Source organism: Lithobates pipiens, unplaced genomic scaffold (assembly GCF_037356315.1).
Source record: "Lithobates pipiens isolate NorthernLeopardFrog02 unplaced genomic scaffold, aLitPip1_a1.2 Scaffold_19, whole genome shotgun sequence".
Taxonomy (NCBI): Eukaryota; Metazoa; Chordata; class Amphibia; order Anura; family Ranidae; genus Lithobates; species Lithobates pipiens.
Genome location: NW_027507764.1, coordinates 368,087,639 through 368,159,727, shown reverse-complemented (window position 1 = coordinate 368,159,727; position 72,089 = coordinate 368,087,639).

Below are 72,089 nucleotides of genomic sequence, written 5' to 3'. Positions count from 1 at the left end.
GTGCACTACTGCTGACCGCTGCCCTATACTGCAGCAGTCCTTCATTGGTATAGGGACTGACGTACAGTCTGCTAATCACTAACACACAACCTGCTTGGTCCACAAAAGTTCTTATAAGGACTGGTAACTTGGTATAGGGTGCTACGGTACATAGGCCTGAGTGCAGTACAGTCTGCTGTTCTGTAAGGACCGCTATCGGTCCACAATACATAGGGTTGACGTGCACTACTGCTGACCGCTGCCCTATACTGCAGCAGTCCTTCATTGGTATAGGGACTGACGTACAGTCTGCTAATCACTAACACACAACCTGCTTGGTCCACAAAAGTTCTTATAAGGACTGGTAACTTGGTATAGGGTGCTACGGTACATAGGCCTGAGTGCAGTACAGTCTGCTGTTCTGTAAGGACCGCTATCGGTCCACAATACATAGGGTTGCCGTGCACTACTGCTGACCGCTGCCCTATACTGCAGCAGTCCTTCATTGGTATAGGGACTGACGTACAGTCTGCTAATCACTAACACACAACCTGCTTGGTCCACAAAAGTTCTTATAAGGACTGGTAACTTGGTATAGGGTGCTACGGTACATAGGCCTGAGTGCAGTACAGTCTGCTGTTCTGTAAGGACCGCTATCGGTCCACAATACATAGGGTTGACGTGCACTACTGCTGACCGCTGCCCTATACTGCAGCAGTCCTTCAGCGGTATAGGGACTAAGAGTTTTGTCACAGGGTGATTTAAAAAATGACAGGCAGAGGAAGAGGCAGGCCCTTCCGCAGGGGTGGTAGGGGTAGGGCAGGAGCAACAGCCTTGAGCCAAAGTGGGAAGTTGCAGAAGGTGCGTTCAATTACTTTAAAGGACGCACCAGACTTGGTTGAGTGGCTCACTCAGCCTTATTCTTCTGCACCCTCCTCATCCTCTCGATCTGCACCCTCTTCTTCACTCTCTGCTATGTGCACCCCCAAAGACACTACCACCAACAACACCACCACCACCACATACCTTCCGCTTGAGTGCAAATGGGGGCCTTCATGCTCCAGTGTTTTAATAGGGACCCCCGTATAAAAAGCATGAGGGTCAAGGACCAGTACTGGGTGGCAACGTACTTAGATCCCCGGTACAAACACAAAATGGCGGAAATGTTACCGCCGTCGCAGAGGGCTGTCAGAATGCAGCACTTCCAGGCCTTGCTTCGAGAAATGCTGCATTCTGCTTTTGCGTGCGCTGGCAGAGGAGCAATTCCCACTCCCAGAGAAGGATTTGCGGGTACCAATCCAACAGCGCCTGCAAGAAGAGGCCGGTTTGAAGATGTGTTGGTGACTTCGGATATGAGGTCATTCTTTCAGCCGACCCATCGACAGGTGTCATCCGGATCCAGCATCAGGGAACGCCTAGACCGTCAGGTGTCCGACTACATTGGGTTAACGGCCGATGTGGACGCTCTGAGGAGTGATGAACCCCTAGACTACTGGGTGGGCAGGCTTGACCTCTGGCCAGAGCTTGCCCAATTTGCAATCGAACTGTTGGCTTGCCCCTCATCCAGTGTCCTGTCCGAAAGGACGTTCAGCGCAGCAGGGGGGATTGTGACCGATAAGCGTACTCGCCTAGCTCACGACAGTGTTAACTACCTCACATTTCTAAAAATGAATGAGGCATGGATCTCGGAGGAATTCAACACATGTGATCAGTAGACCATGTATATGTCTATAAACAATTTTTGGAATCAAGCACACAGACCTTCTTAATTCATTTGGCTCACTTCCCTGACCCAAAAAAGCACACCGTACTATATGCCCCTACCCTCCTCTTTGAAGAGGTTGAGCGGTGTCATATTTCTACTGGGGCTGCTTATTATGAGGGGTTCCCACCATCCCTGTGCTGTGCTGACTTCCTCCTGGGTGTTCTTATTATGAGGGGCTCCCACCATCCCTGTGCTGTGCTGACTTCCTCCTGGGGGTTCTTATTATGAGGGGCTCCCACCATCCCTGTGCTGTGCTGACTTCCTCCTGGGGGTTCTTATTATGAGGGGATCACACCATCCCTGTGCTGTGCTGACTTCCTCCTGGGGCTGCTTACGGTGCTGCTGTCAGCGCTGTATGTCACGGAGCTGCTGTCAGCGCTGTATGTCACGGAGCTGCTGTCAGCGCTGTATGTCACGGAGCTGCTGTCAGCGCTGTATGTCACGGAGCTGCTGTCAGCGCTGTATGTCACGGAGCTGCTGTCAGCGCTGTATGTCACGGAGCTGCTGTCAGCGCTGTATGTCACGGTGCTGCTGTCAGCGCTGTATGTCACGGAGCTGCTGTCAGCGCTGTATGTCACGGAGCTGCTGTCAGCGCTGTATGTCACGGAGCTGCTGTCAGCGCTGTATGTCACGGAGCTGCTGTCAGCGCTGTATGTCACGGAGCTGCTGTCAGCGCTGTATGTCACGGTGCTGCTGTCAGCGCTGTATGTCACGGAGCTGCTGTCAGCGCTGTATGTCACGGAGCTGCTGTCAGTGCTGTATGTCACGGAGCTGCTGTCAGCGCTGTATGTCACGGAGCTGCTGTCAGCGCTGTATGTCACGGAGCTGCTGTCAGCGCTGTATGTCACGGTGCTGCTGTCAGCGCTGTATGTCACGGAGCTGCTGTCAGCGCTGTATGTCACGGAGCTGCTGTCAGCGCTGTATGTCACGGAGCTGCTGTCAGCGCTGTATGTCACGGAGCTGCTGTCAGCGCTGTATGTCACGGAGCTGCTGTCAGCGCTGTATGTCACGGTGCTGATGTCAGTGCTCTGTATTACGGTGCTGCTGTCAGTGCTCTGTATCTCCTGCACCCTCTTGTTTGCCTACCCTGGTCCCTGACCTTCCCTCTCCTCCATTGCCTTCATTAGCTCCATAGTCCTGAATTGTCAGAACAATTTCCCAAATAAAAAAAAAATGCTTGTAGTTATCGATCCCAAATTCACCTCATACATGTATTATGCTATTGTCCAGGTGGTGGGACTACGTGCTACCCCCTAATAATTACCCCGTGGCCGCAAATTCGACCTAAAGGTTTGCGAAATTCGCCTCCCATTGAAGTCAATGGAGCCCGCGGCGAACGGTCGTTTTCGCGAACGTTTGTGCCCGTTCGCGTTTCGCGTTCGCGAAACGTCCCGTCGGAAGTTCGTCCATCACTAGTCACAGATGGAACATTCCAAAATTTTAAAACAAAGAGAGAGTTGTGTCTCATAAAGCGATATTTGTAACCCCACAGAGGTTAATCTCCTCTATGTTGGAAATTAATTGAGAAGCCAGAGATGATGGGCCTACCCTCCCCCAAAATGAATCCCCCAGGAAAGGGCAGACAAGAGCACTGAGGCCAAACAGATTGGAAGGATGGCCTAAACGCAAACAATAAATGTAGAAAAATTATGAGTATACATGCCCTATAAATTAGAACTAAAATGTAAATAGTGCCATAAAATGTAGTATGTTGATCCGAAATAGGGACGCTAGTGTTCATACAGGTCGTATAGATTTCCAATATCTATATAATAGGCAGAAATTAACTTCACTGAACATCTACACTGGTATAGCAGTTAGTTACAATATAAAACGTCCCTATAGTAATTGGTGTATATAGACTCCCTATGCTTACCAAAGCGTTAGTTCAGGAGTTTAAATTGAATTATTACCTTAAGAGGGATTATGAGAGCACACAGCCTCCTGACATCCAGCTACTATAGAGCGGATGCTATGACTATGTTGCTGTGTGCTTTATAACTAGTTGCTAATTGCGTAATTGGCACAGCTGACTGCTGTCAGGTGTGTCACGTTGCAGGTCTGCCCTCCTATTGGCCTCCTGAGCCTGGTAGATAGATGTCAGGATGCTGTGTGCTCTCATAATCCCACTTAAGGTAATGATTACATTTTAACTCCTGAACTAACCCTTTAGTAATCATATGAAGTCTGTCTATATACACCAATTACTATAGGGACGTTTTATATTGTAACTAACTGCTATATCGATGCTCACTTAAGTTAATTTCTGCCTATTATATACAGTAGATATTGGAAACCTATATGACCTGTATGAACATTAGTGTCCCTATTTTGGATCAACGTACTACAGGCATACCCCACTTTTAAGTACACAATGGGGTTTATTTAAAGAGGGATTCCACCAAAAAAAAAAAAATATTAAAAGCCAGCAGCTATAAATACTACAGCTGCTGATTTTTAATAAATGGACGCTCACCTGTCCCGGGTTCCAGCGATGCAGGCAGCCGAGGCCGATCGATCGCTCGGCTCTCGGCTGCTGTAGTCACCATTCTAGGTGAGGGAATCAGGAAGTGAAGCGGATCAGCTTCACTTCCCGGTTCCCTACTGCGCATGAGCGAGCCGCGCCGCGCAATAGGAAATCTCCGCGCTGTCACTGGGACCCGTGTGTGTCCCAGCAGACAGCGCGGCAGGGCAGGAAATGGCGTAGACTCCCACGGGAGTCTATGCCCGGAAGTGGGTGAAAATACCTGTCTTTGACAGGTATCTCCACCCCCCTCCCCCCTCCCCCCTGAAAGGTGTCAATTGTGACACCGGAGGGGGGGAGGGATCCGATCAGCGGAGGTTCCACTTTAGGGTGGAATCCCGCTTTAATAAAGCTGGAAAGTGCAAAATCAGTCTCACTTCTGCATAGAAACCAATGAGCTTCTAACCCCAGCTTGTTCTATTAAGCTTTGGTAATAAAACCTGGAAGCTCACTGGTTTCTATGCATATTTCTCATAATAATATATGTATTCTTTGAAATAATGTTTATTGATATTGTATAGCTCTCATAACGTTATAGATACACATGTGTGTTTCCTGGAGAACACTCCTGTGGAAAAGAAATAATTGAAACACGTCGGGAAGGGGGATCACATTTGATCCTGTGCTGTAATATTTGTGTCTCTATATTTGTATACATTCCAACCACTTTTTGTTTCAAATCATCATGTTTTTAATATGTTTTGTCAAATATTTTTATACTTCAACCACTCTTTAATACTTTTTGTATAGATATCAATGCATTTAAAGTCTGTTTAGGGGTACCATTTTTCTGTTCTCCAACACAAGTTGGACACATTTGTGAATAGTGGTTGGGACTCTGTACCATCGAGTTAGGATCTTATAACCATTCTCTTGAGTTCTTTAAGGATGTTTTCATAAATTCGTACCCAATATTCTTTTGTGATATCTAGAGAGAGCATAACATTCCTATGGGGGTCAGTTGTCGGAACTAATGTAGTTTGCGGCTTGGACCTTGGAGGAAGTGTTGTATTTGAAGGTATATCCACAAAGGGAATTTATCATCTCATTTAGGAAGCGAGGTCTTCTCTATTCCTGAATGTATCTCTTTGGAAAAAGTGTTTGGATAGGATGTGTTTATGAGGCCATGAATTAGAGAGAAATTGTCTGGACATGCCTGGTGGAAATTCAGGATTGAGATGGAGAGGGGTCAAGGGACGCGGTGTGGACGACAGGGAAAATTTGTTACTCACTTTGTGAAAGACACGTAAAATGGGGCCTATAAGCTGACATGATCGTCGGTAGTGGTAGGAATATGTTTGAGGTGTAACCAAGGTGCTGAAGTTAGGGGGATAGAGGAGAGGGATTCTTCCAGTGTAACTCATTGTTTTGTGGATGCATGGAAGACTATCCCTGTAAGAAGGTAGGCTCTATAGTAGTTGTGTAGGTCAGGAAGGCCTATACCCCCTTGGATTTGGGGAGTGTGAGGCGTTTGTATTTGATGCGTGGGCATTTATTGTGCCATACAAATTGTGTGCATATATCTTTGTATGTAGAGAAGAATGTAGGGGGTAAGTGAATGGGAATAGCTTGCATGATGTATAGTACTCTAGGGAGAACAGTGATTTTCAGTATTGCAGCTCTTCCAAACCAAGAGAAGGAGGGGACATCACACTTTTGTAAATCTGTTTTATGGATGCTAGGATTGGTGCAAAGTTTAGTGCATATAGGTTGGAAAAGCAGGCTGGGAGTTGGATACCTGGGTATGTAATTGCCTTGGATTTCCAGATAAATGGGACATTTTTTTTGACATTGGGTTGCTGTTTCTTTGGGTAAGGAGATGTTCAGAGCATAGGATTTATCAAAATTGATTTAGAGGTTGGAGATTTTTTGAAAGTGAGCTAAGTCCCTTAGTAGGTTTAGGAGGTTAATGTAGGGATCCGATAAAAATAATAAAATATCATCTGCAAAGGCTGCCATTTTAAATTCACGTCCCAAGTCTGAAAGTCCTCTGATATTTGTGTTATCCCTGAAATGGTTGAGGGCTCCATGGTGGAGACATAGAGAGGAGGGATAAGGGGCCACCCTGGGGTGTTCCGTTATGGATAGAGAAGGCATTTGACAGGTAGCCATTGGCTCTTACTTGTGCAGTAGGGTTTGTGTACAGTGCCAGGATCAATCGGAATGTATTATTATGATGGGCATGACTTTTATTATGGCAATCAGGCAACTTATTCTGTTATTTCACCTGATAAATATAATAATTAATCTTATGTAAACTAGTTTGTGACAATGGATAACAGTTTCGACCCGGATAGAGAAGTTATAGTCTGTGCAATAACTTCATGTGCTAAAGCTGAATAAAAAATATTTTTCATATCACTATCAAGAATGCTGAGGACAGTTTTATTCATCCGCACTAGAAGGATGTAATCCTCAAGGCCATAATAAATTATTTTTATTGTGCAAGATGGTGCACAACATAACAGGGGTCATTTATAACAACTGAAACTAATTTCACATATAGCTGTTGCCCAGAGCAACCTCTAGAAATAATGACTGCCTTTCATTGGTTGGTAAGGCTTGTTTTTCTTTCATATGAGATCCATTGTGTGCATGCCACATTTTTACTAAGTTTCTGCTAATGGTTTGTGGTTATCTAACAAAGCAACAATCATTCTGCAAAGTGCAATAACCCTTATACAACAATCAAAATCATTTACTGTCATTCAGTATAGTCACTGGGCAATAGGATTAATTCACTTAGTTATAATGTATGTGTTATTTGCTGAACTAATCATTATTTTAAAACATATGACTGATATTGTTGGCTCTTACTAGCTGCCATTGCTAAAAAGCAAAGCCATTGTGGCAAATAACAATTGTGACAGCTTAGTGAACTGCACCTTAGGTGTGTTGCTGCATTTACATATCATTTTTTTCCATTGAAGTGATAAACATCTCCAAAATGTTAAATTTTCTTTAAAAACTGTAATCCAGTGTGACGAACTAGGAGAAAAAGAGCACATGGAGAGGAAATATGGCATAGCAAAATGGGAAACAGTTAACAAGGCCACAGGAAGACACAACAAGGGGGAAACAGCTCATTGGAGGGGTAGTTTGCCACAGCAAAGGTTATGTGTCCAGGAAGAGTAAATATGAGACAGAAAAATAGGAAAACAGTCCACATGGCCATGAGAAGGCACAGCAAAGGCGAAATAGATCTTCGGGGCAGTGGTATGGAACAGCAAGTGTTAAGCATCCAGATAGAAGAAATATGGAACAGTAAAATGTAAAACAGTCCACAGGGCCACAGGAAGGCATGGGAAGGGGAAAACAGATCCTTGGAGTGTTTGTATGGCAAAGCAAGCATTAAGAGCCAAGGGCAACAATATGAATCAGTAAAGCAGAACAGGAGGATTCAGGTACTCAAATTTGGAGGCCTGATAGCCCCTGGCTGCCAGTGAGGTGGTCTGGATGGCAAGTGGATTGTCCTGGGGATGCAATAAAGGCAGGATCTTAGGAGTCTGTGCCGATTCCAGGGAGGGAGAGAAGCAGGAGGCAACTAAGTAATAAGAGGTACAGGTGCCATTACAATCCTGAAGGCCCAACCCCTGTCTGGGATCCTTGCAGGCACCAGTGGTTTGAAGGGTGGGAAGAACTGGGACAGTTTCCCTCAGCTCAGGCAGATATATCTGAGCCAGGGCTCAATCTCATGAAGCAGGCAAACTGATACCTAGCATAAGATTGCTCATACAACAGGTTCCACCCCCTCCCTCGCTGGCTCTTTTTTCTCTAGCCAGACAGAACATGGAAAGAAGACTACAGTGTGCCTGCTGGATTCTGGCACGTGGAGGGGAGGAAGTCTGCGGTCGGTGTGAAGACATCAATACATTTCCCAAGTGTCGACGTGTTCCCTTAGAGGCACTTGTGGGATGCTTTCCATTACTGGGGATCTCGTTGGTGGGATAGACCATCAGCATTTTGATACTGGCTTCCCCTTTGATACTGAATTGTGAAGTTGTACAGATGTAAGACCAGGCTCCAACTTGGGAGGCAGCTGTTATCCCCTGAGATGCAATTCAGCCAAGTGAGGGGGTTGTGGTCAGTGAGACGTGTAAACTCCCGGCCATACAGATAGGATTGTAGTTTTTCTAATGCCCACCTCTCTGTCCAGTAGCTTCTTGCTATGGAAAGCCACTGGATGCTCCCCCCTTCTCATTTATCTGGCTGAGGACAGTTCCCCGGCCAATATCTAGAGGCGCCTGTCTGTAGGAGAAAGTTTTGCTTGAAGTTTGGGGCTGCCAGGATGGGGTTATGGGTGAAGACCACTTTAAGCTGGTCAAAGGTGGCCTGGCAGGTCAGGGTCCACCTCACATTCTGGGAATGGCCTTCTTGCTGAGGTCTGTCAGTGGTTTGGCGATTGTGCTGCAATTTGTAGAAAAAATTTACGATAATAGTTAGCAGTGCCCAGAAATGCAAGAACCTGATTCTTAGCCTGGGGAATGGGCCATTCTAAAGGGGTGATGAAGGCTGAGCACTCCTTTCCCTCTGCCATTAAGGCAATATGCCAGTAGCCTTTGCTTAGGTTCAGCATTGTGACATAGCAGGCCCCAGCCAGCCGATCCAGCAGGTCATCAATAAAAGGCATTGGGTTTGCTCAATCAGGCATCAGTAGCCCACACAAAATCAGATACTGCCATTTTTAGAGACAAGTATGCCTGGTGAGGCCCATGGGCTCTGGGAGGGGTGAATTATGCCTTATTTCAACATTTTGTTCAGCTTTTCCGTCATGGCATTCAATAGGGGGCTTGTTGGATTGGCTGGGTCCTTAAACTTTCCAGAAATTGGTTAGGGCAGTTTTTCATGGCAGGGAGGAACAAAAGGAGAGGCGTTTGTCGATGACAGGCTTCAAGGCACCCTGCTGTTCCTTGTGGAGCTTGGTTCACACCAGTCGGATGGTGCACTGACTCCAGGAGGTTTAGGATGGCTTCTTCTTCTGAAGGTAGAGGGCAGATGGTCAAGACAGGCATGTTTCTGTGGTATTGCTCCTGAAGCGTGTTTAATGGAAAAGGGAAAAGTCCTGGAAGTCGCTCTTCTCTGCAAAACCTGTAAGAAGGTGTATGACAGCCTAAGCCTGGGCTCCAACTGGGCCACGCCCCCAACATGTTTCCCTCCGCCCATGGAGCTTAGTCATGGGGATAAGGATCCCATGCATAGGGATAAAATAAATGCATCATCGGCTGCCATTTAATTAAGAAAAATAGGTATCAGGTGAACATTAGCCATACACTGGGATGACACAGCATGAAAAAGCTGATGTTCAAAATGCAAAATGAAGATACATAATGTCCAAAAATGCCAAAGCATACAGAGGATAAATATGGGCAGTAAAAACCAGTGATGGCGAACAATGAAAAAATAATAAAAATGAATATGCATTCAAAATGGAATAAGCACCAAAAGCAGCTTAAAAACAAAAAAAGGAAAGAAAAATCATCCAACGGTATAGGATATGGATTCCAAAAATATTTAAACATCCTTTAAAAACTTGCATTTATTTTATTATCAACAAACTTAAAAACAACACCTAAACTGGGATAAATGGACTCCCTACAAGAGGGCATTCTCATACAATAATATGCTGTTTATGAGTGCCAAACTTAGCTTACAAATCACTAATCCAGGAAAACAAAGAAAAAAAAAGGTAATTCACTCATAATAATGGGTCACATCCCATTCAAAATTCAAGCCCTTGGGGATGCGGGTGTCCAACTCAAAAATCCAATATACCTTCCTCCTGCAAAGGAGGGAAAAACGATCCCCACCACAAATGGGATGATCAATTTTTTCAACAATCTGAACCCTCAGTGAGTGTGTTATGATCATTAAACTGATTGAAATACCTGGCCAAGTTAGTATTTTCATTAGTCCTTATGTTTGAAAAGTGATTTCTCATTCTATCACCAAGGTGTCTGGTGGTTCTGTCTATATATTGAATGTTACATGTAATGCATGTCACTAAATATACAACATATTTAGTGTGACAGTTGAGAAGTGGTGTGATAGTGTGATAGTGGTAGTGTAACTGTTGGAAAATGAGGTGATTGTATGAGAATTGCTAAATTTTTACAACTTGAGCACCTAGTAGATCCACATTTAAACATTTCAGTGGTGTGTAGCCATGTATGCATAGATGGATTCAAGTACCTCACCCCTTTACCTTACACCACTCTATAGCTAGGATCACTATGTAAAATGGGAAGATATCTTGATATAATGCATTTTATTTCATGGCATAGCATGTGAACGGGCCCGTTTAATGGCAGATCTACTATATCCACATTCCCAGAATTTCTGCTCCAAAGAGATTGTTTCTTTATCAAAATCGGTGATGTTTGAACAGTTGTGTCTGTCTCAAATGAATTGTCCCTTTGGAATGACTTTAAAGTGGTTGTAAAGGTAAAGAAAAATATCTGCCAGAAACCCTGTTATATCAATCTATTCTACATTGTGTACATGTTTTTATAAAACAATGCTTGTAAATACCTTATCTTATATCTTTTATAGCCGGTAACGTGGCCTCCTGCCGGTCTCCTCCTCTGTTCTAAGGGCTACAGTGTGAGAAACCAAGATACTCCTCTGACTTCAGCTGGAGAGGTCATGTGACCCCTGTGCTGACCACTCAGCCCCTCCCACTGTAGCCCTTAGATGGGAAAGAGAGCGGCCAGAGGTCACATGACCACCATAAAAGATATGAGATAAGGTATTTACAGGCATTGTTTTATAAAAACATTTATACAGTGTAGGATAGATTGATAGAACAGAGGGGCTGGCAGTAATATTTCTATATTTTTACTGCCAGCTATCAATAGTGGCAGGTGGGGGGCGAAGACAGCTCACCCACACAGTAGATGATGGGAAAGGAGCAGGGGGGAGAGAGGAGAGCAGCGGAATGACGGAGTAACGTAAACTGACCGCAATCACAGTTTCGTCCCGGGTAGAGCGAAACATGGTGAGATCTAATCACTTGATCTCAGTAACATGTTCCTCTGCTGTAAATCTCAAATTCAAAGGATTATTGTTCAGGTAATCCAAGAACTCAGTAGTAAATAAAGTGTGGCCAAAAATAAAGATCAAATCATCAATGTATCTGGAGTAAGAAATGATCTTGTCCCTATATGGGTTATGAGCATTGTAAACAAATTGCTCCTCCCACCACCCCATATACAAGTTTGTGTAAGTAGGTGAAAATCTTGTGTCCATAAAGGCCCTTGGTTTGTGTATATACCATCCTCCATCAAAAAGGTAGTAATTGTATCGCAGAAGGAAAGATACTCCTTCCAAAATGAACCCCTTTAAATCAGGAAATTTTCAGTGTAGGAATCTATGTGACGTTTCAATGACTGTAAACCTAATGTGTATGGTATACTGGAATAGAGAGATCTACCATCACACGTTAGCCATTTCTTATTCTTGCTCCAGGGTAAGCCTTCAAACACCTGTATGGTGTGTTTAGAATCCCATAGATAAAAAGGTATTCTGTTGACTAGAGGCTGTAATAAAGTATCCATCAAATTGCCTAATGGATTTCTCAAAGAACCTATAGTAGCCACAAAGGGCCTAACCTGGAGCAGGACATCTGGTTTATGCATTTTTGGCAGATGGTGAAAGATGGGTACTACTGGGTGAGTGGGTATTCATTTTTTGGCCTCAGTATGGTCAAGGACCCCAAAGGACATAGTTTTTTTTACAATCTGGTCTAAACGTTCCTTGTATTTATGGATGGGGTCTGTGTGCATATGTTTCCTCATCGGACAGTTGATGTATTGCTTCTCAGATAATCAGATGATTTGAGAATGTCCCTTGTCAGCTCCCTTAATTACAATGCTGGGGTCATTTGTAAGGACTTCAAGATCTTTCTTTCTTCTTTGGTGAGATTCTGATTGCTACAAGGTCCTGCTCAACTAATTTCTGAAAAGTATCCAATGGCTTACTCCTAGTTTTTATGGGGTAAAACACAGACTTAGAGATGGAGGGGACATTGAAACGATCTTGTGATCTAATTTTGTCATCAATGCTTATCCCTGAATAACAGTGTGCATCAAGAGTGTGCATGGCATGAATTAAACAAAAATCCTAAAAGTTCAAATCAATTGAAAAAGATCAATCATGAGAAAACGAGGATGAAGAATTGCAGATGATTCCGTGTGCAAATAGTGTTTTTTAAGAGTGAGGCAAATAGTGTTTTTTAAGAGTGAGTCGGCAAGCAAAGTAATTAACATCAATAATCATGGCAAAAAAGATTAGAAGTCAGTGGTAGGTGCAAAATTGAGAGAACTCTGAGTGCTTCTGGTGAAGTAATTTGATTAGAAAAATTTAAAACATTCAAAGTGTGAAGAGAATTACATGAATTAGACCAGCAATATTTCTTGCCCCTCCCCTTATTTTTAATTTTTGTGAATTGTTGTGCCCCCCTTTTCCTTTGGGGGCTCCTGACTTTTTTTACTGGTGGGAGTCACTGTCATCTGAAAAAGACCCCTACTAGTATGCATTACAGACTAGCACATTATGTGAAACTTGCCTTAAAACAAATACCTCCAGTGATGTGCTGTCACCGCTGACAGGGCTTCCATCTCCCCCCGGTATATCTTTCAGAAATGGTTTGACTGCGCTGATTGTATATATGCATTTAATACACAATGAATTAATCAATTTCATTCAGTAAAAATGGTTGCTTATAGTGAAATTCACTGCTGTAAGCAATCATAATGTGTAAAAAAAAAAAAGAAAAAAAAAGATCCCTTCGCCAGAGTAGTACAGTCTTACAATGGTCACACTGCATTGCTCTGGTCACAGTGTGTTAAAAAAAAATCATAATGATTTTTTTTTAAATGTAATAGAAAAAAAAAAAAATATATATATATATATATATATATTTTTTTTTTTTTTTTAATTTTTTATAATTATTATTATTATTATTTTTTTTATTTTTTTACATACTGTCACCAGTCAGTGTCCCTGATCATTGTCGCACCAGTTATATGATGATACTATACTGCATTGGAGACAGTAGGTGTGAAAAAAAATATTAAAAAAAAAATTATGGCAAAAAACTTTTTTTGCCATACTTCAAAAAGCTTGACTTGCCTCTTACTAATACCTTGGACTGTCTATTTTCCAAACAGGAGTCATTTGGGGGATATTTGTACTGTCCTGCCATAATCAGGCCTTAAGAAAAAAGATAGGCCATCGGTACATCAGGATTGATTGATTTTCAGATATATTTACCATAGTTTGTGGACTTTATAACATTCCTAAAGACTAAATGATAAACACTGATTTAGGTTCTTTCCACCAAAGAAATGTAGCAGAATACATTTTGGCCTAAATTTATGAACAAGGGTTATTTATTTGCAAAATTTTATAACAGAAACAAAGAATACCACCAAAAGAAAGCTCTATTTGTGTGAATATTTTTTTACACATTTTGTTTGGGTACAGTGTTGCATGACTAGGCTATTGTCATTCAAAGTGTGACAGGGCTGAAAGCTGAAAATTAGGAAGGGCAGGAAGGGGGTGGAAGTTCCCTGTATTAAAGCATTTAATGAGTTTTACACATTTAGGCTGGGTTCACACTGCTGCGGGGGGAGATCCGGATGTGATTCGCACCTCAAATCACATCCGATCTCCGTAGCGATGCGAGTTCAGCCATACAGATAGTATGGCTGAATTCGCATCGCTCCCGCAGCAAACTCGCACGGGACCCTTTTTTTGGTCCGCAACAGAATCGGATCGCATGGGGGTTCACACCATGCGATCCGATTCCTGTGCGAGTCGGCAGATCGCACTGCGATATGCGGACGGATCTGGGGGTGTCATTAACATATCATTGACACTCCCAGCCATCCGCATAGGGCAGTGTGAACTGCCGGCGGGAGTAATGCGATGCGGGAAAACGCCGCGGATTCGCGGCGTTCCCGCATCGCAGCGGTGTGAACACGGCCTTAATATTCAGCAAAGATGTATTTGTGGCTGATTCTCTAAATAGAGTAATGAAAATGTTTGGCTTCCTTAGCTAGATAAAAAAAAAAAATGGTTCAGCTTCCTAGAGAACGTTTCAACTGGTTTAAGACTAAAAGCCTTTTTCTACATCTTTAAATTTACTCATTTATTATCCCATTGAGACTCAATGGGGTAGACCATATTAATTTGTGTCAACTTTCAAGGTTGCAGTGTTCCAGCTGATATAAAATAGTATGGAAATATGCTACAATCTAGAATTACTTTTATGCTGTTGTATTTAAACTATTATATATTAGAGATCAAAGGTATATGCTAGGAATTGCAAAATGTGGCTTAATAATGTGAAGAATAGAAAATAGAAATCTGACTTTGCCCTGGATTTTATCTTTGCTAAAGGTTAGTCTTAGCTGTGTCATGCTCTTGGTATCCAAAATAAAGCTTCCATAAACATTTAGTCTGCATCCAGATTAAAGTTATTTGCCTCTGAAGTAAAAATAGGTTCCAGTGTGGAGATCAGCAGGTCATCCCTCCAATTGCTGTATTTTTCTTTCTCTCTTGAAAATAAGCTTATATCCAGAAATAGCCGGCAACTACTGTGGCTTGCTATCCTTCATAGTGGCAGCTCAAAGGCAGCCGAGTTAACATACAACTTTTTAATCGTTAGGTGAAATGTACAGACATACACAAATTTAAAACTGAAGAACTGAGCACAGCTTTTTCTCATAGAAATGTGATAGCGTCTTATCAAAAACTTTAAAGAATGTATCGGCCTTATGTCCTGGCATTTTGCATTACGCAGTCTGAATTATCTTTGTAAGTAAAACCCAAACAATATATGGAATCCATCTGTATAAAGTCAGAGAAATCAGGCCACTTATCTACAGTACTTCTAACTTGCAGACTTTTTCCCTTTTTCATCTTCTCTTTACATTTCTTCTTTCTAGGGTATATTTACCATATTTAGCTGCATATAAAATGCACAGGCTTATAACACGCACCTTCATTTTAGATGGGAAGTTTCAGGAAAAAAACTTTAATTTTAAATAAAGTATTTTGAAGCAAAAGTTAAATGCCCATCAATGCAGCCTCACCATTGCCCATCTGCAGCCTCACCATTGCCCATCTGCAGCCTGATCAATGCCATCTGCAGTCTGATCAATACTATCTGCAGCCTCACAATTGCCCATCAATGCAGCTTGATCAATGCCCATCTGCAGCCTCACAATTGCCCATCAATGCAGCTTGATCAATGCCCATCTGCAGCCTCACAATTGCCCATCAATGCAGCCTGATCAATGCCCATCTACAATCTCACAATTGGCCATCAATGCAGCCTGATCAATGCCCATCTGCAGCATCACCTCAGATTACTGCTGCCTCGGAGGGGACAGGAAGGGGGGCGGGACAAGTTTACAGATTACATACAACAAGAATCTCCTGTTTACTCGGCGGCTTCTTTAATACAAAGTCCCGCCTCCTGGACAGGCTTCTATGATAGACAGAACACTGGTCCAATGCCGGCCCAAGAGATGGGACTTCCTATTACAGAGGCCGCTGAGTAAACGGGATTCTCGCTGTATGTAATCTGATGGCGCTTGTCCTGCCCCCCTCCCCGTTCCCTTTTAGGCAGCCCAAATTGCAGTATCAGCGTATAATACGCACACGCTCTTTGCACCCAATTTTCAGTTTGAAAAAGTGCGTGTTACACACCAATAAATACAGTATTTAACAAGGATAGAAGTGCAAAATGTAAACATTTTAGAAAAACTGATCCATGCAGGGTGTTAAATGTCATCTGTATTTAGTGGCTCATTTACAATGCCCACATTACCTCATATAGGTTTACTTTTTAATCTCTTTCATTTTTAAAATGATAAGTTGCCTATAAAATGTTTATTATACCCATCATTTGAGGTCCTGTACACACCTATGCAGATTAACACATACACACGCATGTGCACAGGTTCCCCATTGTTTATAACAGTGCTAAATAACATTTGTAAGGTTGATGTGTGCTGGATGAAAGTCCATGTCCATTTTTATTGCTTTGATGTACATTGTGGGCAATAATGATGGCAATAGCAGCTAATGAAAGCAATCAACCTTAACTTTACAAAAAATTTTATTTGCTGACGGAACCCAACAAACTAAGGCAGAGCACATGAAACCACGTGTAAAACACATATGCCAAAACCGTAACCCAACGTCATCTCATTTCCTCAGTCACTAACCCATGATTGGCTGGGTAAAGTTATAATCCTATAGATGGAGAAAGCTGAAGGTTAAAGTAACACTTTAGAGGCAATAAATATTGCAATAAATATAACCCCCTATCCTCGAGCACACTGAAATCCCCAGAACTTGCTGCACAAGTGTAAGGTTTGTTGTCTCTTCTTAAATTTAGCTCTTGGCTATTGATAGGTAGTGTTGGAATCAGACAGGAATTATTATTATACATCTACACAGCTGTTTGTACAGCCAAACTCCAGGCAGTTTCACATGTTTAAAAGCAAGGAATGTGACACAATTTGAATAGCAGAATGAGTTCTATTCAGCCCACCTGGAATGTACTGACTTCAAAGATAGTATGGCGCCGGCTTGTCTGCAAGAACAAAGGACAGCTGGTGGGGCGTCCGAGATCAAGCCACAAGATTGCAATCCAGTCAGAGCAGTTGCAATTCATGGGCAAACACTGCCCCCCAGAGGCCAAGTATGGCAGGACTGTTAGCCTGGGGGAGGAGACGCCCCAGAGACGCTGATTGGTCTACGGGAAAGAGTAGGATGGGCTATGGGGTGTGGTATGGCTGAGGTATGTTTAACAAAAGGGTTTGCAACCATGAGGTCTCTCTCTGTCCCTCTTTATTCCATCAGGAGACCCAGTCATGAGGATCGATAAGTATAAGGCTTATATTGCACTGTGATTGTATGCTATGTATTATTGTAACTTCTACTGATACTTGATGCACGTTTTCTTATTTCCTTGGGAAATAAAGGAGATTTAATTGACCTTAGACCGTGTATTGATTTCATAGCCAAGGGTGGTAGCATTGTGGTATTAACAATAACATGTGCTTGGCGTAATAGATTGATAGATTAGCTAAACTATAGGGACTAGCAAAGGAATACATAACTGATAATAGTAGTACTAGATTGAATTGATCAGTTACTTCATTTGGCACCCCAGAAGGCGTGTAAAACGTATTTTTACACAGAATCCACAAAAATCTAAGGTATTTTTGTTTGAGTCCCTGTAAGCACAGATGCTCAGACACCCAGAACTGAAAGTCATCTCTAGTGTGGACAAGATTGGCGCTGGCTCGTGAATTCTGAAACCACGCTTGGATGAGCAGGAAAATTCTGTGAGATATTTCACTGGTATAAACGCACGCGTAAAACCTGGTGAGAACTGTGACTGATATATATATATATATGTACGTATTGTTGTGTTTGCAAACTTGTAACCAGAGGGCAAATTGGCGCACTGGCGAGATAAGGGACTGATCATCCCTGGTTATGTGATATAACCGCAGATTGACAGGATAAATCATACAATTTTGAGGGAAAAGTGGAAATATCCACGTGATTGTGAAAAAAACTTTCTGTCCCAATAGAAATTCCCTTTGACCTGCTATCGTATAGGAGGGCATTGAATAAGAGTGTGTTCTCCTAAAGAAATTCGTGGGTAAACGGATTTGTATTTGTTTTTTTTGTTTTTTTTGTCTGTATTTGGAGTGGGACTACAGGTCAAAGCTAGCTTCTAAACAGCTTCCTCTATGTCTTTGTGTGTTTGGTATCTGATTGTTTAGTGCATTGCTAATGCACAGTGTTGGTTAGAGAGTGGCAGGAATTACCATACATCTTTGAGGAAAAAGTGGGGGAAATATAGGTTTTTATTTCTACACACGTGAGAGTGAAATAGCTCTGGTCCAAAAAAACCAAGGCATTGATTAAGAGTGTGCCTTGTGTCTTGTATGCGGTAGAACCACAAGTCACTGGAAATTTAAACGGTTCGTATCTATTTTTTTTTTTTTTGTTCGTTTGTTGGTAGGAATCTGTCTTTGTGGGGGTTATATAGTTGTTTGTCTATTGTATAAGCAACTGGTGGAGCAACCTGGTGTGGATAGGCTAATTAGCATATCAATGGAAGCCATTGAAGGTTTCATTAGCAAGCATGGTGGGATTAGATTTCAATTTACTCACGAAAGTAAATTAACATATCAGTTTAATGAACTTTTAAAACAATGTAATACACATAACAGTCGCATATTTAATAAATCAAAAAAAGGCAGGAAACAGAGAATGGCCAATGCCTTATGCATGTTAATGAGAATGAAAGAAATTGCGGAACAAAAAGAATTAGAATGGTTTACTGATAGAGAAAAAGTGATGGAACAGGTAAGTGATATATCAATGAGGATTGAAAAGGCTGATGCGGATGCTTGTAGTCGGATTAAACAATTAGTGGCTGAGAAATGTGTATTGCAACAGAGATTAGATGAATTAGAACAAACGTGTAAATTAAGAGAAAGTTGCATTGCCTCTTTGAATCAAAGGGAGGCTGAGAATTTGCAGGTTATCACAAGGCTTAAGGCACAAGCAGCCATAATGGAATTATCCTCCAAGTGTGCAATAGTGGAGGTACCCTCCACACATGCTCAGTGTATAGAAAAGCTAGAAGTGAAATATGAAGAAAACCCGTATGCTATTATCACTGCAAATGATAGTAATGTGATGGGAATCGATGTGGAAGAAGCAAATAAAGGTGGGATAACTGCACTTGAAATTGACTCAGGAGTTGACACTTCGGATGACTCCTCAGACAACGAAAGTGTAAAGTCTGTGCATTCCAATCGCAGTAATATTATCCAGCAATGTGGGTTTCCAGCGCCATATGCTAAAAAAATGGCCTATGCAGGGAAACCAGAACTAAAATGTTTTTTGTGTAAAAGGGGGGGGTCACATTTCAAAATATTGTCGGGCGGCGAATAATGATATCGAAAGGAAATTATACCCGAAAACGACCCCAAGGCTTCAGGTGTGTTATTCAGCAAGGTGGGGTAGCCATCCAAAGCATGGAACCCATAGTAATCAAACCCATTTCCCGTGTAAAACGCAAATGCGGGGTCTAGAAACTAAAAAGCAATATGTAAGACAGTTGCTTAGAGTCAAAATGGAGATAGACGCATGGTTACTCAAATATAGCACTGGGGGAAACAATGTTAGCAGAACTTAGTGAGCTGCAAGCATGGTAAGAATATTCTGGTCAATGTTTCCCGGCTATGAAAAAGGTTTGATGTAAGTTTCAGGTTCAGAATATGATAGAGGACCTTTGGTAGGTCAGGTATGAAAGATAGCAGCCAGGACAGATTACACAGTTCTGAAGGAGAGATAAGGAATGACAGTTCACACCCTAAGCACAGCCAGCAACAAGACTGGATGAACATTCCAATATTTGCGCCCTGGGCTAATCTACCATTTTGGCTTGTATGTAATTGGACACAAATGGCATTGACATTTTTCTTGGGTAATATGGCAAAGATTTCCAATACCAATGCGTAGTATAGAAAGGTATGGCAACTATATTGCATTAATGGGAAAGGCTTTGGGGACTTAAAAAGTCAATTGTCATGATAATTGTGTGTAATCACTGTCGTTGTGTTTTTTTCCACAGACCATGGAAGAAGTTAAATGGCTTTAGATACTAACATTTGCATTTGTTTGCAGGTCTGTCAAAGTGAAAACAACAGTGGTAAAATATAGCAGAACATGGGTTAGGTTATTGTAAATGCATAATCGATTATCACATGGTACCATGAGCTCAGTAGTTAGTAATTGTTTGCAAACAATGAAAAATAAATAGTGCTAAAAAGAGTTACAAATGAAGCTAAAATGTTGTGATGATACATATGCTTTGTTTTGTGTTTGTTTTTCCTTTTCCCCCCATTAACTAATTGTATTTCAGATGTGAATAAGCACTCTTTGCAGGAGAAAAATCCATGGATCTTAACTAAAAGTTGAGTGTTTGTCATTGTTTTATGGTGGTTGTCTTGTCATGTTGTTTGTGTGATCATGGCCAGATTTTAAATTTTTTTACATTTTTTTTTTATTTATTTTTTTATTTTTTTTTATTTTTTTTCTCTTCTAAAAAAATTTTTTTGATATTGGTTTAATCCTCTATGTTAGTTATATTTTTATTCAGGTGGAAAAGTAGTAGGTCTAATCCACCTGAAAGGGGGGGAATTGACAATGCTCTCAGTTAGAACCAGTCACCTGAAAAGGGGTAGTGCATACATCGTAAAGATACAGATAGATGCATTGTTTTTTTTAGTTTGTAAAATTTGAAGTTTTTGAGAAGCAACACTGACGTTCAGTTTTAAACGTTTTGATCATACCATGGGGATCCATTTTACAGTGGGTGTAGCCTAAAGAGGTCATGGTTGTTTGGATAGTTTGGTCAGAGTTGCAGGAGCCAGGAATACTGAGGTCCTGAGCTCCAAGGAGGGAACTATAAGTAAACATGGTAAGCGATCAGATATTGTGGATAAGAATTTGATACTGCTCTTGTTTTTCACTTCCAGAATCCAAGTGGAGCGAGAATTGGAGAGGCTTCTGGAAGATGGATGACAGATGATCATCTGGTTGGCAGTTTGTCTGTGCCACACCATACCACAAATTTGTTCTGATAAACATCAGGAGAGGAAAAAAGGAAAAACTTGAAAGATTCAGATTATACTTGTTTTTTTTTGGTATGGACAATTTGGTGCTAATGCTGAATCTGAAAGACTGTGCCTAGCAAGAGAACTTGTGAAATATTTTTGCTGAAGTCTCTCCTGATGAATGCAAACATGTTATTTATACATGTGCAATGGGTTGGAGGTTGGGGAAGAATTATGACACATCCAATCCGTCAAAACATGAAAATGTAAAATATGTGTTTTTTTTTATTGAAAGAAGAAAGGTTTTAATGTATGACATGCATTGATGTAACGGAGTTAATATGGTGCAGGTACCCAGGAGGCATACTGGCGCTTATGCATAATAAGGTGGCTGTTGGTCAGACTAAAGGGTGCCAGGTGATACATCAATGGGGTGAAAACTTCCTCGTAGGGGTGGTGTCTCAATCCTAGCGGTCCTAGAGAGAAGCTTTCGGTTACAGGACATGCGGGACACCAGAACTAGACACGAGGAAGATACGCCCGGTTGGTGTCTCACCTGAGAGGTTGAAACCCTGCACAGATAATGCCAGTGAATACACACAGGAGCATGCTCTGTTAAAATAAAGGGAACAAACGCTGGCTACCAGGGTACCGTAGGACTTCACCACATGGTGCTGCAACATCTCATGGTGGTTGACAAAAACCTATCACCCTATATGTGCTGAGTATACACTGAATCAGGTGCGGTTATTGTACCAGTGACTTACTCCCAGAGATGAGAATGAGGTCCATGCAGGATGCTTATTTCTGAGGAGTAACCCGAAAGAGGATGGATGTATTCAGCACTATATTGGGGGGGGGAACAATAGCTGGGATGGGTGTTGTTAATGGAGGGGACATCAGCCTCCTGAGGAACAAACTCACAGCCATAGCTTCAGAGAAGGAGCGTGACTTTGTTACCCCGGGAGATTGGTGGTATCCTTGATAACATTCAATGAAGTCACAGAAACACTCAGGTTAGAGTGCCTCCGGATTTTGTCAACCATGTTGAGAGGTTGGTAGGGAGGACAGAAACCTGTCATTGGCTCTGGCGCGCACTCTGTGGCAGGTGGAAATATCAGCCAACATCAAGCTGATTGTAATGTCTCTGTATGAGGGGCAGTGGCCTGATGAGTTAGCATCACCGCTCAGTAAGATTTTGCCAAAACACGTTGCTTACACTAATCCAAAGTAGTGGTCGAATGCCTGTATGGGCTGTACTAAGTTGGATTGTGAAAGGTGTTATGCTGTATGTTCCCATATACAGAAGTGCAGACTCGGTCTGTATATTTGGTGGCATCAATGGGCTTACTGACTGGGGATTCTATCTTGTTGCATTTGAGGCTATATCACACATGTGATCAGAGAAGATGAACGCTGGAGGCAGGTTGATATTTCCCTTTGTCGGAAGCATGACCATGATGTCCTTTGTAGGCCAGGTCAATACATGGGGATGAACGAATAATGTTGGGAAGTTATTTTTCTCTGTAGTCTGGAGGGAGAGGTCATTGCTGGGAAGAAGGCACCCAGGTATTATTTAGGACATAGGCGAGTTTTTGTTTCTTTGTCCTAAAGAATACCGGTGTAGTGTTAGTCAAGGGACTAGAGGGTTCCTTGAACCTAACCGTAGGTAGAGGTGCATGGTATACAATGGGCATGATCTCTGAAATCCAGGCACAGGGGTGGAATTGTGTGGGTTTGGTAATTGTTGTAAACTTATATGTGTAGTTAAGCGATATTTATCTAGAAGGGTCTCCCATTTGTCTATGCAAGTTGAGGGACGATTTGACGGTGAGCTCTCTGTGTACAAATTGGAGACGTTGCTGCCAAGTCAGAGCCCTGCAACGCCGCTGCGAGCAAGCCTGCCTAATCCCGACCCGTAGTTACAGTAAAAGGTTATAGGAGGTTGGGAGCGGGGTGCGTGATACATATATATATATATATATATTATGGTAATAAGTTGATTTATGTTTGTGGTAGAGTGTGACCTATGGGTATTGTAGGCTAGTAATATGGGCAAGAAAGGCCCTCCTCAAGACTCTGGGTCTGAAATCTGGGTGATATGTTGCTCTGAATGGGTGCTGGTGAATGGTGAATGAATGGACACCCCTTGCCTGTACTGCCGTCCTGAAGATACCCAAGATGCAGAATGGTGACATGGAAGCTGTCGCTGAAGAATGGTGGAGATGTGTCACTCAGTGGCAAAGCGGCACGTGTTGGGAAACATCACATGGTAAAACAATTATGGACTGCTCCATAGGACCTGTTTCTGCACACGTTGAAAACATAGCGTGGTAAGACACTTGTGTACTGTTCCATAAGAGATGTCTCTGAAGCGCTCGTTGGAAACAACCACGCGTTACACAAGCTAAGGATTGTGCCCCAGGTACTGGTTCGGAAGCACATGTTGGGGAACCACACACGTTAAGACAGTTATGGACTGTTCAAAAGGAGCCGTGTCTGAAGAAGGGTGGTATGCGCCTTTTAGGCGCAAAGCGGCATATGTTGGAATCAGACAGGAATTATTATTATACATCTACACAGCTGTTTGTACAGCCGAACTCCAGGCAGTTTCACATGTTTAAAAGCAAGGAATGTGACACAATTTGAATAGCAGAATGAGTTCTATTCAGCCCACCTGGAATGTACTGACTTCAAAGATAGTATGGCGCCGGCTTGTCTGCAAGAACAAAGGACAGCTGGTGGGGCGTCCGAGATCAAGCCACAAGATTGCAATCCAGTCGGAGCAGTTGCAATTCATGGGCAAACACTGCCCCCCAGAGGCCAAGTATGGCAGGACTGTTAGCCTGGGGGAGGAGACGTCCCAGAGACGCTGATTGGTCTACGGGAAAGAGTAGGATGGGCTATAGGGTGTGGTATGGCTGAGGTATGTTTAACAAAAGGGTTTGCAACCATGAGGTCTCTCTCTGTCCCTCTTTATTCCATCAGGAGACCCAGTCATGAGGATCGATAAGTATAAGGCTTATATTGCACTGTGATTGTATGCTATGTATTATTGTAACTTCTACTGATACTTGATGCACGTTTTCTTATTTCCTTGGGAAATAAAGGAGATTTAATTGACCTTAGACCGTGTATTGATTTCATAGCCAAGGGTGGTAGCATTGTGGTATTAACAATAACATGTGCTTGGCGTAATAGATTGATAGATTAGCTAAACTATAGGGACTAGCAAAGGAATACATAACTGATAATAGTAGTACTAGATTGAATTGATCAGTTACTTCAGGTAGTATTAATAAAAAAAGAAAAAAGGATTGAGAAAGTAAACTAGACTTTTTTAAAAAATAGAAGATTTTGTGGGCATAACATGAGGCAATATGTGTAAAAACATATTCATGTTTATTACAATTATTGTTAAAAACCACACACAATAAAATCACAAACACCCACTACTCAATAGTAGCTCAATAGATACCCAATTACAAACATGGCGGCATGGATCCAATCATTTAGGCATTACAAGTCCATAGATATATAGAATAGTATGAGTAGATATCAAAAAGTCAGGCTCACAACTCCTCCATGTGTGCTTGTCGACTCGTTTCGGAAAACAATTGCTTCCTGAGGACAGATTGGGTAGGTCCTACTTATTGACCACGATAAGACAGACATTGGGGGGGACAGATCTGGGGAAAGGACAAATGGGCCTCCAATGGGAACCCTAAGTGCCAGGTGGCAAAAGGCGTCTAAATCCCAATGCTGAGCAGGCCAAAACTCACCTCCTAGTGAGGCTCCCCCACCCTACCAGGAAATCAGCTAAACTCTACCCCTGAGCTCCCAAGTGGGGGACATTTCCTCTCCTGGGGTGTATTCCATCTCGATAAGGCATCTCCATTTCTGTCTGGTTACCAACCAGCCTCATTTGTGACTGTTTCGAGTAAGAAAATCACCTGGGAGGAGTGCTGTTTTATATTGTGGTTGCAGCAGTTAGGATAAATCTCAACCATGGGAGTATATGCCTCAAATACCTAGTACCTTCTATGTGCACACACTATCTAGGGCTCCTCCATATCTCCAGACATCTGGAAGTTTAACTTGGCTCACCCTCTTATATTCTTTCTGGCCCCCTTTGAACCCACATTTACATCCATGCCCTGATAGAGTGGCCAGATAATAAAATGTATTGGCCACCCTGAGAGGTGAGTCTTCGCTGGCCCAGTATTGGGATCCCGGCATGCTGTTTGTCTTTTCGAGGTCAATCAGTAGCACCTACCAAATCTGTCAAGAGGAACCAAATCTTTTGTGAAACATATGGACAAGCACGAATGGAGGAGTTGTAGACCTGACTTTTTGACATCTACTCATACTATTCTATATATCAATGGACTTTTAACACCTAGATGATTGGATACATGTCTCCCTGTTTGTAATTGGGTATCTATTGAGCGGGTGTTTGTGATTTTGTGTGTGTGTTTTTAACAATAATTTTAATAAAGATTATTTTGTTTTTACACCTTCTGTCTCATGTTGTACCCACAAAATCTGCAATTTTTTGAGAAAGTCTAGTTTACTTTCTCAAGCCTCCTTTTTTTCTAATGTTTGGATTTAGGCATTGTGGGGGTCTTCTTTCCCTACTAAAAAATTTTTTATATACTTGATACCTGGTTCCACTAATAAATATGGATAAGCAAAACTGCCCTGGGGTTGATTTAAGCAGGATTTGGCAAACTTCAAAGAAGTTCAGAACTCAAACCCTACTGAAATGCAGAAGTGCAGAACTCAAAACCTACTGAAATCAATGGGAACCAAATCTGTCAAATTATAAATATAAATTTTCAGGGCTAATAGGCAGGGGACTGTCAAATAATAGCATGAGAGGGTGGGCACTGCCTAGGGGAACATATACCAATGCAAAATATTTGTTTTTGTAATTCTATTCAGCCAGGAGTGGTGATTTCATGAACAATGCCCGATTCTTTTAAATAACATATCCGAGGGGTATCCTATTCCTGTCTGTTAAGGGGTGAATCTCTCTGTGATGTAAAGAAAGTGCTGCAGAAGCACTGACATGTACAAAAGAAAAAAGTTTTTAAGTTGCCAAAAAATTACATTTCATTGCAGGCTCTATGGCTCTATGGAAAAACAGCACACTATGACCTGTAATATCATTCACCGGTTATGGTCATGTCCATATATAGTTAATGACTTTAACTAGGAGACCCCACCTGCTTGTGTCCTTCCCCTTGTATATAACAGCTGTCATCCACCAGTCTCGTAAGGCGGCTTTTTTTTTATCATTGTGATTAATGTGGATCTACATCACTGGAAGACATAATTATTGTTGGAGGCACATCATGTGACTTTTTTGGTTTATTTAAGTACTTTTCAAAAACGGTGTTTATTTTTTTACTGATTTGTGGGGAAGAGGTCCTTGTCCTCTTCAAGATGGGGGAAAATTAGCTTTGTCAGAGGGGATCCCATGGTTAGATACTCCCCCATGTTGAGGGCATGTGGCTGGTATGTTTCAGGAGGGGGGGCACATACTCGCCCCCCCATTTCCTGGCCAGATAGGCTGAATGCTCAGATAAGGGTGTGGTGCAGATTTTTGAGGGATTCCTTGTGCATTTTATTGGTTATTTTTGTGTGGGATCCTCCTGTGATTCCTGGCCATGTAAGTGAATGGAGCCAGTGACGTCAATGAATGTTAAGGAAGTAATACCACTCTTGTGCATGACATTCGGCTTCCACTGAATGGGTGAATTTCCAGGCATTCATTCAAATGCCCAAACAGCCAAAGTTTGGTCCGAACTTGTGTTTGGATCAAACCTTGAGCTCATCCCAATAATACACTTTGACATTGTTGTTTTGCTTTGTTTTAGTTAACCGCTTCCCACCCGCCCTATGGCCGAATGACGGCCTTAGAGCGGGCGGCTTCCTTCGCCTGGCCGTCCCTGGACGGCCTGGTGTTTACTTCCGCAATGCGCGCCGCCGGGGGCGCGCATCGCGGAAGTATTGTATTTGCCGTGTCTCCCGGAGACAGGCGAATACAGATCGCCGTGAACGGCCAATAAAAGCGGCCGTTCACAGCGCGATCGCACCTGCCAATGGGAGATGATCTCATATGTAAACATATGAGATCATCTCCCATTGCCGTGTCTCTCCCTCCTCACACAGAGACAGCGTGTGAGGAGGGAGAGCGATCTGTCAGCCCCAGTGCAGCCCCAGTGCCAGCCTCAGCCCCAGTGTCAGCCCCAGTGCCAGCCCCAGTGTCAGCCCCAGTGCCAGCCCCAGTGTCAGCCCCAGTGTCAGCCCCAGTGCCTGTGTCAGCCCCAGTGCCATCTGTCAGCCCCAGTGCCAGTGCCATCTGTCAGCCCAGTGCCATCTGTCAGCCCAGTGCCATCTGCCAGTAGTGCCAGTGCCGCCAGTGCCACCTGCCAGCGCCTGCCGTCAGCCCCAGTGCCGTCAGCCCCAGTGCCGCCAGCCCCAGTGCCGCCCGCCAGCCCCAGTGCCGTCCGTCAGCCCCAGTGCCGTCAGTGCCGTCAGCCCCAGTGCCGCCAGTGCCGTCAGCCCCAGTGCCACCTGCCAGTGCCACCTGCTAGTGCCACCTGCCAGCACCAGTGCCACCTGCCAGTGCCACCTGCCAGTGCCATCCGTCAGCCCCGGTGCCGTCAGCCCCAGTGCCGTCAGCCACAGTGCCGTCAGTGCCGCCAGCGCCAGTGCCACCTGCCAGTGCCACCTGCCAGCGCCAGTGCCACCTGCCAGTGCCACCTGCCAGCGCCAGTGCCATCCGTCAGCCCCAGTGCCAGTGCCGCCAGTGCCACCTGCCAGTGCCACCTGCCAGTGCCACCTGCCAGTGCCAGTGCCATCCGTCAGCCCCAGTGCCGTCAGCCCCAGTGCCGTCAGCCCCAGTGCCGCCAGCCCCAGTGCCGCCAGTGCCAGTGCCACCTGCCAGTGCCACCTGCCAGCACCAGTGCCACCTGCCAGTGCCACCTGCCAGTGCCATCCGTCAGCCCCAGTGCCGCCAGCCCCAGTGCCGCCAGCCCCAGTGCCACCTGCCAGTGCCACCTGCCAGTGCCACCTGCCAGCGCCACCTGCCAGCGCCAGTGCCATCTGCCAGCCGCAGTGCCATCTGCCAGCCGCAGTGCCATCTGCCAGCCCCATTTGCCAGAGCAATTAGCCAGAGCAAATAGCCAGCACCATCTGCCAGTGCCAGCCCCAGTGCCAGCCCCATCTGCCAGCCCCATCTGCCAGCCCCATCTGCCAGCCCCATCTGCCAGCCCCATCTGTCAGCCCCATCTGCCAGCCCCATCTGCCAGCCCCATCTGTCAGCCCCATCTGCCTCCAGTGCCATCTGCCTCCAGTGCCATCTGTCAGTGCCACGTGTCGTCAGTGCCACGTGGGGTCACTTTGTGGGCATTTCCATTGCCCTGGTGCTCCAGGGCCTTCAAAACTGTAATAGGTGGTTGAGAAATAAGATGTGTAATTTATGCTCCTAGAACGCCTGATGGTGCTATTTCAATATTGGGCCTCTGTATGTGGTCAGGCTGTGTAAAAGTCTCACACATTGGGTATCGTTATACTCAGGAGGAGTAGTAGAACGTATTTTGGGGTGTCATTTTTGCTATGTACATGCTATGTGTTGGAAATATCTTATAAATGGACAACTTTGCATAGAAAAAATGCGTTTTCATTTTTTTTCCACATTTTCCCAAAACTTCTGGAAAAAAAATGAACCATTCAAACGACTCATTATGCCTCATAGATTATACGTTGGGGTGTTAGCTTTCCAAAATGGGGTCACTTTGTGGGCATTTCCATTGTCCTGGTGCTCCAGGGCCTTCAAAAATGTAATAGGTGGTTGAGAAATGAAATGTGTAATTTATGCTCCTAGAACGCCTGATGGTGCTATTTCAATATTGGGCCTCTGTATGTGGCCAGGCTGTGTGAAAGTCTCACACATTTGGTATCGTAATACTCAGAAGGAGTAGCAGAACGTATTTTGGGGTGTCATTTGTGGTATACACATGCCATGTGAGAGAAATAACCTATTACATTGAAAATTTTGTGAGAAAAAAAAAAAAAAAATAATAATCTTCATTTTGCAAAGAATTGTGGGAAAAAGATGACAACATCAAAAACCTCACCATGCCTCTTACTAAATACCTTGGAATGTCTACTTTCCAAAAAGGGGTCATTTGGGGGGTATTTGTACTTTCCTGACTTGTTCGGGTCACAAGAAGTGAGATAGGCCACCAGTACATCAGATGTGATCAATTTTGTGCGATTCGCACCACAGCTTGTAGACTCTCTAACTTTCACAAAGACCAAATAATATCCACTAATTTGGGTTATTTTTACCAAAGATATGTAGCAGTATAAATTGTGGCCAAAATTTATGAAAAAAAAATTATAATTTGCAAAATTTTATCACAGAAACAAAGAAATATGCGTTTTTTTTCAAAATTTCGGTCTTTTTTCATTTATAGCGCAAAAAATAAAAACCCCAGAGGTGATCAAATACCACCAAAAGAAATCTCTATTTGTGGGAAAAAAAGGACACAAAATTCATTTGGGTACAGTGTTGCATGACTGAGTAATTGTCATTCAAAGTGTGAGAGCACCAAAAGCTGAAAATTGGTCTGGTCAGGAAGGGTGTTTAAGTGCCCAGTAAGCAAGTGGTTAAAATATTCACCAAATAATAAAGCTGATCCGGGCAATTTTCCACTCTGTTTCACAATATTTAAATTTTTAAATAAGGTTAAAAAAAAAACAGCAAAGTACATATTTGGCAAATGTACCAGTTTTTACAGAATTGCTTCTGTTATTTTCACCAGTAATATATGCAACCCTACACCAGGAATTACATCAAATGAAATGAATGTGGTAAAAAAAAAAAAAAAAAAATTATTGAGTTGGAGAATACTTTTGCACCAAAGTAGTGTGAAGTGCAAAAAAAAAGGAAAAAATATTTTTCCAGTGTATATATGAGACCCAGCATGTCAACACACTAATAACATCTTTTCACCAATTAAATTTGTACTTTGTCTCAGAGGAGCTTCCACTCTCGTGCTCCTACATTAAAGTGGTTGTAAACCCTTACATATATCCAGTGAAGCAACTAGCCTCAGATGATAAACAGAGATGAAACAAACCCTTACACATAAGTTGTACCTGTTTATCTTGTCGGCCTTCTCTACATCCAAAGTCCAGAATTTATATCTAAGCTTTCAGAAAGCGGGGGGGCTGAAACGGCACTCTGCAAAGCTCAGTTGAGGAGAGTTTCGTGTTGATTGGATTAACCGCTTGACCTCTGGAAGATTTACTCTCATGACCAGGCCATTTTTTGTGTTACGGCACTGCGTTACTTTAACTGATAATTGCGGTACATGCAACGCTGTACCCAAACAAAATTTATGTCCCTTTTTTCCTTCGGTGGTATTTGATCACCTCTGCAATTTTTTATTGTTTTGTGCTATAAACAAAAAAAGAAAAACAGAATTGTGAAATATATATATATATATATATATATATATTTTTTTATTTTTTTTACTTCCTACTATAAAACATATCCAATATAAAAAATCCAATGTCTTCATCAATTTAGGACAATATGCATTCGGTTACATATTATTGGTAAACAAAAATACTGTATATTGATTGGTTTGTGCAAAAGTTATGTTGTCTACAAACTATAGGATGTTTTTATCAATTTTTTTTATTTATTTTACTAGTAATGGTGGCAATCAGTCAGGACTGAGGATAGTTGGGACACTAACTGACACTTTTGGTACTTTTTGGGGACCAGTGACCCTAATGCAGTGATTAGTGATAAAATTATGCACTGTCACTGTACTAATGACACTGGTTGGGAAGGAGTTAAACATCAGGGGCGATCAAATGGTTAATTGTGTGCCTAGCCAGTGTTTGTGCACAGTGTGGGAGGTGCTTTTACTAAGGGAAGGCATGGATCTATGTTCCTGCTTTACAGGAACACATGATCCATGCCTTCTATACTGACAGAATGGCCATCTGCCTTGTTTACATCGCTGTTCTGGCTCTCTGCCTAATGATGGGTGCGTACCTGCAGATCAGCTTGTGCTGCGTCTAATCACAGAGGAAGTGGATGGCCGACGGCGCGCACGCGCTCCCCAGACCCGGGGTTACTTACCTAGTATGTGATCAGGTGCAGCAGTGCCACCTTGCTGCAGTATAAGTACATTATACTGGCGGCAAGTTGTTAAGGGACACCCCCTTCACACAGCACACAGGAATAGAGCTGAGGCTGTCAATTACAGTTTGTGTATTGATGCTCCCTCCTCTGTCACCTTTCTACCTCTTGGTGTCAGGAAAACATGACAGAAGTATACACTATATGGAGATATGCCTTGGTTTAAAACCCAAAAAAAGTTTGTAGTTTAAAAATATGATAAACTGGAAGATCTGTAAAAAACAAATGTAATTTAACATATGTAAGTATGTAACATACTTAATAACGTATTTATTTAGCAGCAAATAAAAGAGGTACCACACTGGATGAAGCACAATCATCCACGTTTATTGTAGCACATCCACAAACATAGCAGTGAGAGTCCCCACCCTAGGACCGCTCCTCTAATGCATTTCACTTAGGTGAAATATGTTAATGGGGTGGTCCTAAAGTGGGGACTGTCATTGCCAAGTTTGTAACTGTGCTACAATAAATGTGGATGTTTGGTATTGATAAACCCGAAGAGTGGGTGTAGACGGCTCTGGTTTGCCTTCAGCACCCAGGGTTCAAGTGGTGGCGGGGAGAAGCTCCTTAGAGTTCAGAGTTTCTATGATCCTTTTTCAAACATGGTTGTTTAGATTTTTACTCAAAAAGGGTTAAAGAGTATCATACAAAGAGGGAAGTGATCTTTTTGGAATATGCAGCAAATATTTTAACAAGGAATTTCACTTAGTGTATGCATTTTTTTATTTTTTGGGATAAGGTAGGGAAGGGTTCATTCTTTTTCAAGTTTTTGCTGCTGTATCCCTGCTGCGCAGGAGTGATATCATTGCGGCTCTGGCTAATCAGAGTGCCGGAGCCGCGAACCCAGAAGTAACTCCGGTGGAAGATGTTGGCCGTGTACTCGGAGTGCCAACACCAAATCAGGGCATTGTTCTGAGGTAATTATTTCATAATGAGCTGGTATGTGATGCGTACTAGCGCATTATGCCTTTGTCTTGCAGGGTTTGCTTTGTTTTGTTTTGGGTTTTTCTCCAAGCCTTACAACCTCTTTAACTGTACCCTACTTTATTCAAAAGTACAAGAAAAGTTTTGATTTTACATATACTTTAAAACTTTGTCTGCATTGTTTTTTTAATTATTATTTCACAAAATTGGACTAACTGTGGACATCTTGCCATGGACAATAGAAGCAACTGTATTTAAAAACCTAGTGGACCGATCTTGATTTCTTTAGAAAATATCACATAAATAAAAAAAATGTAATCTTTAAATCATACAGTATTTTTCTACCTTGTATATTCTCTTAATATAAGACTGACTCATACATCTTTGGTAAAGAACTTATCTGCTGCTGATCTACACAAAATGCCATGTTGGTTTATGTTCCGGGCACTAAATGAAAATCAATTCATATCTCTGACATATTACAGCATGTTCAGCTACACAAACATGACATTGCAGATGATATACAAGACAAGTCAGATGAATAAAGGATACATTAAAGGGCTAAATTATAACATAATGCATGTGATTAAGATCTTCATTTGAGCAAATACTTTAAGACCATAAATAATAAAGCAATTTTACAGTAATAGAGTAACTTAATAGATCTTTTCAATTTTGTATGTATATATGGAAATGAGACCTTGATGTTGGTTTGTCACTTTCAGAGCAGAATATGTTGTATTAATAATGGCGTGAAAGGGTGGTTATGGCGTCTGTAGCTGCTATTGTACCGATAATTATACGAACTGCTCATTTTTTAAGCAAAGAGCAAAAAATACCTGCACTAGATGTGTAACGATATGGTGACATATAATAGTTAATGTTTGTCCTTTTATTTATTTTTCATGATTTGGCCATGCAAATCATGTGTCCTTTTGTTGTTGTTTTAGAATCCATCTTTACACCGTGTCATCATCTTGAGAACATTTCTAAATAATAGGACCAAGAACAATTTCCATGTTATTTTGTAATATAATACTTAAACTATCCTTATTTATTTCTGTTGTTGGATTTATTAGCAAATTGCATTTAGTGAACAGAAAAAAATAAAATTATAATAAATATAAATAAATAAATATATATATATATATATATATATATATATATATATATATATATATATATATATATATATATATATATATATATATATATGAATATATATATATATATATATATATATATATATATATATATATATATATATATATATATATATATATATATATATATGAATATATATATATATATATATATATATATATATATATATATATATATATATATATATTCATATATATATATTTATATATATATATATATATATATATATATATATATATATATATAACATATATAATGAATGTTGGTTTCTATGTTGTTCCTTATAGTTTGCTATTCTGACCCATGTTTCTCAATTCTAGTCCTCAGATAACTCTAATGCTCCATACACACGGTCGGCTTTTCAGACAGAAAATGTGCGATCGGATCATGTTGTGGGAAAATCCGACAATTTTTTACCGTTGGATTTTCCGACGCACAAAGTTTGAGAGCAGGATCTAAAATTTTCCAACAAAATCCGATCGTATAAATTCCGATCTTGTGTAGACAATTCCAACAATTCTGCCATGCATGCTCAGAATAAACTAAGAGACGAAAGCTATTGGCTACTGGCCCATTTATAGTCCCGACATACGTGTTTGACGTCACCTCGTTCAGAAAGATCAGAAATTCCGGCAACTTTGTGCGACCATGTGTATGCAAGACAAGTTTGGGCAAAAATCTATTGGAAATAATCAGATGAATTTTGTGGTCGGAATGCCTGACCGTGTGTATGGGGCATTACAGGCCAAATCTTTAGGACCTCCTTCTTCCTGTACAGGTCATTTAGGGGTCAGTCCACCCAAAGTTTATTATTTAAGTTTGCTAGATAATAGAGTGTTAAACAACCTAATAATTTCTTAACATATTAAGGACACTCTATTGGTTAGATCCCCACAATGGCGTTTTTCTGCCTGCACGCCGGCTGTGGTCATGACTAGACATTTACCTTGACCCTGTTGGATTTTTTAAATGTATTTTATATTACAGTATCTCACAAAAGTGAGTACACCCCTGAAGTTTTTGTAAATATTTTATTATACCTTTTTGTGTGACAACACTGCAGAAATTACACTTTGCTACAATGTAAAGTAGTGAGTGTACAGCTTGTATAACAGTGTAAATTTGCTGTCCCCTCAAAATAACTCAACACACAGTCATTAATGTCTAAACTGCTGGCGATAAAAGTGAGTACACCCCTAAGTGAAGATCTACAAATTGGGCCCAAAATATGAATATTTTGTGTGGCCACCATTATTTTCCAGCACTGCCTTAACCCTCTTGAGCATGGAGTTTACCAGAGCTGCACAGGTTGCCACTGGAGTCCTCTACCTCTCCTCCATGATGACACCATGGAGCTGGTGGAGTTTAGAGACCCTGTGCTCCTCCACCTTCTGTTTGAGAATGCCCCACAGATGCTCAATAGGGTTTAGGTATGGAGACATGCTTGGCCAGTCCATCACCTTTACCCTCAGCTTCTTTAGCAAGGCAGTGGTTGTCTTGGAGGTGTATTTGGGGTTGTTATCATGTTGGAATGCTGCCCTGTGGCCCAGTCTCCGAAGGTAGGGGATCAGGCTCTGCTTCAGTATGTCACAGTACATGTTGGCATTCATGGTTCCCTCAATGAACTGTAGCTCCCCAGACCATGATACTCTCATGACCATGCTTGACTGTAGGCAAGACACACTTGTCTTTGTACTCCTCACCTGGTTGCTGCGACACACACTTGACACCTTCTGAACCAAATAATTTTATCTTGGTCTCATCAGACCACAGGACATGGTTCCAGTAATCCATGTCCTTAGTCTGCTTGTCTTCAGCAAACTGTGGGCTTTCTTGTGCATCATCTTTAGAAGAGGCTTCCTTCTGGGGCGACAGCCATGCAGACCAATTTGATGCAGTGTGTGGCATATGGTCTGAGCACTGACAGTCTGAGAACCTCTGCAGCAATGCTGGCAGGCTCATACATCTATTTCCCAAATACAACCTTTGGATATGATTCTGAATGCCTGCACTCATAATGTGCCAGGGTGGGAGGTTGGGTCTTAATGCCTGAAATGGGGGGGGGGGGTGTCTGCTATTGAATGGAAGCCTGACTGAGCGGCTTCTCACTACGGCTGGGGACTCCAATTAACTGAGGCAATTGACATTATTGAAAACACTCCCCTTCAATCGCAGCACCTCCGGGACACACCCAGGGATGGCTCGGAAGAAGAAGGGTGCAACTCACACCAAAAAGCTCCCTCATTTCTTCTATGTACAATATTCTTATATTGGTATTAGTTAATACTGGGCACTGAATGTTACTAATTCAAACTATGTTTAGAGGTTGCTAAAACACACCAGCTGGTTTAAGTGAGTAAGATCATGTCATTGCTAAGCTAGCGTACAGCTTATTAATATCCGCTAATGTGATTTGCTGTTTTTTTTATATATGGTCCAAATGTATATAACTTAATATTTGTACATTCCACTACACCCTAAAATTGTTTCATTACGCAGATGTATTACCATCAAAATTTCCAATAACTCATTACAGTAAAACTTAATAAGGCAGAGTATAGCTGCACAATTATGTGAGTCAATGTTTATATTTAACTTTTATAGCACCAGACTAGCATTGTGTGCATATACCCGATTTACTTTTTCATGAAATTCAAATTGTTTTCAGGCACTTGCATCACTAATGCTCCTTCCCTGCTGTTGATATATAACCCATTTACCTTACTTTGGGGAGTCAAGAGAAGTTAATGGAAGGTTACGGTCATGAGGTTTCCAAACACATCTCCACATTCCTGACTATTTATGCATCACTGGGAACCATACAAACCACACACTTTATGGTTTTATGCTTTTTTTTTTTTTCCTTCAACAAATTAAATTAATGAGGAGTTTTCTAAAAAGAGCACATTTTCTTTGAGGCAATGTTACTCTGAGGTTAATGGCTATCTGACAAGAAGCCAGGCCAAACAATCATAAACGGCTATAATTCTTTGAAAAGTCTGTATTCTCAACCTTGCAGCAACTTGGCACATTTCAACTTTGTCATTTACTTCAGTCCTAGAACTAGCTGAAGTAAGTAAATATCACTTAGAAGGGTGGGAGATGACCATTAGAGTGCATAGTAAATACTTTTGCTAATGATCTATGTTGAAAGGATAGATATATTTGAATCAAAAAGTAAAGGACAGAGCATCTTGACTTTGGAGATAGGAAGACAAATATTTGAAAGCGGAACAGCAATAAATTCAGTGTTGCCCTGGCTCTCATCATTTAGCCTTGCACTGTGTTTTTTTGGTTTGGCTCTGCTTCTTCCAGCCAATATTTTTATAGGTCCTGAATTACTTTGAGAAGAAAGTTGTATAGCTCTGAGACAAGTATGAAGGGAGCCATGAAGTATAATCCATTATTATTTTATTACAGGTACTTACTGTATATAGTGCCGACAATTTTACTTTGGTAGCAAGGTCCCAGGCCTCCTCTGGTCTAATGAGAACTTTGAGGGCCAGAGACAGCCAACATCCTTCTGTATATGTGGGTTGCATGGCATAGTGTAATGCAAGGTAGGTTGATTGGGTGCCAGGTACTTCTTGAATGCAAAAGAGATTTTATTTCTCTTAACAGAACTTTGGGAGAAAGGGTTAGGGCCAGGACATGCTTAGGTAGTTGCAAGATTAATTGGCAGACTCTTATGCCGCGTACACACGATCAAACAATCGGGTGGAAAAGTCCGGCAAACTCAAGTCCGCCAGACAATCCCCCCCGTGTGTAGCCTCTGGCGGACTTTTTGGACCCGAAAGTACGGCGGACTTAGAAAGTAGTTTTGCAGCTAGCAGAAGATAGCGGAGGAGTCCAGCGAGATGACCCCCGGAGCTGTGCAATAAACTATTTTTACCCTGTGTTGTGTTTTTTTTTGTTTTTTGCTTTTTTTTTGTACTTTTTTTCACAGGTGAATGGGTAGGGGTACATGAATGAATGAATGAATGAAATACTTGTATAGCGCACAATGCGAACTGAAACGCCTCTAGGCGCTGTGGTGAGCTTTGATCATCTGCTAAAAGCCAGGTGATTTTCTTCCAGGCGGATGTTGATTGGTAGAGCATTCCATAGCCGAGGCACTTGGACAGCGAATCTCCGATCCCCCTTGGATTTATACCGGGCTTTACATTGTACCCCATACTCATTCACATAGGGTGGGGGCCGGTATCCGGGGGCCCCCTTATTAAAGGGGGCTCCCAAATTCCGATAAGCCCCCTGCCCGCAGACCCCGACAACCAACGGCCAGGGTTGTCGGGAAGAGGCCCTTGTCCTCATCAACATGGGGACAAGGTGCTTTGGGGTGGGGGGGGGCGCGGCCCCCCCTTCCCCAAGGCACCCCCCATGTTGAGGGCACGTGGCCTGGTACGGCCCAGGAGGGGGGGCCGCTCGCTTGTCCCCCCGTTTCCTGGCCGGCTGGGTAGCGTGCTCGGACAAGGGTCTGATGTGGACCTGGGGGGAACCCCCACACCAATTTTTTCGGCGTTGGGGTTCCCCTTTAAGTCCATACCAGGTGGCGGGGCCAGCGACGTCTCCTTCGCGGGCCCCGCCTACCTGGAGACATGCTGGAAATGAGCGGACTTTCCTCCGCGTGTGTGGGCGAGTCCGTTCATTTCAAAAGTAGGGCGGATAGTACGGCGGACTTAGTACGCCGTATTAGTCTGCTGAAAAAGTGCCGTGTGTGGGCAAGTAGCCCGTTCGGAAAGTCGGACGGACAGTCTGGTGGGAAGTCCGCCAGACTAAGTCCGTCGGATAGTCTGTTACGTGTGTACGTGGCATTAGACTTCTACAGGAGGACAGCCATGCAGGTAAAGGCATCCAAAAAGACACCACATTTGCATGTTTAAGAATGCTGTCTCCTATGGCAACAGTCTTTACAGTTCCTAACACAAAGTGTAAAGCCCCGTACACACGAGCGGACTTTTCAACATCCAAAGTCTGACGGAATGATTCCGGCAGACTATTCGATCGTGTGTGGGCTGCAACGGACTTTTGATTCGCAAAAGTCTGACAGACTTTAGAAAATGGAACATGCTTCAAATTTTTCCGACGGAACTCCGCCGGACCCAGTTCCTACCGAAAAATTCGCTCGTGTGTATGCTATTCCGACGGAATAAAACCGACGCTAGGGCAGCTATTGGCTACTGGCTATGAACTTCCTTATTTGAGTCCAGTCATACGTCATCACGTTCGAATCCGTCGGAGTTTGGTGTGATTGTGTGTGGCCAAGTCCGCTCATTCGGAAAGTCCTTTAGAACTCTGTCAGAACTCCGGCAGAACTCCGGCAGAACTCCTTCGGAAGTCTGTCGGACATCAGTCCTGTCGTGTGTACGCGGCATAACAGTTCCTTCACATCCACTACAATCACTTCTTGAAGTTCTTCAGCCCACTGAGCTCCCAGTTTCTCTCACTAGACTAGTTGATTCACTGCCAGTGAATTCCTTGAGCTTCTCCAATCTTCACAGTAGTATCTTCCTCAAGCGCCACCCCCACCTTGCTGCTGGGTCCCTAGCTTGGCACTCAACATACTTCTCAAGCTTTACCCCACTGGCTTGCTCAGTCCCTGGCTTGACACACAAGGCTGCTCTGCAAGCGTCACCTCTGCTGGCTAGGACCCTGGGTTGATACCCACTGAAGTTTCCTGATTCTTCGCCATCACCGTCCCCAGTTGGTGAGAATACTACTCCAGTACTTGCTCCATCTACTTACTGTGGTCCATGTTAATAAGGTGGATGGCCCCTTAGTGGCAACAGCTTTCCCCTAACTCCGACCACCACAGGATCTCCGGCCAGCAGAACCGTCACTTCTGGTTGGACTGCAAGCCGCAATCCCAAGCCCCAATACAACAAACGTCCACCCAGACAGCCGTCTAGGTGGCACAGAACCCCGATCACCTGACTCCACCCAAATATATCGTTTCTCCCAGCTGACCAATTGATCCAAGAAAAACCCATGACAGTTGGCTGGGATACCCCATATACCCCTAATCTGACCTTGCATTACCCTTCTCATATCTAATACCACCAAGTACCCAGTCACCTAGCCGCAAAAGAGAGAAGTGCAGTAATTACAGACTTAGGGTGAAATCAATTGATCCTCAACAATTAGCCAAGGCAGGTAAATTTAGGAGCAACCCTGCCTAAACACCAGGGAGCTACACTTATATAGCACCGTCAATTTTACGCAGCTTTTTACATATGTCTATTGTACATTCACATCAGTCCTTGCCCTCAACTAGCTTACAATCTAAGGTCCCTAACTCACATTCATATGTGCATATACTAGGGCCAAATGAAACAGTCAATTAATCTACCAGCATGTTTTTGAAGTGTGGGAGGAAAACAAAGTACCCAGCGGAAAACCATGCAAGCAAACTCCAGGCAGGTAGTGTCATGGTTTGGACTCAGACCGACAACCCTAGTTCTGGCATGCAGAAGTGCTACCAATTTAACAACTTGTGCTGCCCATTAGATTAAACCACAATCTGCAAACATTCTAAAGCAAATGTGGTGGTGGCCAAACAGCATAATCCATTAGATTACCCTCTTCTCAGCACACAGTATACAGCACAACAACAAATTTACAAGACTTACAATATAATTACAATGTCAAGATCATATTTATGCTCAAGTTGAATTAAAAAAATGCAATCTCAACATGACAAATAGAAAATATATTTTTATTGATACAAAATAATACATTTATAATTCAAATTCCAGGACATTTTAAAATTTGAGCTCTGGTATAAATCTAACCCCAAATACAACCAATGATGTCCTTAAATGAGTGAATTTTCTTGACCAAAAAGCCCAAGCATATTTCAAATGCAATGATCAAAATCTTCCTCAGGGGGAATAGTTAATCTACGGTATGTTGGAAACATATGATGTTAGAGTATGCATGTGATTACAATATATTGTTTGGGACCCTGATGTAAGGAGGAGGACACTGATATAGAGGGGGGCTCTGGGGACTCTGTCTGAGGGGGAACTCTGATAGGGATTCTTGATCTATGTTTTTTCATATGTTACTTACTTCTTTCCCCTGCACTCTATACATTGTAATGTACATTACATAGTCCTGACCAAAGTATTAATTTTCCCAACAGTTGCTGGTATTAATGAGGTTATTCTTTAACCACTTCAGCCCCGGAAGGATTTTCTCTTAAAGACCAGACCATTTTTTTGCGATATGGCACTGTGTCGCTTTAAATGACGAAATTAATGTAATTTTTTTCCCACAAATATACTTCTTTTGGTGGTATTTGATCACCTCTGCGATTTTTATTTTTTGCCCTATAAACAAAAAAAACCTGACAATTTTGAAGAAAAAAACAATATTTTTTTACTTTCTACTATAATACATCCAAAAAAATACAAAAATTAAATGTATTCATCAGTTTAGGCCAATATGTGTTCTGCTACCTATTTGGTAAAAAAAAAAAATCGCAATAAGTGTACATTGATTGGTTTGTGCAAAAGTCATAGTGCAAAAGTCATAGCATCTACAAAATAGGGGAAATATTTAGAACTTTTTGTTTTTCTTACTGTTTTTACTAGTAATGGAGGGGATCTGAGATTTTTAGCGGGACTGTGACATTGTGACAGACAAGTGTGACAAAAAAGTCACACTTTTTGATGACCAGTGACACCAATACAGTGTCCAGTATCCATAAAAATGCATTGATTACTGAATAAATGGCACTGGCAGGGAAGGGGTTAAGACTAGGGAATGATCAAAGGGTTAAGTGTTCCCTAGGGAGGTGTTTATAACTGCCAGGGGGACGGACTGACTGGGAGTAGAGAGAGATCACTGTTCTTGATCATTAGGAACAGTTGATCTCTCTTTCCTTCCTTTTCAGAATAGGGATCCACCTTGTTTACATGGGCAGATCCCCATTCTTCCTCTTTTCACCGCAATTGTGGGTGGCCGGCGGACTTTGAGTCTGTCAAACTCGTGGGCGTGCCCCTGCGGTGTGCCCGCAGTACAAAATGCACAGACCAAAGTACATGTACGTCAGTTTGCGCAACCGAGCCACCTTGCCACAGTATATATGCGGAAGGCGGTTGGCAAGTGGTTAAAGTAGACTTAGACAGAAAAAGTGATCACTTTTTGTGTGCAAAAAAGCATATGTGATGGAAATGTTTAAATGTTTTAAATTATCCTTTGTTCTGTGGTTCAGGTGTATCTGTGAAACTGTCACTTGTGACATAGTAGGAGTATTTTGTGGGTATGAGAAGTGTAATATATTTGTGCAATGTATACAGTGACTAGACACAGGTTCTGTTTAATCCTCTTCCTTTAAACCCCTTCCACTGTTAGACAAAATCTGTCCTCTGTGTCACTTATTACTGACTTCTGAACTCTGCCTTATCTACTACTGACCCCTGTCCTTTGCCCCACAGACCCCTGTTCTCCTCCCTTCTGTCCCCTGTACACTGCCCTACAAACTATTGATGCTATCCTCTGCTCTGCTTAACTCCAGTACACTGCACTGATGACCTCCGATCCACTTCCCCCCTGACATTTTTTACTGAACCCCCACATCAGGTGGGCTAGATCCGGTCCTGCCTTTCAGAGTGTCCTAAATCAGAACCTCTTACCAGATTCTTTGGATCTCAGATTATAGGGGTCAAACACGCTGGAGAATAAGCCAGCCAGCAAGGATCAGATCCTCCTCAAATTCCTCTCGGGGAAAAGGACCTTTTCGTAGATTGCAAAATTCAGAGAGATAAATATTCCTTTCTTAGATACTAATCTTAGAAAACTGTAGCAAGTAGGACTTTAAAAAAAACAGCCACTGCTCTGACCAGCTGGCTGCTACGTGGCAATGTCAAGGATAGGTGCTCGACCCAACGCATTTCCCCATACAAGGCATCGACTGGGAATGAATGTTGCATTGACACTACTAGCCTTATCCAGCATCCCTACAAAGGCCAAACTGCCTGGTGACTGCATGCCCATGCTGAAGTTATGTGAAAAGCATAGAATTTAGCAAATACATACAGCAATAATACTAAGGCTATACCGTGGTTCTACTGAACTGTCACTGTTGACCCACATTTACTTTCTAATCTGCTCAAGAGACTACTTCCCTTCTACAGCTAACACTAGCAACATGCAGGACTGTTGTTAAGTGCACCAATGCTCCTTAAAGGGCCCCAACAATAGCTGGCAGAAGAAACATCTAAAGGACTGCCCTATCATATAACATGCCCATAAATCCTGCCTCATCACCATTCACCTATTCCTTTTATCTTATGCTTTGACAGTGCTTACCAGACAGTCTTAGGCCTAGCAGAGTCATAGCTAGCGCACTCTGACAGTATAGTTTTAACGTTTGTTACACAAGCCTTACTACTGCTCACTGCTGCACTGTAGGTGGCATTTTTACTGTTTATGGTGATCTGTATAGCGGGTGTCACCTCAGTATTTGTTTATTTTCTTTGTGCTAATTATTCTGCATAGAAAAGTACAATACTACTGTCACTATTCATTTCATCTCTTTATCTTTGCATACTCATTACTGACAATATAATAAGTTCTTTTTTCTTTCTCTAACTGACTGGGTGAATGTGTATTCTTAAAACTTCTTTGTTGCTGGGTATTGAATACTGTTGTTACTGATTTCTCCCAATATTGTGGGTTTGTACACTTGCCTGGTATATTAGAAGGGCTGCTGTGTTTGAGGAGATTGGGCCAGGAACACAGGACCCATCTTAATTAAGTGCTGCTTTGGGGATAACACTACATGAGCAATGTCTGAGAAACAAGACAGGATGGGATGATGCCATCTCTGGGAGTTTTTTGGCCAAGCTACAGAAGGTACACAAATGGCCTACACCGAAAGCAGTGGTATTATTTAAGTTTGGTCAAAGCTGCACAGTTTGTGTTTATCTACAGGCACCTATTGCATTGGCAGTTTTTTGGTAAAGCGGGAATTAACCTTTTAAATAGACTGACTATTGTACATTGTTTGCTTATCACTGGTCTCATGCCAAAGAGAACAATAATGCTTTGACAATAATTTTTGAAAGGTATTATAATAAATTATTTTGCTGATTTTTTTTCAATATTTTATGTAGTGTAGTGTTATAAGCTGTGTAAAACATTTTTTTTTCCTTTTTACTTTTTTAGACATAACATGTACCAAAAACACAACATATCGCATGACAATAAATTTTGGACTTGTCAAGGAATTAAAGAGCTTCACATCTGATGATAGTTATACTATTGACTTTAATCTCAGAATCCCTTTTTGTTATATGGAAGATTATCAGTTATTCCACAAACAACTTCAGAAGGTGACATTTGTATCCTCATTGCTCCTACAGGGGAAAAGGACAGAGGGAAAGTAATTAATCACTAACCTTTAGATTGTTTTCTTTTGTCAGCCTCTGAGAACTCAATACATCTCTGTAGTTCAGATTTCAGATCTTCTTTTTAGGAAGTGTCATTTGAGTACACCAAAATATTATAGTAAACTTAAACCTAAATATCCATCACCTAAATGTTGGTAATGGCAATATTAAAAATCATATCAATACTATTAGAAATATGCAGATTTCTGAACTCTGCGTTCTAGATGATGCTTCCACTGTAAACATCTGAAAGACCTTTAAAGTAATTGTAAAGTCTTGTTTTTTTTTTCTAAAGATAACAAACATGTTATACTTACCTTCTGAAAAAAAAAATAAAAAAATAAAAATAAATAAAAGGTGAAAAAAAAAGGGTGAAAAAAAACACACATAGCTTTTAATTTTTATTTTTTATTTTTTTTAAGCAGAACTTAAATTTCTTTTTTTTAAATATAAACAATATGAAATTGCAAGTAAATAAAGTTTAAAATAATACATGCATGCAAATGGCAAAAACTGCAATGTGGAACCTCCCAGTTCCTCACTGTGTTCTGCCTTCTCATTTGATTGACAGCTGCATTTGGTAAAACAAGCAACAAGTAGCTAATAAAAGCACAAGAGAGGGAAAAGGCCATTTATAAGGGAGTACCTAACAAAGATTGAAATTAGTTCCTACAAAAAACTTCCTTTGAGCAAATGGTTACATCACTTTCCTCAGTAACACTGCCTTATGCATATGCTACTATTGCTGAAGAGAATCAATAAAAAATGATCTGAATGATGGCACAAAGGTAAAATAAAAAATGGATAAAGCAAAATGTAACACAATACAAGTATTCCATACTTCAACAATACAAGTATGTATGAATGCACTATTTTTAACTTGCAAATCGAAAGAACATCTCAATATCAATGGGAGGAAAAAATGCCCTGATGACTAATTATGGAGAGTTCTGAGGTGTGCTTGGGGCTCTGGAAGGAACTGGAGACACTGGAGGGTGTTGGGGTCACTTCAGCAGGCTGAGTGGGGAACTGGAGAGGGTAATACACTGCAAGGGGCTGATTACTTGGCCAACAGTGATGTCAGAACAGAAAAATCTATGCTATAATTAAACTGCTTCAATAGGGTAAAAATAGAGGTTTGCATACAATATATAATATATATGAAGTCACACAGCCGTGTCAAGGAACTGCTGCAAAGTATGGTCAATTAGCCCCATACATCTTTAAGGTATAGCAATACACCAGATGCCCTAAATTTCTCATGGCAGCTAATTATAAGTATAATATTAATAACCTTTATAAATAATATAAATACTTACGCATGCTTTTTAACATTTTTTTCTAATTATGCAAAGAAAATGTAAAATAAATAAAATACATTTTTTGTAGGAAAATAGCAAATTACTACCATGCCTAAAAATAGCAAACTGCCACCATGCTATTTACTGGGCAGATGAATAGTCCAGGCAAAGTATATAATAATGAATTATAGAGTGTGAGTAGCCATAGGTTAGACCACACCACACATTTCTTTATGTTTTTGTAGGTGCACACTCAAGGATTTTAAAATGAATGTGTTACCAGATTGGCCAACAATTAACAATTTCTAACTATATTTTTAAAGAAGGGAATAGTGCCAAATATGCACAGATGTAGCTTAGCATATTGAAGAACACATATAGAATAGTCACAAGTTTTTTTTTAGGGAAAAAAATATGATTTGTTTCTGCAGCAGAAAAAAATCAGAGCATAGTTAATATTTTCTCTGTTTATATCTTTCCATTTTCATCACATTATTATTTAAATTCACAAAAGTGAATTGTCAAGGCTGTGTAAGCAGAACAAGTCATAAGTCACAATGCCACAATATCTGGGCCATTCCTAATGCAAAGCAAAAGGAGTAGGACCACTTAGTAATAGACATGTGCACACCGAAATATTTTGTTTCGGAATTTCATTTTCGTCCGAAAAATAAATGTATTTAGTTACTCCCAAATTTGTTTTTATTTATTTTGTTTTGTTTGAAATAATTAAGGTTGAATCTGTCATTGAAGGCTTATGGTGTCTGTTGAATGTTCTAAGGCCGCGTACACACGCGCGGACTGTTTGCCCAACCTTGTTCGTCAAACAGTTTCGGCAAACAGTCCGCTCAAAATTTACATGAGCGGACTTGCCCACACACGAGCGGACTGTTTGACGAACAAGGTTGGGCAAACAGTTCGCTCAACTTTTGAAATGAACGGACTCGCCCACGTAAGGAGGAGGCAAATCCGCCCATTTCGAGCGCGTGTGCAGGTAGGCGGGGCCCGCGAAGGAGACGTCGCGGGCTCCGCCGCCTGGAATGGGCTTAAAGGGGAACCCCAACGCCGAAAAAAATCGGCGTGGGGGTTCCCCCCAAGTCCACACCAGACCCTTGTCCGAGCACGCTACCCGGCCGGCCAGGAAAGGGGGGCGAGCGAGCGCGCCCCCCCTCCTGAGCCGTACCAGGCCGCGTGCCCTCAACATGGGGGGTGCCTTGGGGAAGGGGGGGCCGCGCGGCCCCCCCCCACCCCAAAGCACCTTGTCCCCATGTTGATGAGGACAAGGGCCTCTTCCCGACAACCCTGGCCGTTGGTTGTCGGGGTCTGCGGGCGGGGGGCTTATCGGAATCCGGGAGCCCCCTTTAAGAAGGGGGCCCCCGGATACCGGCCCCCCACCCTATGTGAATGAGTATGGGGTACAATGTACCCCTACCCATTCACCTGTGAAATAAAGTACAAAAAAAAACACAACACATGGAAAAAGTATTTTATTGCACAGCTCCGGGGGTCTTCCGTCTTCGGGGGTCTTCTCGCCGGACTCCTCCGCTATGTGTGTGTAGCTCTTTTACTAGCGGAGGAGTCCGGCTTTCTTCCTCCCCGCCGCCAAGCTCTTCTCCCGACTTCGGGGGTCTTGTCCCCCTCTTCGGTTCTTCTGCCGGGCCACCGCGCCTGGTCCGGTGGCCCGGTCTTCTGTCGCCGTCTTCCGTTCTTCTGTCGCCGCCTTCGGTTCTTCTGCCGGGCCACCGCGCCTTCTTGTAGCTCTTTTACAGGCGGTGGCCCGGTCTTCTGTCGCCGCTGTCGTCGTCGCCGCCGCCGCCGCCGCCGCCTTCCGTTCTTGTTCTTCTTCTTGTTCTTTTTCTTCTTCTCCTGGAGATGTTGACTCGACGAGCTCTCCGGCCGGAATGCCAGGGACACGCTCCGCTGCCACTTATATAGTGACAATGGGGCGGTGTCACATGGTATATGTCACATGGGTTGGTCACATGGGTTGATGTCACATGGGGACTATGACATCGTAAGGGGGCGGGGTCACCATGTGACCAACCCATGTGACATATACCATGTGACACCGCCCCATTGTCACTATATAAGTGACCGCACAGCGCGGCTCTGGCATTCCGGCCGGAGAGCTCGTCGAGTCAACATCTCCAGGAGAAGAAGAAGAAGAACAAGAAGAAGAACGGAAGGCGGCGGCGACGACGACAGCGGCGACAGAAGACCGGGCCACCGCCTGTAAAAGAGCTACAAGAAGGCGCGGTGGCCCGGCAGAAGAACCGAAGGCGGCGACAGAAGAACGGAAGACGGCGACAGAAGACCGGGCCACCGGACCAGGCGCGGTGGCCCGGCAGAAGAACCGAAGAGGGGGACAAGACCCCCGAAGTCGGGAGAAGAGGCCGGCGGCGGGGAGGAAGAAAGCCGGACTCCTCCGCTAGTAAAAGAGCTACACACACATAGCGGAGGAGTCCGGCGAGAAGACCCCCGAAGACGGAAGACCCCCGGAGCTGTGCAATAAAATACTTTTTCCATGTGTTGTGTTTTTTTTTGTACTTTATTTCACAGGTGAATGGGTAGGGGTACATTGTACCCCATACTCATTCACATAGGGTGGGGGGCCGGTATCCGGGGGCCCCCTTCTTAAAGGGGGCTCCCGGATTCCGATAAGCCCCCCGCCCGCAGACCCCGACAACCAACGGCCAGGGTTGTCGGGAAGAGGCCCTTGTCCTCATCAACATGGGGACAAGGTGCTTTGGGGTGGGGGGGGCCGCGCGGCCCCCCCTTCCCCAAGGCACCCCCCATGTTGAGGGCACGCGGCCTGGTACGGCTCAGGAGGGGGGGCGCGCTCGCTCGCCCCCCTTTCCTGGCCGGCCGGGTAGCGTGCTCGGACAAGGGTCTGGTGTGGACTTGGGGGGAACCCCCACGCCGATTTTTTTCGGCGTTGGGGTTCCCCTTTAAGCCCATTCCAGGCGGCGGAGCCCGCAACGTCTCCTTCGCGGGCCCCGCCTACCTGTACACGCGCTCGAAATGGGCGGACTTTCCGAGCGGGAACAGTCCGCTCATTTCGAAAGTACAGCGGACAGGCCCACACACGGGCGGACTGTTCGCTCAAACACAGTTTCAGCGGACAGTTTTTCGGAATTTCCGAAAGACTTTGTCCGTCCAACTGTCCGCTGAAACTGTCCGCTGAAAGCCCACACACGAGCGGACTGTCCGCCCAAACACTGTTCAGCGGACAAGGTTGGGCGAACAGTCCGCCCGTGTGTACGCGGCCTAAGAAGATTCGACGGAGCAGCTAAACTGTACAACGCCACAATCGTACATTTCCGGTCAAATGTTCCGCTTACAAGCTATAGTAGAATTCTAATGTTGTATGACACTAATAATAATTATATTTATTAATTATTATTACTAGTCAACCAACATTAGAATTCTTCTATAGCCTATGGGTGGAGCATTTGACCATAAATGTCTGCTAGAGGCGACTGATTCATCGAATCTTCATGTCAAATCTTTTCTCTCTATGTCAAATAATCTTGGACTAATAGAGTTAGGTTAGGCACATTCGACCTTTTTTTGCTACTGTCTCTATAGTATTGAATTTTTTCTCTCTATGTCAGATCTTTTCTCTCTATGCAGAATAATCTTGGACTAATAGAGTTAAGGTTAGGCACATTCGACCACAGGTTCGACGGACACAGATCGCTATTGTCAGCGTCATGTCGAATCTCCTATCTATATCGAACGGTTGTCGCAACAAAAATGAAAATAAAGCATTTGTTTATGTCAGATATTTCGGGTTTGGGATTCTGTGCGTCCGTTATCGTTTGTAAACGATAACGAAAATACCCAAAATTTGGAGAAAATGAATGCACATGTCAACTTAGTAATGATACAAAACATAGACCCACCAAGAGAGAGGCTTGCTAAGAGTTTTTTTTTTCTTTTTTTATTATAAAATGTAACTTATGTTTTTGTGGAAGTCCAGCTGACACTGTGTACATCTGAATTCCCGGCTTTGTTCAACTATTGTGCCATTAAAAGTCACACATATTTTTCTCTTGTGATGGACTCTCCATTTTGTAGAATAAGCAGATAATTGGTGAGCATAACTGTACATAAAAATACTGGTTGTGTGTGGTAAGCCTTTAAAAGGGTGAGCTTGTTCATTCAGATTTTAAAGTAAATAGAATTCCATGTACTGTAAGTACAAAAGTACAAAGTCTTTCTCACTAGTTAACAGCTCATTCAATTATACATGCAGCCTTTGTAACATTTTTTTTTTTTTTATCTCTCTGCCAATCTCAATTACAGTTACTTAATGTAGGAACCACTGTTAGGAACCACAATAAAAACGTACGCAAAAATGTTCTAAACTAACCTCTTACAAATCTTACGTCACTCTAAGTTGCAGCTTCACCAAATAAATATATAATTACTAGTGCATTCTAATGCACATGCTTCCTTCCAGACCTGTAAGATACATTTTTACTGAAACATTGCAAGGAAGGGACCACCTTGTGACACTTAGATCATCATCCTTATTTTGTCTCATCCATGTAAAAGTCCATTATAAATTTAAAACCTCTCCCTCATGTGTCAGGGATTCTAGAACATGTTTGATGTCTAAACAATCCAATTACAGACTGGAAAAAGTGTTCCCACTGGATGCCAGTTTCATGGTAAGGAAGTCTATACATGCATGCCACTACCTTCATGTTAGAATTAATTGTTTAAACCACAAAATATTTTTAAATAACTGAAGCAGTAAGAATTGCCTTAAAGGTATCTTACATTTTTAGAAGCTTTTACCGCAAAGTTACTATTGCTAAGCTGACTTTTTAATGTCATAGGTCTGCTAGTAGTGCCACAAATGTGACAAATATTGGAAATGTTTTATATACAGTATATAAATATAATAACAGATATGGAAAGGAGAAATTCAATGCTGAGAGTTTAAATAAAAATAAAAAAATACAGACTCAACTTAATTATAACTGGGGTTCCTGAAGCCTTAATAACATGCATACAGAGAAAATTAAACCAGAGATGTTTAAAAAGGGGCTTCAAATGGAACACACACTGCTTAATAGGTACAACATTTTAGTCATACAAAAGTTAAAAATAAAACAAAATAAACGTATCATATGGCAAAATAGCCAGAATAATTATTCAGAACCTTCACCAATTGAATTATTAAAACTTAATGACAACGTTGTCATGATTAAAAAACAGCCCGGGTTCATCAGTGCACTCAGTCACTCCACATACACACGGGGATGGCTGATGGTTCAAAGCCTGAGATAAGGCATCCAGTAGAACCAAATCACAAGAAATATTTCGTTCAAGGATCCCTTGAATTCTATGACACACAGTGGTGTCAAACATTGGAAGCTGGGATATTGACCCGAGGAAACAGCCACTATGATATTTAGCTACATTGGAAGAGCGGATATATGCTATCCAGAGATAATTGCATGTGCAATTGCGGGTAAATATAGATGTTAGAAACAAATAGATTCACCATGGGGAGATATATGAGGTGAGCTGGAAGTGTCTCTTGTAGATAAAGCTACAACAGTTGATTACCGTAAGAATTTATAAATGTAATACAGAAATGAAACACTGTAGTAGCGGGACTTCAGCATCCCTTATCAAGATCTCACCCACTACAATGCCTGTCTCCATGATCCGTTCATAACGGTGAGGTGTAATAACCATTTGAATCGTATGTGCGATTGCGGGTGGATATAGAGTCTAGATGTTAGAAACAAATATATTCACCATGGGGAGATATATGGGGTGAGCTGGAAGTGTCTCTTGTACATAAAGTTGCAACAGTTGATTGCCGTAAGAACTTATAAATGTATTACAGAAATGACACTGTAGTGGCGGGACTTCAGCATTCCTTATCAAGATCTCATCCACTATGCTGCTTGTCTCCATGATCTGTTCATAACGGTAAGGTGTAATAACCATTTAAATCCCCGGGTTTTCAAGCAGCCTTACTCTGGATATTTTAAAGCAGTTAAATGAATCATCAGCCAATGTTGGATGGCCAGATGGCTGAGCTGTATAGCACCGTAGCGTTAATGCATTTCACTCAGTAACCTGAGCTTCTTCAGAACAATGCAATAGACTCAATAGCAGGGTTATAACAGGGATACTCCTCCCCCTTCCATGTTTTTTAACTTGCACTTAACCACTGCATTACAACAATGGTGTATTCGTTTAAAAGTTAAATTGAATACAAAGGTGTCATTATTCTCCTTGTTTGCATTAATGGTGCAGAGACCAATCCGGTTTTCCCTAGCTAGGGGGTAATTCATTCACAACATTTAAATTGGGTTATTATTTTCTCAAAGTATGGTAATATTCATTGTTAAAATATAAATATAACCTTTAAAAATATTCCATTAACCTATCATGTTTTTGTTCAGGGGATGATCATTTTGAATTGCTTTACTTTTGTTATTTTGAGACTTTTGTTAAAATGTATTGATAATATTGGACTTCCATGGAATGATCATTTCTACCTGTAATGATGTCATCCAGTTATGGACATGCGTTACTGCATATAACATCCTCTATATTACTGGTGTGTGGCGTGTGGACATTTTTTACTTTTTGATTTCTTCACCTGGGTACCTCCCGGTGAGCAGACACTGCTCCGCTCAGAGTCTTCCCCCTCTCAATTGCCTCTGGGGTCCAAAGTGATGCTTGCTGGGCCTCTTTGGCTGGCCCAATGCTGTTATTTGACTTCTGGTGTTTGCCATTGGAATGTTTTGGTTGATTATACTGCTCCTCTTTTCCTATTTCCTATCTCTTTCCTTCCACCTCTCCCCTTTACCTGGTTCTGGAGGCTGTCAGAGGGAGGCTATCCCTGGGGGCTGAACCATAGCACTGATGTTTACACATCTCCAGGCAGCACTTGTTTGCCTACAAGAGATCCATTTTTCAGTCAAAGCTTCCCCTAAAGTTTTGGGTTATCAATATCCAGAGGTTTATGCAGCTAGTATGACAGTGAATGAAAAAGGGGTCCTGATTGCCTTTCAATTTCATTACCTCAGAGTTCAAGGATCTGGAGGGTCATTACTTCTTATGGGCCACCTACTAGATACAGTGGTGACAATTGTTTACTGATATGTCCCGAATACATCCCCTATCTTTTCTTCACACATCTGCTACAAGTGATATCCACTCATGCGAAAGCTACACTTATCTTGGGAGGGGACACTAAGCAAGTTTAATATCCAGTTTTAGACCAATCTCCATACTTAACTCAAACTCCCGACCCTTCAATGGTGCTCCAACTTTACTTCAGAGATACTCCAGATACAATGATTCCCAAATCAGACACTGACAGTACTACAGTATCTGATCCAACTATTGTCCAATCATCTTACTCAACCACTATGTTAAAGTATTGGCAAAGATGCTTTCTTTGTGACTGAATGTGGTTACAGGCACCCTGATCCACAAGGATTAAGTGGGCTTCATACCGAAACAACAAGCCAAAGATAATACGAGCAGAATAACATTGCTATTCCAAATCCTGCATACATGCAATTTTCCTGCCTATCGCCTGTCATTAGACATATGCAAAGCATTTGATTCTGTTTCATGGTCATACTCAAGATACATACTAACCTGTTGGGGTTTCGGCCCAAATATTTTATTATGGACATTTGAGATGTATAAGAATCCCATCGCTCATCTCTGATATGTGGGTTACAAATGATCAGTCTTCTCCATAGCGAGAGGGAGGATACACAGGTGTACTCCCTCTTATTTGCATTGGTGATCTATCCTTCTGTGCATTCAATTCACAATCCAAACATACAAGGGATTGAGGTCATGGGCACCAAACACAAACTGCATGTTTGCAGATGACATCTTACTGTCTGTCATAACATCGGTCATGTCCATACTGAACCTCCTTTCACTACTCAATTCTATTGCATGTATCGCTAGCCTAGAAGTTAATCAGAATAAATCAAGAGCCTTGAACATCACTTTATTGGCAGAGTAATGTCAGTTATCAGTGGTCCACTCATTCCCTGAAGTACTTAAGGGTGTACCTCACAAGTCACCCGAACTCTATATACTGTATAGGGCAAATGACCCCTCCCCAATGTTGGCTCATTTATCAGCTTTATTTTATTTTTATTTTTATTTAAATTTTTCATTTAAGTTGCGTACAAAACATAATCAAGTATTAAAAAAAAAACCATAGGACCAATATACATTCATGTCTTTCAATTTTTCACATTATCCTGGTTTTCTTTCTTTACTTCTCGAGTTCTTCTAAAATATCTCCCTCCCACCCCTCTCCCCACCCCTACCGACCCATTACCTCGTTAAAGATCATAGATTGTCTAAAGATTTTCCAGTATTTCCATTTCACATGGAATCTCTTTCTTTCTCTTTCTTCCTCCATTCCCAGCCCTTCAATGCTGTACATTTCCTCAACTTTTCCTAACCATTCCTTTACTTTGGGTGCTTCTATTTCTTTCCATTTTTTCGGAATCAGACTTTTTGCCACGTTTATTAATGAGCTTGTAAGGGAATTCCTATACTCCTTAATTGGGGTATCTACTGCATGGAATAGGCATACCCATGGGTTCTCAGGTAACTGTATTTTAGCTATTACTTCTATATATCTTATTATTTCTCTCCAATACTCTTTAATCTTGGGACAGTCCCACCATATATGGGCCAAACTTCCCATTTGTCCTCCAACATTTCCCAGATTGTCCCTCCTGGTACTTTGCCATTATATCTGGGGTCCTATACCATCTTACTAAAATTTTATAATTTGTTTCTATCGTCTTACTATTTTCTGTGGATCTGTGCACCATCTTCAATATTTTTTCTATATTTTGGTTTTCACCCCGTGCTCCTATCTCTTCTTCCCATTTTTTAATGAAGGTTGGTACCTCCGCTTCACATTCCCGTCTCAAGACCTTATAAAGCTGGGCAATACCTGCCCTTGGGGATTTCCCCTCGCATATCCGCTCCAAGGCAGTCAAATTTTCTCCATCTCTAAGCGGTTGTGGTAGTCTTGAGACGAAATGTCTAAGCTGCAGGTATCGCCACTCATTCAACTCCATCCAATCATTTTCTTTCTGTAATATTGCTAGTGTTTTCAATTTCCCCTCTTTAATTATGTGTCGTAATTGCATATTATCTTGTTTTATCCATTTCCCTCCTATTGTACTTTTACCAGGTGCAAAAAAATCATTATCTTTTAAATAAATTAAAGGGGAATTATATTTCCACTTGTTATGTTTGTGTATTCCCTCCCATACTCTAAACACATTTTTTGTGACCAAAGGTGTTGTCTTCCCTAGTGATCTATATTTTAAAGGAGTCCAGATTTCTCTACCTAGATTTGTGCCTGATAAACTGTGTTCTATTTTTCCCCATCTTTTTTTACTTTCTAATTTTGCCCATTCCACCACCCGTGTTAACACTGCTGCTTCGTAATATTTTCTAAAGTCTGGGACATTCAGACCCCCCTCATCTTTTCCCTTTTGCAAAGTCTTCAGTGGGATTCTAGGTTTCTTGTTGTTCCAGATAAATTTAGAAATTAAAGAATGTATCATTTTAAAATATAGGGGGGGGGGGGGGATATATATTGGTAATAGCTGAAATTTAAAAAGGATTTTAGGTTGAATAATCATTTTTAAGGCATTAATTCTTCCTAACCATGACAGGGGCTTTGTTCTCATTCTCCTTATTTCTTCTCTCAATTCTTCTAGAAGGGGGATATAGTTTATTTGGTATATTTTTTCTATTGATGCAGTCAGTTTAATCCCTAAATATTTAATTTCTTTTTGCCATAGAAATGGGAATTCTCTCTTAATGTCAAGTTCTTCTCTCGAATTTATATTTACGTTTAAGATTTCTGACTTGCTTGGGTTAATTTTAAAGTTAGATAATTCCCCGTATTCCTGTAAAGCCTTTAACAAGTTTGGCATGGAGATTCGTGGGCTAGATACATAAAACAGAATATCATCCGCGAATGCGGCTGTCTTATGTATTTCCCCCTCTATCTCAACCCCCTTTATATCTGGGTTTCTCCTTATCGTCTCCAGGAGTGGCTCCAATGCCAGAACGAACAATAGGGGGGACAGCGGACACCCCTGTCTAGTCCCATTGTTCATTCTGAAGGCTGTTGATAGTACCCCATTAACTCTTACCACTGCCTTGGGGCTGTTATATAGTGCCTTTATCCACTTCAAAATTTTGGGTCCAAACCCCATTCCCCTTAGGGTGCCCATCATGAATCCCCAGTCTACTCGATCAAAAGCTTTCTCAGCATCTATTGATAGGAGTAGACTGGGGATTCTACTCTCCTTCATCCTCTGAAGCAGTAATATTGACCTTACTCCATTATCTTTTCCTTCTCGCCCCTCAATCAATCCCACCTGATCTGCGTGGACTAAGCTAGGCATTAACTTCTTTATTCTAGCGGCCAATATTTTTGCGAACAATTTAACGTCCGTATTGAGTAGTGAGATCGGTCTATAGTTTGAGCATATTGTATTCTCTTTTCCCTCTTTCAATATCGTGGAGATTGTAACAGTGGAGGCCTCCTCGCTCAGTCCATATTTTGTACTTAGTCCATTATAATATGCACATAAAATTGGGGCTAGTATGTCTCCAAACTTTTTTAGATATTCTATTATATAGCCATCAGGCCCTGGGCTCTTTCCTCCTTTGGTCTCTTTTATTGCCTGTATTACTTCTTGGACTGAGATTGGATTCTCCAGTTCCTGCGCCAATTCCCCCGGTATTTTAGGGATATTTGCTGGAAATATATAGTCTTTAATTTTTCCCCTTCTCTTCATCTCTTGTTTTCCTGTCTCTTTTTTTCTCACGGAATATAACTGCTCATAATATTCTCTAAAAACGTCTGCTATTTCCTTAGTTTTATAGACCGGCTCTCCCTCTTTATTTAGTATTTTCTCTATATAATTCTTCGATCTTTTTTTCCTCAATATCTTTGCTAAGATCTTGCTATTTTTAATGCCGCTATAATATCTCTCTTTAGTAATCCTATTATATGTCGTACTTATTTCCTGTTCCATTAATTCCCCGAGTTCCTCTCTTTTCATAGCCAGTTTATGTAATAGGTCCACTACCTGTCCACTTTCCCTGCCATTTGCCTTTTTATGTTCTTGCTCTAATCCGTGGATTTCCTCCCTCAACTACCTACTCTTTTTAATACCTTCTCTCTTCCTATTTGTACCTAGTGAAATATATATCCCTCTTATATAAGCTTTATGTGTCTCCCAAATAATATTTTCCATATTCTCTTCATTTAAATTAGTGGTAAAAAAAAACTCCAATTCTTTTCTAATTATTTCCTCTCCCTTCTCGTCCAGCAGTTCCCTATTCAATTTCCAGGAAAAAGGAGATTTCTGAAATCCTGGGATTTTGATCTTCAGGCATATTGGAGAATGATCAGACAATGTTCTAATTCCTATATCTGTGGATATCACCTCGTCCAGAACCCTGTGTTCCACTAACCAGTAGTCGATCCTTGTGTACGTCCCGTGTACAGGGGAATAGAACGAGTAGTCTCGTATCCTTGGGTGCATAGTTCTCCACGCATCCATAAGCTGATATAGCCTGTGTTTTATTATTCTCCTCTGCTCTTTCCCAATCCCCTGCACACGGGACGAACTATCCATTTGTGGATTCATACAGAAGTTCATATCTCCAGCTATAATTAGTCTTCCTCTTTTAAAATCCCATAATTTCTCCAATATTCCTTTCAGAAAAACCGTTGGACTTCTATTTGGGCAGTATATGTTAGCGAGGGTATAGTCTACTCCCCATAGTTTCCCCTTCAGAAAGAGGAATCTACCCTCCGGGTCAACTAATCTTTCTTCTATTTTATAGTATACCTCCCGTCCTATACCGATAGCTACCCCTTTTGAGTTCCTTGAGTAAGAATCTCCGTAAAACCACACCGGGAACCTAGGGGAATATATTCTAATCTTGCTTTCGTATGATAGATGGGTTTCCTGTAAGAACACTATACCCGCTTCGTATTGTTCTATTTCTTTCAAAATTTTAAACCGCTTTGCTGATTCATTTAGCCCCCTAACGTTATATGACAAACAATTAACTATAGACATAGATTTTAGTCAGGCTGGTTTTTTCTCTTTTCTCGCTTAACGAGGTTTTCTGCTGTCGGGTCTTCTTTCCCACCCCCCCTCCCAACCTCCTCCCAACCTCCTCCCAACCTTCCCAGACCCCTCTTTGGTCATTGTACCTATATCTAGAATATATCCCCATCCTGGAATATGTACCTCACCCCTTGGGGTGAAGCTCCAAGCCCGGCTTTCCGTGTCCCTCCACTCCCCCCCGGCCATGAAGGCCCGGTAGTCATAGGGGGGGGAGAGGAGGGAGCAGATAGTCCAGGGAGGCTCTTCCCGTTTCCACCCATACCCACATTAACTTTTATTTACTTTACCTCTCCCATCTCGTTTCTTTTGTAATAAATTACACCAGCCCCCCCTCCCCCCCATCCCCCCTCTACATTAAGCTCTCTGCCCTATTCCCTCTTCAATTAGTCTTTCTTCTCTTTCCGTTCGCTTAGGTATACTAATGGTTGGAATCTGTAACTCTGTACAAAAGTCCTGTACTTCTTCCGGAAATTTCAATCTAACCATCTTTCCGTCCCTATATACTATCAATGCTGCAGGGAACCCCCAACTATATTTAATATTAGCTTGTCTTAAATGTTCTAGTAATGGTTTTAGTTGTCTTCTGGATAATGTTTCACTTGACAAGTCCGCAAATACTTGAAAAGTTGTTTGCTCGTATTGCAGCGGGTGTCTCTCTCTGAGGTTCCTCCATATTTTCTCCTTGTCTGTATACCGATGGAATTTAACAATGACATCTCGTTGGGTTTCCTCCTTCATTCCTAGAGGCTTTCTAATTCTATGTACTCTATCGATCTTTAACTCCTCGTCCTCTTCTCGTCCTAGTAGGGGGTTAAATATTTTCCTTATTTTTTCCTCCAATCTCTCTCCGTTTTGCTCTGGGAGGGCTCTTATCCTTAAATTTTGGCGTCTATTTTGGTTTTCCTGTGCTTCCATTTTATAAAAGGTATTTCTTTGGTTTATTTGCAGTGCTTTCACTTGCGATTTTAATTCTGCGATTTCTTGTGTTTGTTTCTCAGTTCTCTCCTCTTCTACTCTCCGCAGCAAATGGCCCAGATCCATCCGGACATTTGTAATCTCACTCTTGATTAATCTTTCCATCCTTTCAAACATTGCCATCATCTCGATCTTTGTGGGCATTTGAGCTATACTTCGCTGTTCTTCCCCTTCCCCCTTCCTTCACTCTCTCTGTTTGTGTTTCTTCTCTAGTTTTATCTCCTTGGGCTCCTTTTAACTTAGCCGTTTCCTTTTTTGCGTTTTTGGTTGGCAAGGATGTTTTTTTTTCTACATCTTGGCTTTTTTGGTTACCCTCTTTAGTTGTCAAATATTTTTGTATTGAACTAGCAGTTACACTAGTATTTAAACTCTCCCTCTGGGTTTTAGGTTCTGTTGTTTTATGTGATCTTCCCCTCATCATGTATCTTGTTCACTTATCTTGTTTGACGAAATAGTTGTCCTGTATAGAGGGGAGTACCTCTCGGTTCCAATCTTTGCTTTTATTAATTTGAAAGGAAGGGTAAGGGGAGAGAAGAATATCCTGCCGTTTCACCTCTCAGGCTCCCAGTTTAGATGGAATACTTCTCTTCACTTTTGCTTTAAGAATTGAAAATTCTGCGACTTGATGGATTTTTTTTTTTTTTCTTTCTTTACTTATTTTATTAGGGCACCTGTAAAGATCCTGTAAAGGACCTATAAAAAACGTACCCTTCGTCCCTTTTTTCCGATCTCTATATAGCGTAAGCGGGGCGGGAGGACACGTAGAGAGAGAGGAAAAAAAAAAAAAACGCATAAGAAAAAAAAAGAAAAATGAAAAAGGGGAATGTCCTTATACTTTTGCAGCTCTATTTCAGCTTGACCCAATTGTCTAATCAGCTGCTATCCATCACAGAGTGGAAAGTTGCTCTCCAGTAGATATCACTTCGAGCTTATCGCATAGTTGAATCGCAGAGTTCATCACTTAATTCCCAGCTTAGTTCGTAACATAGTTTATAACCTTTCAAATCAGTACTACGCTGTATCAATACATAGTCCTTATGTGAACTAAGAACTCAATACTAGTTTCAGCTATCAATTTAGTAATTCCAGCGTTTAATCAATTGAGCCGCTCCTAGGGTTATTAGGCAGTCATTTCAATAGGTCCTCTCGTTAATACAGTTCATGCAAAATTCCATAGATCTCATGGGTTCATAGTTTTCAGACAAGATCATTGCTCCATCAAGACCTCTCTTATGTCTCCAGTCACTTAACCCTCTCAGGCCCCCTAGTTTAGATGGAATTGAAAATTCTGCGACTTGGTGGATTTCTTTTTTTGTATTTTATTTTGCTGGAGCACCTATGAAAAACGTATCATTCATCCCTCTTTCCCGGTCTCTGTATAGCGTAAGAGAGGCGGGAGGAAAGAAAAAGAAAACCACAGAGGGGGGGGGGGTAGAAAAAAAGGAATGTCCTTATACCTTTGCAGCTCTATATTAGCTTAACCCAATTATCTAATCAGCTGCTTTTGCAGCTCTATTTCAGCTTGACCCAATTGTCTAATCGGCTGCTATCCACCACAGGAAGGAAAGTTACTCTCCAGTAGAAATCGCTCCGAGTTTATCGCATAGTGAAATCGCAGAGTTCATCACTTAATTCATCACTTAATTTGCAGCTTAGTTCATATTATAGTTCATAACCTTTTCAGTCAGTACTAAGCTGTATCAATACTTAGTCCTTAAGTGAGCTTAAAACTCAGTACTAATTTCAACTATCAGTTTACTAGTTCCAGTACTTCCAGCATTTAATCAATTGAGCCACTCCTAGGGTTATTGGCCGTCATTGACATTTAAACAGGCCCTCTCATTGGTACAGTTCATACAGACATTTGAATTCCGTAGCTCTCATAGATCCATAGGTTCCAAAAAGAATCCTTGCTCCATCAAGACCTCTCTTATGTCTCCTGTCGTTTAAATTTTAGCCAGCCCCAGCTGCTGCATCTCTCCCTCAGTTAGTCATCAAATCTCTTTAGCTTCCACAGCAAACACAGTTCAAACACAGTTCACGATGCAACAGCGCTAGATAATCTAGGGGCTCTGGAGGGTAGTATACAGAGCACAATATACAGAGCACACAAAGGCAGATATAAGAGGGGGGGCGTATGGAGGAGACAGAGGGGAGGCCAGCACCAACAATCACTCGTGGGGTCTCAGGATCAGGTGTTTTCTCTTGCAGTCACTTTTGGTTGAACCAGGGATATCTCTCACTTACCCCTGTTCAGTTTCCTGCATCCTTTACTGCTGTTCACCCGATCTATCAGTTGCTCCTCCTTGGTCTCCTGATCCAATATTGTGGGGAATAGGCATCTGCGGGGGTCACCATGTGCGGTCCTCTAGCACAGTGTTCTATCCCACTTCACCAGCAACTGCATCGGACTTGCTGCCATGGTTCTCCTGCCTCCCCTTCCGTCCTCTCAGACACCGTCTCGGGCTCCTCCCCCAGCCTTCCCACATCACATCCTCCCCCAGCTGCCCAGGATGACAATTTATCAGCTTTAATGTCTAAATGATCAACTCTTCCTACATCCTGGTTACGTAAAATATCCACGGTTAAGTTGCTTCCAAAAATCCTTTACTTATTTAGTGTCCTGAATATGTTAGTTCCCTTCAACTTCTTCCATATCCTACAACATAAGGTCACCCAGTTAATTTAGGGAGCCACCCAGCCTCCCCTCCCCAGGTCTACTCTCCTGTGCTCTAAGCAGGCTGGGGCTCTAGGCATTCCGCACTTTTCTAAATACTATCAGGCTGCTCAACTAGCCCCCCTGCTCAAATATCATTCTACCCAAGAAGTCCACATTTGGATTGGACTTGAGCCATTGGATGCTGAGGCCTACTGAATAGACAATTCACTCTAGCTCACGATAGAGGTCCCTGTCTCAACCCTCTCACCCGACACTCTCTACTTATATGGGACAGAGTGAAGCACAAAGCCAACTTTATCTTCCCCCAACAGCCCATTGCTATCCTTCCTCCACAGTCCGGCCTGTTACCCAGCAGCAATCTCACCTTTCAAATTTCATCACTGAAAACATCTAAAGTTAACCCGACTATATCGCCTGGTGACATCCAAGGGTTTTAAATATTTTCGGAATTATAGAAAACCAATACAAACTCACCAGCTCTGAGATCTTTAGGTACCTTCAAATAAAGCCTTTCTACACTGCTAAACTTTTGGCTGATATAGATCCTAGTGCTATATCCATGTACAAACGACCATGTGAATCAGACCCACACACAAAGGGAGTGATATCTAAACTCTATACAGCCTTACTATCTACCCCACAGCCTAACCCCTAGCCAAATTGACAACTTATCTAACTTTGGACCTTACACCTGAAGATTGGTTGGACATTTGGCAGGCAACTCACAAGGTATCACAAAATATTGTGGTTATGAAAATGTCCTATAATTTATTATTGCGCTGGTAGTTATTGACATTTAGGATATCAAAGTAAGTCCCGGACTACCCACCTCCCTGTTTCCAAGGGTATGGGGAGCCTGGTACATGCTGTACTTACACACATGATGAACCTATTGTCAGGAACCATGAATCATACGGAGACAGAGGTCCTGTAAAAATCACACTATATTAATAAAATGGTAAAATGGTATAAACAGAGCAAATGTAGTCAAAACGTAGCCAGAGAATGGGTAACCAGGATGGATATTCAGAACAAGCCAGAGAAACAGGAGTTCAGAGATGGACAAAGTCAGGTGCAGCAAACAGCATCAGGAACCAGAAGGGAAGTCATCCAAGCAAAAGTTTTTCACAGGAAAACACAGCAGAGAGAGTTTGGATATGTTGACCAGGGTAAAGGCACTGAAGATCTGATTCAAGGAGTTTATATAACCAATAGCTCTGGGAAATGAAGACCAGGATTGTCACTGTGGAAGGAAGAGTCTTTGGCAATTAACAGAAAGCTGAGCACAGAGCTCTGAGAAGGAAGGGCTGAGCCCAGCCCTGGCACCTGTCCTCTAATGCAGTCCTTTTGGGTAGAAATCTTTTCTAGTCTATCATATTTGTTTGATAAGCCCATTCAACCTGACCCTCAGGTAGCTCTGTTAAATGTCAAACCCTCTGAGCTGACCAGGGACCATCAAGATTGTTTTGCAGCAGTCCTTGACATCAAGACTGCTGCAAAACTGGCAACTGCCAGATCATGGAAGATGTCAGCAATTTTGCATGATCGCCACAAAAAATCGAGTCGCAATGAGACACACCAAGATTGAGCCAACACTCCAGGACAAGGTGAGATGGTATACCAAAATTTACAGCCCTAGATTGAGAAGTACTTAACTCCTCATTTTGACACCTCCCTACTGGAGCTTTAATCAAGCCCACAATTCTGTTAGTAGTTTGAACTTCCGGGACAGTCTACTTTTCTCTCTGAAATCTAATGCATACTTTTCTGATATTGATTGGTCCCTTAGTACTCCTCAAGCTATGGCTGGGGTGGACCATTCAGCTTCTGGCTCTTTTGCTTTCTTCATCACGAGTGTGTTTAAAATGTTGTTAATGCCATCACCTGCCATATCTACTTCACATTCTCAGTGTTTATTCCCCTTGGAGGGGCTAGTTTTTTTTCCCCGCATGCTAACTGTGAATTTTTACACAACTCTCCCTTCTTTTGAAATCTCTTATTTATGCAGGTTTATGGCATATGTTACTAAATAAAAAGTTTGAACTGAAAAAAAGAAAAATGCATTCTTCTTTTTAACCACATCTGATAAAGATTACTCCTAGGGTTATGCAAGTTGACACATTGCGACATTCAATTAATGTATCTACCCTTGACATGGCATTAGCATCAAACTTGAGATTTTGTGTTCTTTTGTAGAAGACCAAATTATTGTTTGATTTGGGGAGTAATGTTAAAGGACTGTACTGCTCATTTTATATATTTTTGTTATCCCTAAGTGAGCAGGAATTTCTCATTTTTATTTAGCATAGCCCATGATGCCTTTCTCAATAAAGTTGTTATAGGTTTTTGAGTCTCCCCTGTCAGAAATGTTGCAATTACTTTAGGTAAGCCGTTTACTTCTAAAATTTGCAAGAGAAAAAGAAAGCCCTCATTATTATTCCCTGGTACCATATTTTTTCTGCAGCTAAACATTCTCAGGAAGCTGATGTTTTGCCAATTCCTTTATCTGTTTCTGGAGAGCATTACTGCTTTCTATCAACAGTTCATATATATATATATAGGCTGCTACTGTACATTTTCTTTCAGCAGGTGGACATTTGAATTTGAAAGTTGCTTTACCATCTGCTGCACTTTGTTACACAGTTTTTACATTTGCTGACTAAAAAAAGTGTGTATGTTTCCTTAAATTATATTAAAAAAACGTTCACGTTAATTGCATGAACAAAAACACTTTCAGTAGGAGCTCACAGTTTGGGCACAATCCACAGTCACCTACTGGTGCTATTGCAAAAATGTACAGCACTGTACAGTCTGTCCCAATTGAAGTAAGAAAAGGAAAACGAAAAGGTTTCTTAGCAGTATATTGCACAAGATACATTCACTTTCTAGTTCTATCCTCATTTTGAAGATCCAATTTCTAATTAGAGGTGGCATTGAGAACAAGAGTAAAACTCTTTATAACATATTCTCGTAAATCTAATTTACCATATTACATATTAGCTTATGTTAAAGACTTGACAGAGTTATGTTAGTTCTTTCAAAATATTGTTATAACTAAAAATATGTTTTTATAAAAGGTGGTGTGACCATTACAGTAATCCTTGGTTGGGATCCACTCATATGTTACAATGACTGTACCTGGCAACTGTTGCAAAGATTAGGTAAGAACTGTTTTGTGTAGAGCTTTCCTAGGGAGTCATAAAAAGTGTTCATTATTACACAGAATGATTTTCATACTTGCCACAAAATCTCTGTAAGAGCAAACGATTATTGCACTGTTAAATGCAATTACACCACAGCATATTGCAGAGAGGAAAGCAGCGGGTCATACTGGGCTGAAGGATGGGCACAAGTCTCACTATTTGTTGGTCTTAGTGAGAAACCGGCCCAATTCCAACCTAATCAGTCTGTATGGTTGCACTAAGCAGGTCCTAAACCTAAACAGAATAAATGGATATTAGAGCAATAAGCATTTGTAGAATTAATTGAAGAATAAAATCATATTCAACAAACTGTCACACAAGCATAACATTTTTCTGGAATAGATAAATGGTATCGAAGGTGTAAGATCTGCATTGTAACTTCTTATGGTTATGGCCAAATAAGCATCCTTTTTGACACCCTGGAAGTTAGACCCTAGCTTTCATTTGTTTGTGTTTTTATAATAGTTTAGTATTGGATGCTATGCAACTATACGCTAAAATAAAAATAAAACATAGAAAGATCCAAATCTGCCTAGTGGTTCCTCTTAGCCCTTGTACACACGGTTGGAGATTCCGACGGAATTTGTCCTATTGGACTGCTTTGTCGGATAATCCGACTGTGTGTGGTCTCCATTGGACTGTTTCCGTCGGAGTATCCGACGGACCAAGTTTTCCAACTTGTCCGACAAAATGCTCTGATCGGACATACTCCGATCATATGTAGCCTACTCCGACGGACAAAGTGCCACTCATGCTCAGATCAAATTCCTAGACCAAAGCTATTGGCTACTAGCCTGAACGTAGTAACGAAATAATGTCATCACGTTATGTACAATCGGATTTTCCGACAACTTTGTCCGACCGTGTGTATGCAACAGTTTCAGACAAAATCCGTCGGACAAAATCCAACGGATTTGGTTGTCAGAATGTCCGACCGTGTGTACAAGGGCTTAGGCAGTAGCTCAGCTTCGATTTGGGTAACATTTCTAGTGCACAGTCCACTGAGGGTAGAGGGTGTGCCTTCTCTGGACATGATGAACACATGAACATGCGCTTCGGTTTGACAGGGTCTTTCTCTTTCTTTCTCAAGACCAATTTCCTCCAACAGGGCTCTGGAACCTGTTTGTGGCACCATGTGTAATGCTCATTAACCTTTTTCTTACCAATCAAGGTGACTTACAAGGCTCTGGAATGGGAGACTTATGTATAATGAAAAAGTGATGCATCTCCAGCCATGAACAAACTCACTTCCCACCAATCCTACTATATATAGCCATTCCCCAACAACCAAGACTGGCCAGGCATGGTTGTCAGGCAGTGAGTGGAGATATATCATGATTTTGGGAAACTACAACAGGAATCTTCTTCTGATCTCCCCTACAGTACCCTTAAGATGACAAAGGTCTTGTCGCTTTTATATGCTGATGATTGGCCTCAGATCCACCATTTCTTTTTTTTTTTATTGTTTATTTATAAAGTTTTTTCCAAAAAAAGAAAAAGGTACAATACAGTATAAAGAAAAAGCATTTCAACTTTCGATAATACAAAGCCATGTATATAGAAACGTACGAAGTTGAGCGTACATACAGGTATGTTCATAAAGTAACCATCTTCCAACCATGGATCATTCAAGTACAATTAGCATACCATATCATGTGATAAATGAAAGCGGAAGAGGATATATAGTTACGAATAACAACAATACAGAAAAAAAAGAAAGAAAAAGATAGCAAGGTACAACTTAATCAGACGTTTGCATCATGGGAGTCAGGAGGTTTAAGGGTTAGCAGACTCAAGGGGGAACTCAGAGTCGTCCCATTTCTTCCATATTTTATAAAAGGAGGGTAGCGTATCTTCCGTTTTAGCAGTCAAGTGTTCCATCCTACGTATATCTGCCATTATGGAAAGAAAAAGATGGAATGTGGGGGGAGTGGTGGATAGCCAATGTCTAGGAATTGCTCTCTTAGCGGCCAGAAGGATAAAGGACATCAGGTTGCGCGAGGGTTTAGACAGTCTCGGAAAAGGAAGGCCTAGAAGGAAGTGCATGGGATTCAGAGGGATAGGTGTCATTAGAACCTTTTGTAAAAGATCCTGAATTTTAGTCCAATAAGGGCTAATAAAGGGGCAATCCCAAAATATATGGAGATGAGAACCTATAGACTCGCTGCATCTCCAGCAAATATTGGAGATGGCTGGGTTGCGAGCATGCAGCAAGTCTGGGGTCCTGTACCAAAACATCAAGATCTTAAGATCCACCATTTCTACAGAATACTCCCATTGGAGAAGTATGATTGCTTCTTTGGATAAATCCTAGGACTATGGACTACCCCCTGCTAGGGCAAATATCTCAACACATCTCCTCTTTCTTCAACTCTGTACCTTGGACCTGCTGTAACAGTTTGTGTATGATGCCTCTATTATACTATATTAGCTTTTCTTAACAAAGGTTCATAGGGTTCCTCCAGAGGTTGCTAGAGGTTCCTTGAACAATGAGCAATTTCTGCCTTGCAAGTAAGTAACCACCAACGCCAGTAAACTGCAAAGTGGGATTCTTTCCCTTGACCACAAATATAATAAGCATACTTAATACTGACCATCATAATAATGTACCATGAGCTGTAGATATTGTAAATATTAGTCGGGGTTCCCTAAGATGTGAATGTTATTTAAAGGGTTCCTGTGTGTTAAAAGGGTTAACAAAAGCTGTTTAATATAGTTGGCTACTTATTTAATGTTCTTCAGTAAACACAAGCATCCTTCTTAAATAGTCTGGTGTGATTTATTTTTACTCTATTGAAAATAGATTTGTGCCCCGGAAAAGAACGGGACAAGGGGTGGCAGAGACTGCTAGTTAGAGGCCTTGATTTCTGGTTAGGCCAGGCTGAATTGGGAGTCGCAAGGTTTATAAGTCTCTGCCTGGTAACTGTGAGAACCTTAATGGGCCCCATGCTAATTTTACCCAAGACTTTCTTAATGCAGCATTGCATAAGGTTTATGATTATGTAAAGCTATATAGCTTTCATATCAAATCATGTTTTAATAAGCTCTGTATAACTTTTTATAACAGTTTGTGCTTGATTTATTGTTTTTACAATGCACAAGCAATTAAACTTGACAATATTTGTAATTATATTAAATCTATTTTGTGATTTAGACACCCCTTCCAGACAGCATAGCCAAGTTAGTGATACAAGCTTCTTTCTCTACTACAGCTAAGAAATATTTCTTAGCCATCAACCAACAACCTGCCTCCGGCCTGTGGTTAGACATTGAAGAATAAGAACCACACTGATGAAATCTTCATTCTGCTTATTCCTGTTTTGTGTTTTCTTCTTCAGTGCTGATTCCCAGAACAATGGTGGAGAGTGAGGAAGGTTAGTATAATTGGTTAAGTGGACTGACAGAAGAGGCATATGTCTTCTAAAATGTTTCACTTGAAACTGCCATTGGCCTGGCCACTTTGATCAGCTCTGTTTATCTTGTTTTTCCACAGTATAGACTAACGTATTTTATAAAACTGTGAGTGTCTTGCATTTACTGGATGTTAACTTTGAATTCTGAGATTGCAATTCCTTGTTCTCATAAAAAAGCAAGGCAATGGGAGTGTCAGGATCCTTCCATACTGAAATCATTATGAAGGAAGTGAGAAATGGCTAAAAGATGGAAAGAAAGAATGTGTAAGCTTTTCTAAAATATTTCTTTTGACCAACATACTGTACATTGGACTAGTATGCCATTTCTCTTGATATTACTGTTAAACGTAGTTTAAATATCTACAGTCTAGTTCAGGCATGTCAAACTGGTGTTTAATGGGCCACATGTGGTCCTCTCACTCCTTTTCCATGACCCTCAGTGGTTTAAAGTTAAAAAAAAAAAAAAAAATGAGCCCCCAGCTGTTCTCCAGATTAATATATTTAATGTCCTTACATAATTTTACAGATAAATATTTCAGGAAATGTTTTATAACCCCTTTCACTGGGATTAAACATGGAAGTTTGCATTTTTAAATTGAACTAGAATCAAAGTCAGTGTAAACCTATATTTTAAAATAATAAAAACATGTTATACTTACCTGTAATCTTTTTATACAGAGCAGCCCCAATCCTGCTCTTTTTGGGTCCCCCGCCGATGCTTCTGGCTCCTGTCAAGTATCCCCATAGCAAGCCACTTGATATGAGGGCATTTATGCGAGCTCCATTGATACACAGAAGCTGAGCCATAACCCTTACGCTCTCTGCTCACTGGCTATGATTGACAGCTGGATTAAGGTTGGGCTCGGGTATGTATAAGGAGGGGCTGGGGGGGGGGGGTGCTGCACCATTTAGAAGATGTTTTTTTTACCTTAAAGTGGTTGTAACCTTTAATAAAATGTGTCTGTCCCTTAAAAGCACAATATATATAGCATAGTGCTTTTCCAGTGTCATTTGTCCCTATTGCATGTTGTACAAAACCTTATCATGGTTGCCGATTCATGATAGTTGGTCAGTTTACGCCCCTCTGTCATCCTGATGTGTATTCAGCATCTCTAAATCTCCCCCTCCCTCTCTCGCTGTCATTTCCATAGTCCGTAGTCTTTGTGAAGCTGATCTCCTCCCTGCCCCTCCCTACCTTCCTTAATTGAGTATTCTGCTGCAGCTTCTCCTCCCCTTGGGTAAAGTGGTCATAAAGTAACATGTATTATATACTTTTATTCTCTCTGTTTTAGGAAAATATTAAGTATAGTGTGTGTGTTTTTTTTTTATTATAATGCTAAATACCTTCTTTGCCCAGGGCTGCTGTGTAGTCACATGTCTAACCTCTGCTAGCTTGCCTTCCCTCTGCTAGCTTGCATACATTGGAAGGGAATTTTAGCCCCTTTCACTGTACTCAATTATGCCCCGTACACATGATGAGAAAATCAGATGACAGATCATCAGTTTTTTTTCTTTTGCATGCTGGTACAACAGAATAAAAAAACAAAAGTGATGTCACATGTTGTAGTATATTTGTATTGTATTTTTGGATGACAGCTGTACTGATTAAATGAAAATCGCACGATTGGGTATCGTACAGGAAAAATTTCCGTGTTTGTCCGATCAGATAATATCGGATGAACTGTCGCGATCGGCTCTCGAAAGCTCTGTACTAATGATCTGATTTTCGTAGAGTTCGAAATCTGTATTTTTAAGTTTTGCAGAAACACAATACAGTCCATTTAACGTGGTTTCCTATAGGTTATGTTCACATACTGTGCATTTTATGGAAATAAACACAGATTGTCTGTTCATCCAGAGTATGAACACACGATCTGTCATCTGTTGTTGACTTATATAGGCATAAGGGGCGGAGTTCCCGGGTGATGTCACCTGGTGACCCCATCCCTTATGGCCTCACATTCCCAGGGCATGCTGGGACTGTGCTGCCATAAGGGTGACCCCGCCCCTTATGCATATATAAGTCGTCGCGCACCGTGTACACGGCATTATAGCGGAGAGAGCATCGTGTCAACATCAGAAGAACAGAAGAAGGAAGAAGAAGATGAAGATGGCAACAGCGACGACAACAGCGACAACAACGACGAAGGAGAAAGCCAGGCCACCGCTAGCAAAAGAGCGGCAAAAGAGTAGAAGTTAGCAGAAGAGCCCGGGAGGAGAAACAGAAAGCGCGGAGAAGTTGGAAGAAGACCCCCGAAGTCAGAAGAAGACCCCCGGAGCTGCCTAATAAACTACTTTAAAAACTTATGTAGTGTATTTTTTATTGGCACTTTTTCCCCCAAGTAAATGGGTAGAGGTACGATGTACCCCATACTTATTCACATAGAGTGGTGGGCCAGGATCTGGGGCCCCCCACACACAGACCCCGACAACCAATGGCTAGGGTTGTCGGGAAGAGGCCCTTGTCCTCATAAACACAGGGAAAAGGTGCTTTGGGGTGGGGAGGCCACAGGGCACTCCCCTTCCCCAAAGCACCCACCCCCCATGTTGAGGGCATGCGGCCTGGTACATTCAGGAGGGGGGGCGCTCACTCGTCCCCCCCTTTCCTGACCGGCCGGGCTGCATGCTCGGATAAGGGTCTGGTATGGATTTTGGGGGGTTCCCCTTAAAATCCATACCAGACCTAAGGGCCTGGTGTACAGTACCCTGTAGCCGAGAACTAACGTGATAGGATCGCGCTGGAAACATTCTCGAGGGGAGGTGCTGTAGCTGTCCTTGCGTCGTATTTGGTCTGTCGGACCAGCATACACAGACGAACGGGCTTCCCGATAGGAACTTTTGGGAAGAAAAAGTCAGACGGAGCCCACACACGATCAAATTGTTAGACGGATTCTGGTCCACCGGACAAAGTCTGCCAGAAAGTCAGATCGTGTTTATGCGGCATTAGTCTTTAATAAGCTGTTACCATAAAACTGTTCACGTTAGAGTTATCCTTACTTGGTTCAAAACTAATCCAACTCAAAACCTACCAATGACAATGATCTACTTTAAGAAATATATCTACTGAACTTTTGTTATACATATGTCTCAATGTTAACATCTGTTGTACTTGATTTGGAACATTTAACATTCATTATCACTCTTTCGATATCTTTGTTAACTGTACTTTCCCCAAATAAACTCTTTTTTTGAAAAAAAAAATGTTACTATAACTGCTTAAAAAGGATTAACTGGAGTTAGGTTAACCACTTTAGCCCCGGACCAATTTTCAGCCTAAGGACCAGAGGTCTTTTTACAATTTCGCACTGCACTGCTTTAACTGGTAATTGCGCGGTCATGCAATGTTGTACCCAAACGAAATTTGCGTCCTTTTCTTCCCACAAATAGAGCTTTCTTTTGATGTTATTTGGTTGCCTCTGCGATTTTTATTTTTTGCGATATAAATGGAAAAAGACCAAAAGTTTTGAGAAAAAAATATATTTTCTACTTTTTGTTATAAGAAAAATCAAATAAACTCAATTTTAGTCATACATTTAGGGCAAAATTTATTCAGCCACATGTCTTTAATGTCAATAAGCGTATATTTATTGGTTTGCGCAAAAGTTATAGCGTCTAGAAACTAGAGTACATTTTCTGGAATTGACACAGCTTTTAATTTACGACTGCTTATCTCATTTCTTGAGGTGCTAAAATGGCAGGGCAGTACAACCCCCCCCCCCCCAAATGACCCCATTTTGGAAAGTAGACACCCCAAGGAAATTGCTGAGGGGCATGTTGAGCCTATTGAATATTTTTTTTTTTTTGTCCCAAGTGATTGAATAATGACACAAAAAAAAAAGTTTACAAAAAGTTGTCACTAAATGATATATTGCTCACGCATGTCATAGTTATATGTGGAATTGCACCCCAAAATATATTCTGCTGCTTCTCCTGAGTACGGGGATACCACATATGTGGGACTTTTTGGGAGTCTAGCCGCGTACGGCACCCCGAAATCCAATCACTGCCTTCAGGATTTCTAAGGGTGCACATTTTTGATTTCACTCCTCACTACCTATCACAGTTTCGAAGGTCATAAAATGCCAAAATAGCACAAACCCCCCCCCCCCAAATGACACAATTTTGGAAAGTAGACACCCCAAGCTATTTACTGAGAGGCATGTTGAGTCCATGAAATATTTTATATTTTGCCGCAAGTTGCAGGAATTCGCCAGGAGCGATCGAGAGGGGATGGCCAGAAACCAACGGCCATCCCCTCATCCCGGTTCGCTCCTGCAGCGAAACGGACCGCCGCATCCAGTGGGAGGGGGTCCGATCGGACCCCCCACCCACTGGAAGGTAAGCACGTACATGTACGTGCTTGTGCCTGTACATGCCATTGTGATGACGTACATTGGCATGCGGCGGTCCTTAAGTGGTTAAAGGAACACTAAACTCTGGTTTTAAAAAAATTAAGTATATATTTTTACCTAAGAAAATGTACTTTTTCATCTTATTATTCTCAGCCACCTCCAAATCTCTGTATATATTTTTTACTGCTCTGATCCAACTTCCTGTAAGAGGGTAGCTTTATTCATTCTCCATGGTTACACTGTTTGAAAGAACACAGCCACCCTCTCTTGCTCTCTCTCAAGAAGCACTATAGACTAAGGACTATGAACAGTGAACTATAGGA